The sequence below is a fragment of the Doryrhamphus excisus genome, linkage group LG20 (genome assembly GCF_037039965.1).
Source record: "Doryrhamphus excisus strain RoL-2023G ecotype Guam linkage group LG20, RoL_Dexc_Guam_v1.1, whole genome shotgun sequence".
Lineage (NCBI taxonomy): Eukaryota > Metazoa > Chordata > Actinopteri > Syngnathiformes > Syngnathidae > Doryrhamphus > Doryrhamphus excisus.
In genome coordinates, this window is record NC_136376.1 from 4144251 (window position 1) to 4197588 (window position 53338).

General features: G+C 39.7%; 2 protein-coding genes and 2 long non-coding RNA genes across 4 annotated transcripts in view; 3 read left to right on the forward strand and 1 right to left on the reverse strand.

The window, feature by feature from the left end:
• Nucleotides 1-8027: 8027 nt before the first annotated feature.
• On the reverse strand, nucleotides 8028-29219 carry oprm1 (opioid receptor, mu 1). Its single transcript, XM_058058998.2, has 6 exons — nucleotides 28768-29219; nucleotides 16221-16570; nucleotides 12370-12545; nucleotides 10803-10981; nucleotides 10533-10716; nucleotides 8028-9600 (listed from the first exon to the last, which is right to left on the reverse strand). The coding sequence occupies exons 1-6, from the start codon at nucleotides 29043-29045 to the stop codon at nucleotides 9595-9597; spliced, it is 1173 nt and encodes a 390-aa protein (XP_057914981.2). The 5' UTR covers nucleotides 29046-29219; the 3' UTR covers nucleotides 8028-9594.
• On the forward strand, nucleotides 24500-25945 carry LOC144894466 (uncharacterized). Its single transcript, XR_013625077.1, has 2 exons — nucleotides 24500-24585; nucleotides 25349-25945. It is a non-coding gene; the product is annotated as an uncharacterized LOC144894466 (long non-coding RNA).
• Nucleotides 29220-45292: 16073 nt separating the features above from the next.
• Nucleotides 45293-47368, forward strand: LOC131108170 (uncharacterized). The gene is made up of 3 exons (XR_013630447.1): nucleotides 45293-45420; nucleotides 45491-45560; nucleotides 47166-47368. It is a non-coding gene; the product is annotated as an uncharacterized LOC131108170 (long non-coding RNA).
• Nucleotides 47369-53321: 5953 nt separating this feature from the next.
• Nucleotides 53322-53338, forward strand: part of rgs17 (regulator of G protein signaling 17) — a 12107-nt gene continuing 12090 nt past the window's right edge. The window contains exon 1 of the mRNA XM_058058823.2: nucleotides 53322-53338. This exon is cut by the window's right edge and continues 146 nt beyond it. The gene's annotated coding sequence lies outside the window, so the exon portion shown is untranslated.

Here is a 53338-nt window from a genome sequence, read left to right on the forward strand (position 1 = left end):
TTCATAGATACACACTATTATGATAGGTGTTAACATGCTAACATTATCAGACTAGAATTTTTGGATATTTTCGTGAATTTGAACTAATATGCTAGCAATGCTAACATTAGCATTTTGGTACATGTTACTATGCTAGGTGTGAGCATGCCAACCATAGAACCTTCTTAGCATTGCTAGCATGATCATTTTTAAAATGCACCTTAACACTATTATGATAGGTGTTAACATGCTAACATTATCATACTAGAATTTTTGGATATTTTCGTGAATTTGCACAATACTTTGCTAGGTGTTAGCATGTCAAAAATAGCATGTTAGCATTGCTAACATGCAAACATTCGCATACTAGATGGTTGCAATGATCCCGGTGTCCACAATACCGATTTATTTTTTCAAGGTAGCTAGCTATCCGTCCAACTAGCTGGCTCTGGAGTTACGTAGCTTGTTACATAGTATAAGCCAACTTCAAATGACCAATAAATACACGTTTTTGACATGTACTTTTATCTGGTTTTGTATGAGCAAAACCGATTAAAGCCAAGAAGCGTGTAAGCCCAAAGTAGACAAAGTTTTATGACTTTTTGTGGCCTTTTCCACAAGTATGAAACGACGCTGTAGAAGAGATTGGATCCACCACTGTTCCCAGCGTCAAGGAGACTCTCGTCTGCTGTGGCTCGGCCGTGGATGAGGCCTCCCGAGCGTGTAATTGCGTGCGGGAGATTGTGGGGAAACATATTTACCACGCTGAAGAGTACATCTCCATGTGGGAGACGGCACGTTTCCTAAAGAGGTGCCAGATGGATGCACACGGGTGTCTTGTTGTGCTGTACACCACAGTGGTCTTTTTTTTTTCCTTTTAAATTCAGTAGAAGTACTTGATGGAGTACAATGCAGTACTCGTCAAAGATGTGGTATTTTGGAGTACTATCCAGCAATTACTGTAAGTGATTTGTAGATGCAGTAAGGGACAGAAATAGTGGCGTTGATGCTGTTGCCATAGTGACGGATGAGGTGCTTTGCAGATACAAATCCACTCCCGTGGATGAAACCTGAGCTTTATGGATGTTTGTCTACTTGAGGTGACCTCAGCAAATGCACTTGAAGAGAGCGGAAAAGATCAAGCAAATCTCCTTTTTCAAAAGCGAACAATTTCTCTGAAGAGAGGAACGGGAATTTGGAAATAAAAATATGAAGGACAGAATGACCTGACAGTAAAATGTTATTTCCTGCAGCACTGAGCTTCATCTGGTCAAAATGTCCTGTTATTTTTATTTTTTGTTGTTTTTTTTTACATGCATGACAACATCGTCCAATATTTGTCCAATCCCACTCCTTTTAATGTAAACACCGTTCATCCGTTCCAGTGTCAAACTGTCACCAGCCAACGTTTATTTTCATGCTGTCACGCAAGTGTAAAAAATGAGTCAACCGCTCTTGATATTGAGATTTTTAAGCCTCAGTTTGAATGAAGAATAACAAAGTCTCCTGTCATATAGAGGATCTTTGATTAGCCTTTTAATAGAATATCCTCAAAAAACAGCAGAGCAGAGCGCTGCTGTAATATAAAGGTTTTATCCGGTTCAAACCGCTTCAAACCAGTTTAGAGTGGTTCAAACCCGGTTTTGACCAGTTCAAACCGATTCTGACCATTTTATACAGATTAGACCGATTGAAACTAGTTTACACTTGGTCAAACATGGTTTTGATCAGTTTAAACCGGTTCTGACCAGTTGACACACAGTTTTCACCAGTTTCACATGGTTTAAACGTATTCAAACCAGTTTAGGCTATTTCGAACACAGTTATGACCAGTACAAACCGGTTCTGACAATCTGATACAGGTTCAAACAAGGTTCTGACCACTTTAGACCGATTGAAACCGGTTTACATATGATCAAACAGGGTCTTGACCAGTTTAAACCGGTTCTGACCAGTTGACACACAGTTTTCACCAGTTTCACATGGTTTAAACGGCTTCAAACCAGTTTAGGCTACTTTGAACACAGTTATGACCAGTACAAACCGGTTCTGACAATCTGATACAGGTTCAAACAAGGTTCTGACCACTTTAGACCAATTGAAACCGGTTCACATATGATCAAACAGGGTCTTGACCAGTTTAAACCGGTTCTGACCAGTTGACACACAGTTTTCACCAGTTTCACATGGTTTAAACGGCTTCAAACCAGTTTAGGCTACTTTAAACACAGTTATGACCAGTTCAAACCGGTTCTGACCATCTTGTACAGGTTCAAACACGGTTCTGACTACTTTAGACCAATTGAAACCGGTTTACACTTGATCTGACCATCTTGTACAAGTTCAAATACAGTTCTGACCACTTTAGACCGTCCTAAATCAGTTCTGACCAGTTGACACACAGTTTTCACAAGTTACACATGGTTTAAACAGCTTCAAACCAGTTTGGGCTACTGAAAACACAGTTTTGACCAGTTCAAACCGGTTCTAACCATCTTATACAGGTTCAAACACGGTTCTGACCACTTTAGATGGATTGAAACCAGTTTACACTTGATCAAAGATTGTTTTGACCATGATTTAAATGGCTTCAAACCAGTTTAGGCTACTTCAAACACAGTTATGTCCAGTTCAAACCGGTTCTAACCATCTTATACAGGTTCAAACACGGTTCTGACCACTTTAGACAGATTGAAACCTGTTTACACTTGATCAAAGATGGTTTTGACCATGGGTTAAACAGCTTCAAACCAGTTTAGGCTACTTCAAACACAGTTATGTCCAGTCCAAACCGGTTCTAACCATCTTATACAGGTTCAAACACGGTTCTGACCACTTTAGACAGATTGAAACCAGTTTACACTTGATCAATTATTGTTTTGACCATGATTTAAATGGCTTCAAACCAGTTTAAGCTACTTCAAACACAGTTATGACCAGTTCAAACCGGTTCTGACCATCTTATACAGGTTTAAACACGGTTCTGACCACTTTAGCCCGATTGAAACCTGTTTACACTTGATCAAAGATGGTTTTGACCATGGGTTAAACAGCTTCAAACCAGTTTAGGCTACTTCAAACACAGTTATGTCCAGTTCAAACCTGTTCTGACCACTTTAGCCTGATTGAAACCGGTTTACACTTGATCAAAGATGGTTTTGACCATGGGTTAAATGTCTTCAAACCAGTTTAGGCTACTTCTTACACAGTTATGTCCAGTACAAACCTGTTCTGACCACTTTAGCCTGATTGAAACCGGTTTACACTTGATCAAAGATGGTTTTGACCATGGGTTAAATGGCTTCAAGCCAGTTTAGGCTACTTCAAACACAGTTATGTCCAGTTCAAACCTGTTCTGACCACTTTAGCCTGATTGAAACCGGTTTACACTTGATCAAAGATGGTTTTGACCATGGGTTAAATGTCTTCAAACCAGTTTAGGCTACTTCTTACACAGTTATGTCCAGTTCAAACCTGTTCTGACCACTTTAGCCTGATTGAAACCGGTTTACACTTGATCAAAGATGGTTTTGACCATGGGTTAAATGTCTTCAAACCAGTTTAGGCTACTTCTTACACAGTTATGTCCAGTTCAAACCTGTTCTCACCACTTTAGACAGATTGAAACCGGTTTACACTTGATCAAACATGGTTATGACCATGGTTTCAATTGCTTCAAACCAGTTTAGGCTACTTCAAACACAGTTTTGACCAACTCAGACAGGTTCAAACCAGTTGACATGGTTTCAAACCGGTTCTGACCAGTTGTGACAGATTAAAACACGGTAACACAGCGATTCCACTAGTTTAAAAGGGTTGTATTTCTTCCATTCTTCTACTACTACTACTACTACTTTCTGACCTTTTTTAATGACAACCATTCATAAAAGTCCAAGTTAGCGTCGCCGTAGCGGTGTGTTGTGTTGATGATGTGGACAGAAATCCTAAAAGCCGTCAGCATATTATTGGAGCCGGGATTCGAGCTATGATGCAGTGTGCACTCAGACGGATGCAGGTTGCCAACATCTACCACAAGACCCTTTTCTCATTTGTTGTTTTGTGAGTGCAGAGGACAAAGAGGCTCTTTGTGACTCAGTAATGGAAGACAAGGACGCAAGAGGGTTTTTTTTTTTTTTTAATTTCACGAGCAAGAAAGCAAAAGATGACACGGTGGTGCCAATCATCCTGTACATCCTCGGTCTCCATTGGATTAGAAGCCATTTCACGATTGTACTGATGTGCATAAAAGCCCGCCGTGCACTCTCCTCGCGCGCCATGCAGGAAATTGGACACATCCAACCAGCACTTGGGATAAATTTATTCCCAGGTGTTAGCACCATGTTATGCAAAATGCTTTTGAAATGTCTCGTGTTGCAAAACACACTCGGCGGAAAACTACATTTGCATAATATAATGGGATCCGTTACAAAAGCTGTTTTTGCAAAAATAATATACAACCTAACATAAAATTTGACTTTTATTCTTAAACTCGAGCCCATTTAAAAAACAACAAAAACAAAGAATTAAACAAAATCTATACCGATTTTCAATATAAAAACAGCAGAGAACTCCTGTCAAATAGATGATCTTTGTTGGCGATATTTAAAAACAACTGACTACTCATATCCAGTGGTGGTTTTAGTATTGGGCCACAATCTCTAGGGGGCGCCACATGCATGATCAATTAAAATTTGAAGACCAGGCTCCCTCTGGTGGATGAATGAATCATTGCAGCACCTCAGCAGCCATGGCCGATGAAATGTATGATGGGATGCCTTTTTAAAATAATCTCAACTCGTATTGGTACTTGTGTTGTATATTTCTTTAGCTACCGTTTGAGTGTTAAGTTGCTGCGTGCTGATTTTAGCGTTCTTTTGAAGTCAGACTGTTCTATTGTCTTAGCTACCGTTTGAGTGTTAAGTTGCTGCGTGATGATTTTAGCATTTTTTCGAAGATAAAGTCAGACTGTTCTATTGTCTTAGCTACTGTTTGAGTGTTAAGTTGCTGCGTGATGATTTTAGCGTTCTTTCGAAGATAAAGTCAGACTGTTCTATTGACTTCGCTACCGTTTGAGTGTTAAGTTGCTGCGTGATGATTCTAGCGCTCTTTTCGAAGATAAAGTCAGACTGTTCTATTGTCTTAGCTACCGTTTGAGTGTTAAGTTGCTGCGTGATGATTTTAGCATTCTTTCGAAGATAAAGTCAGACTGTTCTATTGTCTTTGCTATCGTTTGAGTGTTAAGTTGCTGCGTGATGATTCTAGCGTTCTTTTCGAAGATAAAGTCAGACTGTTCTATTGTCTTAGCTACTGTTTGAGTGTTAAGTTGCTGCGTGATGATTTTAGCGTTCTTTCGAAGATAAAGTCAGACTGTTCTATTGACTTCGCTACCGTTTGAGTGTTAAGTTGCTGCGTGATGATTCTAGCGTTCTTTTCGAAGATAAAGTCAGACTGTTCTATTGTCTTCGCTATCGTTTGAGTGTTAAGTTGCTGCGTGCTGATTTTAGCGTTCTTTCGAAGTCAGACTGTTCTATTGTCTTAGCTACCGTTTGAGTGTTAAGTTGCTGCGTGATGATTTTAGCATTCTTTCGAAGATAAAGTCAAACTGTTCTATTGTCTTTCCTACCGTTTGAGTGTTAAGTTGCTGCGTGATGATTTTAGCGTTCTTTCGAAGATAAAGTCAGACTGTTCTATTGTCTTTGCTACCGTTTGAGTGTTAAGTTGCTGTGTGATGATTTTAGCGTTCTTTCGAAGATAAAGTCAGACTGTTCTATTAAGTAATGACTTCCTGTCAAATGTTGAGACTTGTGCGTCACAATATTCCATTTTATGACGTGGACATGTGCAGCTGATGTGGGTGTGGCTTATACACCAGAAATTATGGGAGTTACATTTCTAATGAAAGGAAAAATGGTATTGTCACTTTTTCCATTTTTGGAGAGGGTGAAATTCTGCTCTGTGACACTTTTTCATGTTTTTATTGAATGGAAATCATTTTAAAATGATTTTTCACAGCTTTAATATAGTTGAACTGTATACATATTAAAACAACAAGCACAATGTTCATCAAAATAACAACAATAATTGTAACAAAAATACAGTTTGGTGAAGCTTTTTACACACTTTGGAGACCACAGTTGAAGCACAATGATTTCACAATGCTGGCCCATCATCATCATCATATATTACAATTTTAATGGTGTAGTTTATTTTGAAAAATGAAGAACACGATCACTTTGTGGTGTGAAAAACGTTTTTTTTCACGTTTATCAGATTAAATGTTTCAGATCAACAAGCAAATTTAAATATTCTAATAATAATTAATAAGTAAAAAAAAAAATCCCAACTTACATGTCCTTGTGTGGGAAAAGTGATTGCCCCCCGGGTTTAAATATAACTTAACTGAAATTAATTGCAAACTACCAATGTGGCAAAGGTTATAAAGCCATTTGTAAAGCTTTGGGACTCCAGCAAACCACAGTGAGAGACCTTGGCGACAAATGGTGTAAACATGGAACAGTGGCAAACCTTCCCAGGAGTGGCAGGCCAACCCAAATGTCTCCAAGAACACAACAACGACTCATCCAAAAGGTCACAAAAGACCCCCACAACAAAGCCCATGTCGGTTTTGCTAATAAAAGTTCCATATAAAAAATGCTTTTTGTGTTCAGTTGATCTGAAACATTGAAGTGTGACTAACATGCAGAACAAATAAGAAATCAGGAAGGGGGCAAACACTGTATGTGGAATAGCAAAGTGAAGCATAAACTTTGTAAAAAAAAATAAAAAATAAAATAAAAAGCACACCGTATATCGTGTATTAAAAGGCAGCCGGCGAGGACTGAGTGTGAAAAAAAAAACACTTAAAAAGGCACGCTATGTTATGTTATATAATATCGTGAACCACCTTTGCTTTGGCTTCTTCGATGCAATGTTCACAATAGAGACACATATCATTTTTCACCATGGCAACAGAGTGGGACCTCAGCACAAAGATTCTTTAAAAATAATCCCCTTATTCCAGGTAAATGTAGTAAAGTGGAACGTCTTCAAACACAACCATCCACCCTTTTTTTTGCCTTTTTGTATGCCGCTTATCCTCATTTAGGTCCTGGCTGGAGCCTATCCCAGTTGAGTTTGGGTGCGAGGTGGGATATTAATACGCTGTCATATAGCTACAATGTCCTTTTGGAAATAAATATATATATATATATACTGTATATACTTTTTTAAATATTGCATAAGTACCCCAATTGAAGGCTGGTGTACAGTTGCTAAACTACATAAAAAAATCATAATTAAACATTTAAAATATGAACTCCAGAAAAAATGTATTATTTTTAAAAATGTCTTTTTTTAATCAGTTTCCTGTACTTATTTTGTTTTAAACAGTGCATAGTTATACTGTACATTTATAATTATTTACCAGATTGAAATATTTCTGATTAATTGTGTGTTATGGAATTAATTATTGCACCAATAAACCCATTGAGGGTGTGCATACATTTTGCTTGGTTACATAAATAAATAATAATTACAAATTCTAAACAGCAGAAAATATGACAATACTTTTTTTAATTTGCGTTTTTGAGATACAAAAAAAAAAAAACTTATTGAATTGGTAACTGCTATGGCGTGGAGAAGGGGTAGGATTTAATAAGCTTTGCTTCTTCCTGCTCCTTTTCAGACATGTGTAGTAATGAGGTGTTGTGTGTATGCATGTATGTGTATGTGTATATATGTATATATGTATGTATGTAGATATTTGTGTATGTATATGTATGTATATATTTGTGTATGTATATATATATATATATATAAATAGATATTGTAAGTGCATATGTGAGAAAGAATAATGTAACATAGTATTCATGTCTGAAATAAATTAAGAAGAAGAAGAAGATGTAGTTTTACTTTTTTACATTATATTTATAATTATTATCAGTTTAAAATATTTCTTTATACGTTTTTATATTTGTTTTTTTCTGTATATTTCTATTGTACATTTTTTTATTATAATGTGTAATTTAAAAAAAAAAGATTTACAAACTACAACCTGCGGCTTGTTTTTTATTGGCCTGTGGCACATTTTAGAAATTAAAGTAAACAAAAAAACAACAACAATATCAACAATGGGAAAAAAAACAGAGTAAAAAGATGAATAATAACACTCTGCCATGTATAACACAAAGCTAACACAATTTTTTTTTAGTTTTATGTCTTTTTTTCATAGCCTTTTTACAAAATAAAACGTATAAAAATGGCCCCCACATCCTTTGACATTTCTATTTATGGCCATGGTCGGAAAAAATGTGGGTAAAGTTTGATTTACACTCATTTTCTATTATTATATAAGCATTCCTCTGTGATTGGCTGGGAGCAATCACATGGTTTTACTGCCTTTAAAAAAAAAAAAAATCAAATAATGTTTCTCGCCCGATAAATGTGCTGACCTTTTCATTTTAATAATTTTTTTTGTGTGTGTGCATTTTTGTATGAATATAAAGCATAGCACACAAGACACTTAATCACAAGCAATCCCAACAGCTACGACACGAATACTGTACATACAATCCTGCATATGTGTGTATGTGTGTGTGTATGTGTGACATATTTTAAAATCCACCCGTGTGCACTCCCCCACCCTCCGTAATGGCCGCAGTTAATCACGCTCTTTGTCGTAACGTATACGCCGGCTGCACTGTGCAAACACACGCTAATGCGTCTGCTTTTAAATAAAGTCCGGTGCGACCAGCACAGCTGCCTTTTGCCTTCGTTCTTCAAAAGTGGATTTGAGAGACCGTGCAGATCTGCTTCATGTCTGTCGTCAGAAGTCCGTGCACGGTTTGCAAACATGCTTTACAGAGAAAGTCGATACAACACGCGTGTGTTTATCGTGTCACACATAGCATTTGCACAAGCTTGCGGTCATTTAACAATATGGTGCACAGATTACATAGCCAAGTTAAAAAATAAAAAAATAAAATAAATAAGTGAGTTATTCAGTTTTGATCAGAGTCAGTTCGGTAACACCGCTGCACAAAAACGAAAATTTTGGGACATTTTGTAGCAGCTTGGTGCAGGGGCGAAGGTAAAAACGGTGATATTTTGGTGCATATCTGGTTCAAAGTCATTTACATCTGCTTTTTCATGTTACAATACACATGCATTGGGGCCAAATGGGGAAATAACCCACAGGAACCAGTAGATAAATCCCCCTGCAGGACTGGACCGGAACAGCATTATTTTAAAATGAAGATGACTTTTTGTATACAGTTCTTGAATTGGACGGGATTAAGTTGTACAATAGTACCTAAAGAAACTACACTCATTTAAAGATAATACATGTCTTTTCTTTGCTATTTTTCTGTCTGTTACAATGGCTGGTTGAGATCACTTTAATCACAATTTGCACGACTAATGAACATGAATGCACATTTCGTCGGCATCGGCTCCACCCTTTTGGCGAATGACGGCGGCTTTAGCATCCCCCCGACAAATCCTAGTTCGAGCACGTGTAAAGCGATTTTAGAGCCCCGTGGTGACTTGTGTGAGTTCCGAGTTGAGATCATCGTTGGCGACGCGGCGAGAGTCAACGTACGACTCCTCCACGGCTAGTCATACCTGCACGAGACCACAAGGAACACAAAGAAGAAGCTCACAGACATGCTAGCGTACGTGTAATGCAGATATCGAGAACTTGTTTTCAGCTACTTGTGCAAAAATTCAGGTCAAGACAAGCTAACAGTGGGGGTTTAATAACAGCGCCACCATGTGGTGTATGTGTAAGAAAAATAATAGCACAGAAAACACGGCAGGGATGCATATTATGGCAAAAGCGCACCCTATTACGTGCAGCGGTTCAGGAGTAGAAGACATACAAACATTTCATAGCTGATGTCACAATGCCATTTGGCACCCATAGGGGGAGCCCTTGAGCAACATGGAGCAATGTTTCCTTACTGTGGTGATTTTTTTGAATTTTAATTTAATTTAATTTAATTTAATTTAATTTAATTTAATTTAATTTAATTTAATTTAATTTAATTTAATTTAATTTAATTTAATTTAATTTAATTTAATTTAATTTAATTTAATTTAATTTAATTTAATTCATTCATTCATTCATTCATTTTCTACCGCTTTTTCCTCACGAGGGTCGCGGGGGGTGCTGGAGCCTATCCCAGCTGTCTTTGAGCGAGAGGCGGGGTACACCCTGGACTGGACCGCCAGCCAATCACAGGGCACATATAGACAAACAACCATTCACACTCACATTCATACCTATGGACAATTTGGAGTCGCTAATTAACCTAGCATGTTTTTGGAATGTGGGAGGAAACCGGAGTACCCGGAGAAAACCCACGCATGCACGGGGAGAACATGCAAACTCCACACAGAGATGCCCGAGGGTGGAATTGAATTGAATTGAATTTTATTTTATTTTATTTTATTTTATTTTATTTTATTTTATTTTATTTTATTTTATTTTATTTTATTTTATTTTATTCAAAATGACCATGGTGATTTTAAAAGTCGCATTAGGACACACACACCTGTTGATTGGACCGTTCTGCCGTCTGCGTGCTGTTGCGCTCACGTGGCGGTGCCTTGCGTCTCGCCGCTCCGACCCGCGACGAATTCTGGAGCTCCAGCAGCGAAGGGCTGGATGAGCAGAACTCCCGGAAACAACGCTTGAAGTTCTCATCCAAGTAGCCGTAGAGAACCGGGTTCAGACTACTGCAGGGGGGGGGGGCGTAGACGGGTCACGTTAGGTGTATAGCTATTACTATTGTTACTTGTTGCTGGATGGCTAGCGCCGCTACCTGTTGGTGTAGCCCAGGGCGATGCAGAAGTGCCAGGTGATGGTCTGCAGGGTGGAGCTGGGGATGTTGATGAGGGCGGTGATGATGACAAAGATGTGGATGGGCGTCCAGCACACGATGAAGACCGCCACCACCACCAGGACCATACGCGTGATCCGACGAAGGTTCCTGTCTTTCTCCTGGCGGGGGAAAATGACTCGTCATCACAGTTTTAGATTTACCATTTGTGTGCAAACACTGTAAATCAGGGGTGGGCAAACTACGGCCCAGGGACCACAACCGGCCCGCCAAGTGTTGGAATACGGCCCGCCCGTTCTTTCCAAAGTATTTTATTTAAACATACAAGCTAGCATCATGTTTAAGTAGCTGCAATTTCGTTATTTGATGTGGTCTGTTGTTTACCAATTGCTCCTGAAAAATGGCACATAATAATAATGATAATGATAATAATAATTATGATAATAACAATTATTATTTTTATTATTATTTTATTATTATAATTATAATTATTATAATGATAATGATGATAATAATAATAAAAATTATTATTTTTATTATTATAGTGCCCTGTGATTGGCTGGCGACCAGTCAAGGGTGTGCCCCGCCTCTCGCCCGAAGACTGCTGGGATAGGCTCCAGCACCCCCGCGACCCTCATGAGGAAAACGCGGTAGAAAATGAATGAATGAATTATTTTTATTTTTATTATTATTTATTATTTTATTATTTTATTATTTTATTATTTTATCATTTTATTATTTTATTATTTTATTATTTTATTATTTTATTGTTTTATTGTTTTATTATTTTATTATTTTATTATAATAATGATGATAATAATAATAATAACAATTATTATTTTTATTATTATTTTATCATTATTATTATTATTATAGTGCCTTGTGATTGGCTGGCGACCAGTCCATGGTGTGCCCCGCCTATCGCCCCAAGACTGCTGGGATAGGCTCCAGCACACCCGCGACCCTTGTGAGGAAAAGCGGTAGAAAATGAATGAATGAATAATAATATAATAATAATAATAATAATAATAATAAATAATATAAAATAATAATACATGTATTATTATTATAAATTTATACCGCACTTTATATCAACTAAATGATCCCAAAGTGCACATATAGCAGATTGCATGACACTTTTACAGATACAATAATTCCAAGTGGACTGCTACGTGTAAAATATCGAGTCTGGCCTCCCGCCAGTCAAAAAGTTTGCCCGCCCCTCCCTGCTGTAAATCCTCATGAAGTGGAATATTGCTTTAGTCATAATTATGGCTCAATTATTTATTAATGCCATCAATAAAAGTCAGCCACCTCCTTTACGCTGCAGCTGATTTGACCTCTATTGTTTTTTTTTTTTTTTTGGCAGACATTCACTCAGCCTGATTTTGAAATGTTGCCAAATTACAACCACTTAGCAGTTCGCAGCCAATCATATGCATTATTCAGATGTCGCTGTAAAGCAGGGCTTCATATGGACTAGTCAGAGATCCTCTACGTGACAAGAGTGTTGACTAGGAGTGGCGTAGAGTAAATTTAGCTGACGAACCTGCGAACCCGACAGCATGCGGACGCTTTTCAGGCGCAGGATCATGAGGCCGTAGCACACGGTGATGATGAGGACGGGCATGATGAAGGCAAAGATGAAGACGCAGATCTTCAGCATGGTGTCCCAGTACCAGGAGGGGTGGGGGAAAATCAGCTTGCAGTCAACAATGCTTGAGGCTGTGTAGATAAAAACATTCAAAGTAGTATTATTGTAAGTATTCAAAGCAGCATATCATGCACTGTCTTCAATAGGCAGTAGAACACGACACAACATAGCGTATAGCGCCTCTGTCTGTCAAAAAACTGTCTGTAAATGTTTCTTCTTTCTTCTTGGGCATAACAGCAAGCAGCATATCATGCACTGTCTTGGATAAATGTTTTTAATGTAAACATCCGTTAGAACAAGCTAGCATAGCAACTCCGTTTGTCGACACGATTGCTCAAAATGTATGTCCAATTTCCTAGTTTTACCTCCTCCTGAATTCAGTGAGGCGTAGCAGCCAGCAGCATATCATGCACTGTCTTCAATAGACAACATAGCGTATAGCGCCTCTGTCTGTCAAAAAAAATGCCTATAAATTAAAACGAATGAATGTTTCTTCTTCCTTTTGTGCACAGCAACAAGCAGCATATCATGCACTGTCTTGGATAAATGTTTTTAAAGTAAACACCCATTAAAACAAGCTAGCATAGCAACTCCGTTTGTCAACATGATTGCTCTAAATGTATGTCCACGTTCTTCGTTTTACCTCTTCCTGAATTAAGTGAGGCATAGCAGCCAGCAGCATATAATGCACTGTCTTGGATAAATGTTTTTAAAGTAAACATCCATTAGAACAAGCTAGCATAGCGACTCCATTATTTGTTGACACGGTTGCTCTAAATCTTTCTGCGTTTTACCTCTTCCTGAATTAAGTGAGGCATAGCAGCCAGCAGCATATCATGCACTGCCTTGGACAAATGTTTTTAAAGTAAACATCCATTAGAACAAGCTAGCATAATGACTCCATTTGTTGACACGGTTGCTCTAAATCTTTCTGCGTTTTACCTCTTCCTGAATTAAGTGAGGCATAGCAGCCAGCAGCATATCATGCACTGTCTTGGATAAATGTTTTTAAAGTAAACATCCATTAGAACAAGCTAGCATAACGACTCCATTTGTTGACACGGTTGCTCTAAATCTTTCTGCGTTTTACCTCTTCCTGAATTAAGTGAGGCATAGCAGCCAGCAGCATATCATGCACTGTCTTGAAAATAGATTTCCTACAATGAAACAGGCCAACGTACTCAATGTAGCGCCTGAATTTCGTCTGAATTTGCAAAAATTTGACTCCATTGTCTTTCTTTCTTCTGCAGCAGTCCACAGCATATCATACACTGTCTTTCTATGCAAATGTTGGCCTTTTTCCTTATTTTGAGCTCGTATCACATGTTTGTCGTGATTAAAGATGTCTGATTTCCTCCAGCCAGGTTTAAAATAGATCCTGATGGAAATGTTGTTGCTAATGTTGCTTTTTTTTCTTGTTTTGCATGCTGTATATTTAAGTGCCAAGATGTTAGCATGGCTGTGCTTGTTAGCATGTGAATGAATACTTCATGAGGTACACCTGCACAATGCAATCCAATACAAGATTTGCTTAAAAAGGCCAATAGTTTATCTCTATTAGCATCATGCAGTGCAGTATTAGACTACTTCACACCACAATAACAAACATTTGGATAAATCCATACAAAATGAATGTTTATGTCCGAGGGCATAAATGTCAGCCATTTAAACGTGCAGCCCAGCCATGGAAGTTTAGTGGCATTCCGCGTCTATAAAGTCCCGATGTCAGTAAATCTCTCACTCTAACCCCTCTCTGCTCCAAATAGAAGCGGGATCACGCTTGGCTAATTTAATTGGCAATTTTCTTTCCATTACCTCTGCTGTTAAGCTGAGCTTGTTCCGAGACAATATGTGCACTCATAGGAGTCGGCAGGACGTCTTCTAGCCTTTCATTTGGTGGAAGCAGTAAATACTTTGTTTTACACTTTTAACGCATCTTACGTCCGCTCACATTGGCAGCAATAGCATGACTATGCAGCTATATGATATGTCATGTCTTATATATGTCTTATTTCTGCTTTTAAGGGCATACTGAAAAAAAAACACAAGCCAAAGCTCCTCATTATCACTTTTTCTCATTCTGCTCTTTGAAGGACGTAACGCGAGTCAAAGATCCATTATATGACAAGAAGCATGCTGCTATGAGGGATCTAATGGGGAAAAATGTTGGCCAAAGATCCTCTATATAAGAGTGCTTTGCTGTTTTTGAGAACCTCTCTACATGACAGGAGCGCTCTGCTGTTTTTGAGAACCTCTCTACATGACAGGAGCCCTTTGCTGTTTTTGAGAACCTCTTTACATGACAGGAGCCCTTTGCTGTTTTTGAGAACTTGTCTACATGACAAGAGCGCTCTACTGTTTTTGAGAACCTCTCTACATGACAGGAGCCCTTTGCTGTTTTTGAGAACCTCTCTACATGACAGGAGCCCTTTGCTGTTTTTGAGAACTTGTCTACATGACAGGAGCGCTCTACTGTTTTTGAGAACCTCTCTACATGACAGGAGCGCTCTGCTGTTTTTGAGAACCTCTCTACATGGCAGGAGCCCTTTGCCGTTTTTGAGAACCTCTCAATATGACAGGAATGCTCTGCTGTTTTTGAGAACCTCTCTACATGGCAGGAGCCCTTTGCCGTTTTTGAGAACCTCTCGATATGACAGGAGTGCTCTGCTGTTTTTGAGAACCTCTATAAATGACAGGAGTGCTCTGCTGTTTTTGAGAACCTCTCTATATGACAGGAGCTCTCGACTGTTTTTGAGAATGTCTCTACATGACAGGAGCACTCTGCTGTTTTTGAGAACGTCTCTACATGACAGGAGCACTCTGCTGTTTTTGAGAACCTCTCTACATGACAGGAACCCTTTGCTGTTTTTGAGAACGTCTCTACATGACAGGAGTGCTCTGCTGTTTTTGAGAACCTGTCTACACGACAGGAGCGCTCTGCTGTTTTTGAGAACTTGTGTACATTACAGCAGCCCTTTGCTGTTTTTAAGAACCTCTCTACAAGGCAGGAGCCCTTTGCTGTTTTTGAGAACCTCTCTACATGGCAGGAGCCCTTTGCTGTTTTTGAGAACCTCTCTATATGACAGGAGTGCTCTGCTGTTTTGAAAACCTCTCTATATGACAGGAACCCTTTGCTGTTTTTGAGAACCTCTCTACATGACAGGAGCCCTTTGCTGTTTTTGAGAACCTCTCTACAAGGCAGGAGTGCTCTACTGTGTTTGAGAACCTCTCTACATGACAGGAGCGCTCTGCTGTTTTTGAGAACTTGTATACATTACAGCAGCCCTTTGCTGTATTTAAGATCCTCTCTACAAGGTAGGAGCCCTTTGCTGTTTTTGAGAACCTCTCTACAAGGCAGGAGTGCTCTGCTGTGTTTGAGAACCTCTCTACATGACAGAAGTGCTCTGCTGTTTTTGAGAACCTCTCAATGTAACAGGAGGGCTTGATTGTTTTCAAGAACCCATTAGTCAAAAACCCTCCACAAGACATGACAGTTCTGCTGTTTTTAAGAACCTAATACAAAAACACTACTCAAAGATTCTTTTTAAGAAGACTTACACGTTACTAAAAATGCTAGTTAAAGGAGACCTACCGTAAAACCGTTATTTCAAGAGTAATCTAAATGTTAAAACCCAAGTCAAACATCCTAAATATGATCGGAACGCCGTTTTTAAGGACCTACTGCAAATAGGCTACTCAAAGATCCTCTATATATGGCAAGAGTGCTGTTTTTAAAGATGACTCACGTGTGACGGCGGTGGAGGCCATGAACATGACGGGCAGACCGATGGCGGACGACAGGATCCAGTTGCAGACATTGACAATCTTGGCGTTGCGCGGCGTCCTGAAGTCCAGGGCCTTGACCGGGTGGCAGACGGCGACGTAGCGGTCGATGCTCATGGTGGTGAGCGTGAAGATGGAGGTGAACATGTTGTAGTAGTCGATGGACATCACCATCTTGCACAGGATGTCCCCGAAGGGCCACGTCCCCATCAGGTAGTTGACGCTCTGGAAGGGCAGCGTGCTGGTGACCAGGGCGTCTGCCAGCGCCAGGTTGAAGATGTAGATGTTGGTGGCCGTCTTCATCTTGGTGTACCTGACCTCGCACACAAGGATGAGACCAACGAGACCGGTCATTTTATCATCAAAGATCCTCTATATAACAGGAGTGATCTGCTGTTTTTAGGGAATCAGTGATCCTCTATACTACAGGAGGGGTGTAACGTACTTGCGTTAGCAGTCAGACTGCTGTTTTTAAGGACCTACTGCAAAGATCTGCAGTCAAAGATCCTGTATATGACAAGGGCATCTGCTGTTTTTTGTGGATCTACTGCCAAAACACTAGACAAAGTTCCACTACTCGGTAAGAGTGGTCTGCGGTTTTTAAGGATCTTGGGCAACTTTTACAGTGGGTTCTTAAAATCAGCGGTCAAAGATTGTCTATACAACAAGCACACTCCTGTTTTAAGGATCTATGGCAAAAGTGCTAGTCAAAGATCCTGCATATGACAAGGGTGTGCTGCGGTTTTTTTAGGGATCTACTGCAAAAACCCTAGTCAAAGATCCTTGATATGAAAGTGATCTGCTGTTTTTAGGTACCTACTTCAACAAATGTTAGTCAAAGATCCTCTAGATAAGAAGTATTTATTTATTAGGAGCGCTCTGCTGTTCTTAAGGACCTACAGCAGAGGCGCTAGTCCAAGATCCTCTGTAAATCAGAGTTGCTGTATCGCTTTTGAAAGAGGTTCTTAAAATCATCAGTCAAAGGTCATCTTTGCAAAAAGGAGCTACTGCAAAAGCACTAGTCAAAGATCGTGTACACGACAGAGGGATCCTGTCCCAAAACAACTAGTTAAAGATCCTGTATATAAAGAATTTTCAGCTGCAAAAATACTAGTCAAAGATGGCAGTGATATGCTGTTATGTTATGCAATATACTGCAAAAACGTTGCTTGCTGTTTTTAAGCACCCACAACAAAATAGCCAGTCAAAGATCCTCTATATAACAGGAGCACTCTACTGTTTTTATAGAGCTACTGCAAAATGTGAGTCAGAGATCCTCTATGTGACAGGAACACTGCTGTTTCTGACGCGCTACTGCAAAAATGGTAGTCAAAGATCCTCTATATGACAGGAGAACTCCATGTTTCCAAGGGTGTAGTACAAAAGTGATAGTCAAAGATCCTATATAAGACAAGTTTGATCTGCTTTTTTAAAATTTTAACCAAAAAAAAAAGACTCGTGAAGAGTTTTTCTGTCATGACATCAAGATTGTCCCGCTTCACGTTATTTTTTAATTCCTCAGTAATCCCAAATCCTCTTAACAAGCTCGGATGACATGTTTGTTCATTAAATTCTAATTAACGAGACAGCTTGCGTGTTTGTTATTCGTCAACTTGATTTGACGAGGGAGCCGCGCGGCTGCAGGCGTCCATATTGACTGTGATAGCGTTGTAAAAAAAAAAAAAAAAAAAAAAAAGGTGGCTTTGCGTCTTGGTACAGACGCCCCCGCCAGTTACGCCTTTAATGAGCGTTCATCTCCACCGCACCCTTGACGCCTCACTATCAGATCCTATTTCCTATCTCCTATCTCCTAGTTCCATTACAGGCCAACCGTGAGTCACAAAGCACAAGGTGCGCTTGTTTTCAACACCCTGGAGCTCACATCTGTCTCCTGTAAGTTGTCTTTTGGAACACAATGTCTGTTTTTTCTTTTCAGTCACTCTCTTTCTCAAACTTTCAACTATTCGTATCACTTTGAAAAAAAACTTCCAATACTCCTTAAGAACAGCACAGGACTCACGTCTTTCAGAGGAACTTTGACAGGTGCAGTAGATTCCTAAAAACAGTAAGCACTCTCGTGTCATTTTAAGGATCTTTGACTACTGGTAGATTTTTTCTTTTTTGTTGCGGTACTTTAAGAACAGAACAACTAACATTTTTGTAGTAGCTCCTCAAAAACAGCAGTGTTCCTGTCACATCGAGGATCTTTGACTCACATTTTGCAGAAGTTCTTTAGAAGAAGTAGAGTGCTCCTGTTGTAGAGATGCTTTTTTTTTGCTGTAGGTCCTTAAAAACAGCAAGCACTCTTGTCATATGGAGGACTGTTGACAAACGTTTTTGCTGTCTGTTGAATGGAGAATCTTTGAGTAACATTTTTGCTGTCGATACTTAAAAATAGCTGCACAGTAGATCTTCAAAATCCACAGAACTCCTCTGTCATTTAGAGGAACTTTAACAAATGCAGTAGATTCCTAAAAACAGCAGAATGTGTGTGTCGTCTAGAGGATCTTTGACTAGCTTTCTTTATTTCCTCAAAAACAGCAAAGCGTTCCTGTCGTGCAGAGGATCTTTTGACTCATATTTTTGCCGTAGGTCATTAAAAACAGCACAGCACAGCACTAGACATTTGAGATGTTTTTTTGAACTAGTGTTTTTACAGTACATTCCCTAAAACCAGCAGATCACTTAGGGCATATAAAGGATCTTTGACTAGCCTTTTTGCAGTTGGTCCTCAAAAATAGCAGAATTCCTCTGTACTTTAACAAGTGCAGTAGATTCCTAAAAACAGCAGAGTGTCTGTGTCATCTAGAGGATCTTTGACTAGCTTTTTTGTTTCCTCAAGAACAGGATCTTTTGACTCGTGTTTTTGCCGTAGGTCGTTAAAAACAGCACAGCACTAGATATGTAAGATGTTTTTTTTAAACTAGTGTACTTACAGTACATTCCCTAAAAGCGGCAGATCACTCAGGTCATATAGAGGATCTTTGACTAGCCTTTTTGCAGTTGGTCCTCAAAAATAGCAGAATTCAGCAGTAGATTCCTAAAAACAGCAGAGTGTCTGTGTCATCTAGAGGATCTTTGACTAGCTTTTTTTATTTCTGTAAGAAGAGCAAAGTGCTCCTGTCGTATAGAGGATCTTTTGCCGTTGGTCCTTTAAAAACAACACATCACGTCTGAGTTTTTATTTTGCTAGTGTTTTCACACGAAATTCCCTAAAACAAGCAGATCACTCCTCTCATAGAGGATCTTTGGCTCGTATTTTTGCAATCATTCTTTAAAAACAGCAGATCGTTCCGTTTGTAAATACATTTTTTTGTTGCAGTGGGTCCTTAAAAATGTATGTAGTGTTTTTGCAATCCATCCAGAAAAACAGCAGAGCACTCCTGTCATATAGAGGATCTTTGACTAGTGTAGTTTAGTGCATTTCTGCATAAGTAGGTTCATGTTTTATTTGTCGTGTTTAACATCATCCACCTCCAGGTTTTTGCGGCGTTGGACTTTTTAGATTAACCGTTAAAAAAAGCAGGAGGCTGTTCCGTTTTCTTTGTGGCGCTGATTAATTTCCTGCGTCTTTGCGTTTTGCTTTCAAACTCCCTTTTGAAGCCGGGCCGGATGATGGCGGTTAATTGTGTCATTTCAACAAACGACAAAGCTGAACGCACAACAGTTTTGCAGCGCCGGGGTCATTAATCTTATAGACTGGTGTTATACAGCTCAAACTAAACATCATTTGTCATTAGCGGGACAACGTGTGCTGCTGCTGCTGCTGCTGCTGCTTATGATGCTCAGCTATGATGCTGCGCTCCCCGTCCCGCCGGTGACACTGTCCATGCACCCTGAGGGGCTCTGATGGATTCAGACTGTGAACTAACAACCCCTTGAAGTTCCGTTGAATTCAATTTCGAGGGAATATAACTTGGAGGAAAAGTGTGTTCATACTGCAAAAATCCAATGAAAAAGTCACCTGACTAGAACATGTCCCGTATGCCGCCACTTGATCACATTGTGAAACGTTATTTGTCGTCACATTAGCGCCGCACCGGTGCTCATCTATCATGAGCAAAGGGAAGGTAACTGCTGTAAAAGGCACTTATACACCCATCATCCGCCCACATGCGTGCACATATGAGTGGACGATGGACACCAAAGAATAGAAATTCGAGTATGGGGAGGAAATTAGTCTGGTCCAGCGTCAGAGTGGTGCGTCGGATTCTGCAAAACCTTTGTTTATGAAGAGTCCTGTCATCGTTTATTCTTAACGTCGAGCGTCAGGAGTGACAAATATGTTGTTGCATGCTACGAGAGCTGCTATAACAATTTGAGGGACTTAAAAATAAGCTTGTAAGCAAATATGTTCAGTTAGTGTGTCCTTCCTGTATCGACGTCAAGAGTGCATCTTGCCGTATATTGTCGTCCTCCTCGCCAATGACATGTTTTCGCTGACTCTTTCTGGTCCTAATTGGGAAAAAATGACTCACTATTTAAGTTACCTGCTTTTTGTGTCCTTGAACATCCATTGGATGTTGCTGACGAACCAAGACGATTCTGATTGGCCCTTCAAGGAACTCAATAGTCATTCATTATACACGTTACGGCCACAGAGGAGTAAAAAAAGCACTCCACAAGGTCGTAATTATATTCCTTGCATCCGCTGTGTGTGATGCCCCAATTGATACCAAGAGGTCAGCTTCTCTGGCTACTGTCTGTCTCAATGGAGGAAATAAAAATCACTTCATTTTGCCTTTTAAAAAGAAGCAAAGTTAGCTTAGCAACCGTGCATTTCGCTTTTGAAAACCCCTGGTGTAAAGAACATATCACAAATAAACTAATTATAGATATTAACTATTAAATCTGCATGGTTATGTGTCATTTTTTAGTAGAAAATACAGTATATTATGCTAAAAATTCAATCATTCATTTTCTACCGCTTATCCTCACGAGGGTGGCAAGGGGTGCTGGAGCCTATCCCAGCTGTCTTCGGGCAAGAGGCAGGGTACACCCCGGACTGGTGGCCAGCCAATCACAGGGCACATATAGACAAACAACCATTCACACTCACATTCATACCTATGGACAATTTGGAGTCGCTAAATATCCCAGCATGTTTTTGGAATGTGGTAGAAACCCACACATGAACGGGGAGAACATGCAAATTCCACACAGAGATGGCCGTGGGTGGAATTGAACTTGGGTCTCCTAGCTGTGAGGCCTGCGTGCTAACCACTCGACCACCGCACAGCCCCATTTTCATTTATTGTGTGATTAATTATTAAGTCTAATAATTAAGTCTTTCATTTATTCATTCAGCCAATCACTGGGCACATATAGACAAACAACCATTCACACTCACATTCATACCTATGGACAATTTGGAGTTGCTAATTAACCTAGCATGTTTTTGGAATGTGGGAGGAAACTGGAGAACTCGGAGAAAACCCACGCATGCACGGGGAGAACATGCAAACTCCACACAGAGATGGCCGTGGGTGGAATTGAACTCGGGTCTCCTAGCTGTGGGGCCTGCGTGCTAACCACTCGACCGCCGTACAGCCCCATTTTCATTTATTGTGTGATTAATTATTAAGTCTAATAATTAAGTCTTGTGCCCACAGGAACGAGAAATCTTGTCACATTTTAATCTTGCAAGATCTTGTGACAAAATAAAGTGCAAAAAAAATGGCATCGGGAGGTTGCCTACAGCCGCAGCTCTTTTATTGCTATATTGCTTCTATTGACATTTGTTATTGTAGACTTGGCGGTCAATGAAATAGCTTTGTTACTTGAAGCATTTACGATATTCCCATCCTTAGTTATAAGGGTGGAATTGAACTCGAGTTTCCCAGCTGTGAGGCCTTGATTGTAAACAAATAATGGAAAAATACGTACAAGTCAATAGAATTTTGTATTCATTAAAAAAAACAAAAACAAATACGCCTTTTACTTCCATCTTGATCGATGACCTGCCACATTTGCCTTGTTGTTTATTTTTACAAGAAGAGGGTATTGATTGAACCCGACGTAATGACGAAGCGGTCGATCAGAACAAATACGCATAATTTTTCCATGAATAAGTAAGAAAACACCAATTTTTAAGCGGCTGCTTGCAAGATTTTGATGCTTTGTGGAGAAAAACGCAGCCGTCTGTAACGTCATCTTTGTATTGTTATTTTAATTCCGAGGTGGTCAAGAGAACATCAGTAATAACAAGAACAATTAAAAAAAAAAAAAAAAAAACACAGCAATTTAGCTGCTGAGAGTTTGGCCGCCATGGCAACAAGACTGATAGCGGGGCGGGGGTCTGCGTGCCCCCAGCCGTGGGAGCTGCCGTGCAAAATAGCTCAAAGTTGCGCACTTTGATCCTGGCTTTTAAAGCCTGTGTTGCTTCTGTCACAATACATCAGCTTCCTGCCATGCAGGAAACGTAGTCAAGAGACGCAGCTTGATTGCTTCCGAGGATTGCCAGTCAGGATGAAGACACTTGCCACAGCGGAAGCTTATTTCTTCCTCTATCTACACGATTAATTACTCCTCATGGGCTCCCTAACAAGAAGGCAGGCGCCCTCTCTTTGCCCCTGGCTGAGTGCAAATTCTCCACTTTAGTAAGAACGGCATGTTAGAATTCCCCCATGCTGTGAATTGTCTGAACAGAACGCCTAATCTTTTGTTGAAGGCTTAAAGCAAATAAAAGAAAGCCACAGGAACGAGGAAAATCAAACCTCTCGGGTCAAACGCTGCGAAAGTGGTACAATTTGGAGTTCAAGCTCCAATTGCTCTGCAGAAACAATACCTCAAAATGAAAAAAAAAAACAAAAACGGAATGTTCAAACGACGACAACAAAAGTTGAACTGTTGTTAACCAAAACAGCAGCACCCACCGAAACGATCTAACCAAAATGTAGCCTCAAGAGGAACCAAATACCTCGGTTCTTAGCTTTGTTAGCTATTGCACAATGAAGGTTGCTCAATTTTGCTAGCTAAAGATAAAAGCAAACACGTAGTCTCACAAATACAAAGGATTAACGTGACATCTGACAGTTAAGGTGGAAACATCGAGTACGCATATGACAACTTGCTTTGCAGTAAAGGAAAAACAGAATGTTCCCAATAATAAGACCCGCTTACTTGTAGGCATACAGGGACTGCAGATAAGCCCGGACGTCTGTATTAGGTATTGTTGTCAGGAATAATAAAAAATCTGGTTCTCATTCTATAATTTGGTTCTTTAAGACTCCTTTATCCTCTATTCAAAACCCACTTAGAATCCTCAGGGGGAGGATTTCTACAACTCGTAACAACATGAAAAAGCAATTGATCCCTGTTGCTACCCAAAACAGCAGCACCGACTATAGCAATGTGGCTAACATGGAGCCAAAAACACAACCTCTGTTCCCTCTTAAAAAATAAAAACAAAAAAAAGAATGGTAGCAACCTAATTAAGTAATAGCAATGACTTCAACATCAAAGCGCATGTAAGCCAAACTGAACTCTGCCGCTAACCAAAACAGCAGCACTTACCGAGGCAACGTAATTAGCATGTAGCCAAAAGCATCATGGCTGCCCTTTCCTCTTCAACAGTAGTAACTGAATCCATCAGTAGCAATGAAGTCAGTTCAACATCAAAGGGCTACATAGCTAACAATGGACTCTGTTGCTAGCCAAAACAGCAGCCCCCATTGAGGGATGTTTGTTTCATCAGTTAAAATGTGGAATTGAAACATTAATTCTCTCGTTTTGTGCGTTCCGAAGATATAAAAACAGCCAAACAGAGGCAGCTAAGAGTGCACCTCATGGGAAAAACCTATTTAGCCAATAAAGCCTTCTGGAAATTTCATTTTCATCATGTGACCTGATTATTGTATTGCTTATTATTGTATTGTATTCAACATTGTTATATCAATGAACTACTTTATTGGCATCAAAGTACGTCAAAATAATGTAAGTTAATTTAATTTACATGTTATCATGAATGTGCCTAATAAAACCTTGTTGGAGGTGTTTTAGGACTTAGAGTAGGTGTGTTTCATTATGTGCATTAATTAATTAGATGTTTTTATATATTTAGTGTTGATATATTTTGTGTTTTATTTAGCAAAATTCCAAAAATTCATTATTTATGAATGAAAACATTGTTAGAAAGCCCATAATTTACATGGTTTGTGTCACTATAATGTTCAGCTTTAAGCGTTGTTTTGTCCTACTGTGTTCAGCCGTCAGTAAACGCACCACCGTGTGCCCGTTGAGACGGTTAGCTATTTATGACTTCTCTAACGCTTTTTTGAGCTTCATCCACCATTTCTCCGGGTCGATGCTGTGCGTAAATGCATAGAGGTGAGGTTTCGGTTCCATAGTGGGAGCTGTGCGGTTGTTTGTGCCCTATTTTTTCGCTGAGTGAGGCTCCTTTGTTCATTGATGCTAACGTTAGCATTCAAGCTAACTGTATGACCAACTATTGTTGTAGTTAGCGTCATATTTACTGAATTTCCTTGTTGGTTTCTGTACGTAATGTACATTTGGCTCATCATTACGTTTATGTAATGTGAGTTATGTTACTTTACTTATCATTTATTTGTGTATTTGTATTGTATGTATGTTGTTACAGTACTATAGCATAAAGCCTTAATAAATCCACCAACCTGATGTGTTCTTGGACTTGAACACACCTTTATACCTTTGACTGCTTCAAACCAGTATTATTCTAAGATATGTTTCCCCAGCTGTTGTTACTAATTTGAGTGCTTTGCTTTTTGTGCAATATGCTACTAAATCAGCATAGGAACAGCCTGATTAGAAGACAAGTAAACAGATTAGTGGCACTTTGCATGATGATCCTGTTAGGGTTTTGGCAGCCACGCTCATCACTTTGGATGTTGGCTAAATCTATTGTCAGCATCTGTTTTGCGGCTGTTATTAAAATCTATGAGAGGCGACTGCTGTAAGATTGCAAGGGAAGCTCAGCCCCCCCCCCCCCAAAAAAAAAAACATGCACTGCTGTGTACATTTCATTGACTAAATATGTGCTAAAATATCTTCAGAATAAGCTACGTATCACAGGTAACTGACACAACTATTTCACATTGCTCCCACTTTACAGTCAATATTGAAGCTTGTGGAAACTTCCAGATGAGCGACTCCATCAAAATAAGCGGAGATGGAGCGCTGCTCACTGGGGAGGAAGCACTGAAGTCGCCCTTGCTCTCCAAACTCCCTTTTCCACGGCAACGCTCTCCGCTACACACTCCTCGGTTGATTTTCTTCATCTCCGCTCGTGTTTGCCAAGTTGGCTAACGTGCAGAAGGAAGGAAGGAACGAAGGACGGAAGGGATGAAGGCGAAAAGATAAAGAAGCGTAGTTACACTTTATGGCCTGATGGGTTGCCAGGGGAACGCCTCACCTCCTCACTCGCTCGTCTCTGTTTAATCCGGTGAGATTGCATCCGAGTCTGCCAGCGTCCAAGTGGGAATGACTGCATTTTTATTAGCCGGGAAATGCCTACAACGCGCCATTAGCCAAGTGGAGGCTAACCAGTGCGAGCCTGGAGTTTGTTTTTCAGCGAGAAGATCATTAAGTTGCTGTTTGATGTGTGCGGTAAAAGGCAGTCTGCTAGCATGAATTAACTTGAGGTCGCACATTAGCACCCGGTAACGTCATTTTCAGCTATTCGTCAAATAAAACTGCTTTTAGGGCGATATTTGCGAAGCTATTTGAAGAAATCAATGACTTATTAGCCCTGTGTTGTAGTCAACAAAGCAGATCAATGCAATACCGAATAATGCATATATCATATTAATAATGAATGAATTGTACCTGCAGAGGGCCAATAACAAATGAGCTGCGGGCCGAACATGGCTCCCTGGTGACATTTGGACACCCCCGTCCTTGGATGAAGTAATTCATGTTTTAAGGCCCTTTCACTCCTGTCACGTCCACATCTCTTCACCGAGACTTCAAATGCCCTTTTTTTATTCCGCTTTCAGGGAAACATAAGAGACTACACCCCCTCATGTTGAAAGGTCACATGATCTGTTGGCGTTTTCGCTTCAGGGTCTCTGCACTGCACTAACAATTATTCATCACGAACGCTCACACTTTGCATGTAATAGACTGAAAATGACTCGGATGTCATCACTGGTGTGTTTGTGTCCTTTGCTGAAGGCTCCCAAAGTACAACCAATTTGGTTCCACTTTGAAGTTGAAGCCTCGGCAGAGGTCTGCGCTCGCTCAGTCAGTTGATTATAGCGGCTCCACATGAGGGTTTTGAACATTTTGGTTGCCTTGACTCCGGTATTCTCCTTCCAGATCCTGCATGCGATGGTGCTGATAGGCAATGAAGGCCATAGTTGCAGCCCAGACGGCATTCAGCTCAGCGTCTTATGGGAACAGATGTGGGACCGCCCACTTGTCACCTGACAAGTCAGCACGGTAATCAAATGACTGTCAGTCATGTTGCATGTGAAAGACAGTGGAAAAATTGAAAAAAAGTGCATTAAGTTTAAGATTGTCCGATCATTAATTCATCCTTCTCAAGCAGGGGTGTCCAAACTCTGGCCCCGGGGAAATATTTGCATCCCGAAGATAGTTTGTATGAATTTGTATGATATGTATATCCCTCGTATATCGTGGTCGATTGGTTGCAGACCTGACTGCGATAAGTGAATTTCAGCGGAGTAAGAATCATGATTAATAAATTGAATATTTTCATGGTTAGAGCATATAAAACCTATTGATGACCTTCTAAATATACATTTTGTACAATCATTAGAGCCCTCTACACATGAAATAACACCCCTATAGTCACATTTACGCTCATATTAGCCAATACAGCAGACATAATCAGGGAAAATAAGCTATTTAAGACATAAATAACATATAAAACCTATTTATGACCTTCTAAATATACATTTTTTACAATCATTAGAGCCCTCTACATGAAATAACACCCCTATAGTCACATTTACGCTCATATTAGCCAATACAGCAGACATAATCAGAGAAAATAAGCTATTTCAGACATAAATAACATATAAAACTTATTGATGAGCTTCTAAATATACATTTTGTACAATCATTAGAGCCCTCTACACATGAAATAACACCCCTATAGTCACATTTACGCTCATATTAGCCAATACAGCAGACATAATCAGGGAAAATAAGCTATTTAAGACATAAATAACATATAAAACCTATTTATGACCTTCTAAATATACATTTTTTACAATCATTAGAGCCCTCTACATGAAATAACACCCCTATAGTCACATTTACGCTCATATTAGCCAATACAGCAGACATAATCAGAGAAAATAAGCTATTTAAGACGTAAATAACATATAAAACCTATTGATGACCTTCTAATTATTTTTTTTTTACAATCATTAGAGCTCTCTACACATGAAATAACACCCCTATAGTCACATTCACGCTCATATTAGCCAATACAGCAGACATAATCAGAGGAAATAAGCTATTTAAGACATAAATAACATATAAAACCTATTCATGACCTTCTAAATATAATTTTTTTACAATCATTAGAGCCCTCTACATGAAATAACACCCCTATAGTCACATTTACGCTCATATTAGCCAATACAGCAGACATAATCAGAGAAAATAAGCTATTTAAGACATAAATAAGACTGGTGCTTGTGTGTGTTTCAATAAATGTCTTCGGGATGTGCAGACAGGAAGTGACATGGCGGATTCAGAGTTGTGTTTTTTCGCTAGATTATGGCCACAAGAGTATCCTGCGTGTTATTATTACGATGATGTTGACTATTATGATTAATATTATGCTATTATTGTGCCTGTTTTTAGATAAATAATTATGAAATAACAAAAACCTTTTGTGTTAGCATGTTAGCCACACAGTCCGGAGATCGGGAAGAACTGGGTTCAAATCTCCACTTGGCTGGCGACTAGTCCAGGGTGTACCCCGCCTGGGATAATAATAACCACTAACAAAATATTGTTTAATTTTGTAAAAACTCCCAATGAAGCGAGAAACAATTGTATATATAGGAAAATGCATATTAAGATATGCCACTCATAAGTAATGGGACAACACTTTGGAGTTCTGAGGTGAGTCCATTTATGTCACATGACTTCCTGTTTATATTTTTCTGTTCTCTCGTTTGGGAATAATTAGACAGAAAACGATACGTGACCTTTCCTGAGGTGTAGTGACGTCACGCATGTTGTTTTTTGTGACTTTATGACACATTTTATTCAAAATTTGCGGTTGAATGACTAATTGTGATACCCGGACTGTGAAGTTCAGTGAGGTTTTCCTCGGCTGAGGTCTTGTTTATGCTTAAATGGCAATTTATAGACTAGAACCGTGGGTTGACAGGAACGTGTGAGCTATCATCTTGGCGCGCCGTTGGAGGCATTTTTACGCACAAGCAGCTGCTGAGTCGGCAGACGCGCGCACTGTTGAATTATAAACAAGGCAGACACACACACACAACACATTTCCATAATGTCGTGAGCTGTTCAGGGAAGCCTCACCTAACGATGATGTACATGACGAGCACGTTGCCCACCAGCCCCACCACGCACACGATGGAGTAGAGAGCCGTGATGACGATGGCGATTATCACCGGGTTCGAGTCGCCGTCGTCCGGCCCGCCGCTCAGCGCTCTCTCGCTCTCGCACCGCGCCTCCGTAGCGTTGGAGACCCCGGTCAGGTTCCGACACAAACTACCACCACCGACGCTGCTGATGTTGTAAAACGCTGCGAGTTGGCTCCCGTAATCCGCATCCGAGACGTTGCCTGCGCTCTCCATGGTCCTCAAGCCGGCGTGTGTGCGCCTCCTCCCCGGCAGAGTTGCTTGGCGGTGCCCCGGTGGTGGTGGTGATGGTGGTGGTGAAGAAGACGGTTGTGATCCAAAGTGGAGCCTGCCAGGGAATGCGGGAGGTGGGGCAGTTGGAGTGAGGCGTGTGCGGGACAAGAGGCGTGAAAAAGATAGTTGGCGTCTTTTCCTTCCTCCCTCCCCATTCCTCTCCTTCTCACTTCTTCCCTCCTATTGGAAGAACTCCAACAACTTCCTTTTTACCTCCACCAAGGAAGACACTCGCTGTTTTCGTTCGTTTTGGGTGGATGTTGAGAATCCAAATATGCGGAAATCTAAACAAAATGTGCATTGTTGTGCCTGGAAACCGAATTGGATCCAGATTGCACTGGGCTCCGGTGTAAACTCACCAATATGGACACAGTATCATTTTCTGCCACTTATCCTCACGAGGGTCGCAGGAGGGTGCTGGAGCCTATCCCAGCTGTCTTCGGGCAAGAGAATGGTACACCCTGGACTGGTCGCCAGCCAATCACAGGGCACATATAGACAAACAACCATTCACACTCACATTCATACCTATGGATAATTTGGAGCCGCTAATTAACCTAGCATGTTTTTGGAATGTGGGAGGAAACCGGAGTACCCGGAGAAAACCCACGCATGCACGGGGAGAACATGAAAACTCCACACAAAGATGGCCGAGGGTGGAATTGAACTCGGGTCTCCTAGGTGTGAGGTCTGCGCGCAAACCACTCGCCCGCCGTGCAGCCCATACTGTTTTAGTATGAAATCATGAAAAACGTATTGAATTTAATCCTGCAATAAAAAAAAACTGAAGGTAACTGCTGTTAATATTAAAATTCTTAAACCAATAATTTGCACAAATAAACACAGTAACTAATACTTTAATTGAAGCTTTGTGAGATTTTGCGCTATAAGGTTCAACTCCTAAGGAGTATATATACGTTTAGTGGTTTCTATTAGTGGTTCCCATCAGATTGAGGTGGAACTAATTATCCCCTGACTTGTTTCCTTGCATTCCATGCCTTAATAGGGCAACAGTTACTGGAAAACAAAAACATTTAGTTCTCAGCAACATATGGTAGTGTGTTTGAATCCGGCCGTAAGACCACGCCGACGTCTCCTTTGGTGGACCGGTGGAAAGGTATTTTTCGTCCAATCGGGGTGACGTAGAGGGTTATGTACTTTCGCTGGCTCTGCCTGTCAACTGTTGCATCCATTGAAAAGCCATTTAGAGCGATTGGATCAATGTTTGCAAGGCTACAAAGACAGTGACTCAGTGCCCGCTGTGATAAGTCTGCCACTCTGGAATGGAAATGTGTAGAAAGAACACCAATTAAGGTTCATTAAGGATGATTATATAGGACATCATTTCCTCGGTCACAGCAGGGCAGTGACAACGCGTTTCTACATGACGAAATCGTCATTTCTACAAGTGCTGATATCCATCTATCTATGTAGCTGCTGTTTTTGAGGACTCACTGCAACAAACCAGTCCAAAATCCTCTCTATGTTTTTGAGAACCTACTACAAAAACGGTATTCTATCTGAGAGGAGTGTGCTGCTGTTTTTGAGGACCTACAATGCAAACCCCATCCAACAGGAGTGCTCTGCGGTTTTTGAGGATCTACTACAAAAGTACTTGTAAAAACCAGGAGCAGTCTGCTATTTTTGAGCATGTGCTACAAAGATGCTTGTAAAAGACCTGTTATACCAGAGGAGGGCTTGGCTGTTTTTGAGGACTCACTACAACAAACCAGTCCAAAATCCTCTATATGTTTTTGAGAACCTACTACAAAAATGGTACTCTATCTGAGAGGAGTGTGTAGCTGTTTTTGAGGACCTACAATGCAAACCCCATCCAACAGGAGTGCTCTGCGGTTTTTGAGGATCTACTACAAAAGTACTTGTAAAAACCAGGAGCAGTCTGCTATTTTTGAGCATGTGCTACAAAGATGCTTGTAAAAGACCTGTTATACCAGAGGAGGGCTTGGCTGTTTTTGAGGACTCACTGCAACAAACCAGTCCAAAATCTTCTATGTATATGTTTTTGAGAACCTACTACAAAAATGGTACTCTATATGAGAGGAGTGTGTAGCTGTTTTTGAGGACCTACAATGCAAACCCCCTTCAACAGGAGTGCTCTGCGGTTTTTGAGGATCTACTACAAAAGTACTTGTAAAAACCAGGAGCAGTCTGCTATTTTTGAGCATGTGCTACAAAGATGCTTGTAAAAGACCTGTTATACCAGAAGAGGGCTTGGCTGTTTTTGAGGACTCACTACAACAAACCAGTCCAAAATCCTCTATATGTTTTTGAGAACCTACTACAAAAATGGTACTCTATCTGAGAGGAGTGTGTAGCTGTTTTTGAGGACCTACAATGCAAACCCCCTTCAACAGGAGTGCTCTGCTGTTTTTGAGGATCTACTACAAAAGTACTTGTAAAAACCAGGAGCAGTCTGCTATTTTTGAGCATGTGCTACAAAGATGCTTGTAAAAGACTTGTTATACCAGAGGAGGGCTCGGCTGTTTTTGAGGACTCACTGCAACAAACCAGTCCAAAATCCTCTATATGTTTTTGAGAACCTGCTACAAGAACGGCACACTATCTGAGAGGAGTGTGCTGCTGTTTTTGAGGACCTACAATGCAAACCCCATTCAACAGGAGTGCTCTGTTTTCCGTCTACGGTATCTAACTCTACGTTGGATAGATTCTTGCGTTATTGTATGACAGGCATCCAGTGTAGTAATGAGCGAGCGATGGTAATCCATTTGAGATTGATTTTAATCAAGATAATGTCCCGCCTGGTCTCATTACAGCCCCCGAAGAGACACAAGACGGGTGGTCAGAAACTGACAAGTCCTGGATGACATTGTTGGGAAGTTTACAGTTGATTTAATCAGCACAATCCAGTCAAAGAAAAACTGCATCGATCTCCGAGTTAAAAAAAAAAAATCAATGGAGCAGCAAGAAGGAGGGTTTGTTGATTAGCTGTACTCTTAAAATAAATATATAAATAACCAAACACCCGGCGCTGATTAGGAAACTACATTGTTGTGAATACTAATGAGTGTACAACTAAGGGTTGCAGGTACAATCGCACACAGCAGGTCTTGTTAAGAAAGCTAAGGTTGAGTATCAGTGGTTCACTTCTTTTTACACTTGCATTGCAGTCGGGAATGTTAAAAGAGGACATGCTACCTGACGTCACTTGTCATCAAAGCTAAGCATGACGGATTTATTACTTTTACGTCTCATCAGTTAACTTCTTTTTACACTTGTATGGTATATAAGAATATTAAATGGGATCTATAACAGATACATGATGATTTTTTTCAAGATTTGACACCCCTGAACTACATCAACGATTGGAGGATTGTTGTAATAAAATCAGCTGTAATTTAAAAAATATTTCTTATTTTGTAATGTATCCTATTGATTTATTCATGCGCAGCACACTCTGCGAGCGCAAAGGGTCCAGTTAATTGGACGGATGAGCTCAGATTTAGAGCTTTTAATCAGAGCAAAGGCGGCTGACTTTCATTTCCCCCCGCTGACGAATATAGCCGGGGAAGGCAGACCTTCACCACGGCTACACAGGAACTATTCTTTTTTTTACCATGAACTATATTGGTTATTAGCAGCTTTGTCATTTTCAATGCCCCCCAAAAAAAGCCCATGTTATTTGGTTGAAGTGAATATAATACAGTGTAGTTCAATCCCACTGGGAAGGGAGCAGAAGATGCTGTGTTGCCATGGTGACAGCAAACATTATTTCCAGTTTTAGTAGCATGGACACAGGCTCCACGAGTAATCAGTGTGTGTATATGTGTGTGTGTGTTGTGTAGCGCTCGGCTTCCCTAGCCCATGTTGCGTTCCAAATAGACGAGCAACTTCCTGCGCATGGCTGAAAGATGAATGCGGTATTTAGTGGCAAATCAGTCGGCAAAAGTGGTATAAAAATAGCATACATTTTTTTATTAAACTCTAGTTTCCTAAAGAATGTTTACATTGCCCAACTTTTAGGACACAAAATGGGCAAGACAACGTTCATTTCAGTTTGGTACGCCAGAGAAATAGGCGCTGCTGTTTTTGAGGTTCTCCATACAAAAAACACCACCCACGGATCCTCTGTGACTGGAGTGTCCTGTTGTTTGTGAGCATGTAATGTCATAACACTATTCAAAAATCATCAATGGAATGCTTTGCTGTTTTTGAGGAGCTACTGGATAAAATGCTAACGAAATCTTTCTGCTCTTTTGCGGTCAAAAATGTGTAAATATTTACGAAAACAAAGGTACATAAAGTAAAGAAATTCATTCATTCGACAGATTTTCTTCACAAGGGTCGCGGGGGTGCTGGAGCCTATCCCAGCTGTCTTAAGGCAGAGGCGGGGTACACCCGGGACTAGTCGCCAACCAATCACAGGGCACATATAGACAAACAACCATTCACACTCACGTTCATACCTATGGACAATTTGGAGTCGCTAATTAACCTAGCATGTTTTTGGAATGTGGGAGGAAACCGGAGTACCCGGAAAAAACCCACGCATGCACGGGGAGAACATGCAAACTCCACACAGAGATGGCCGAAGGTGGAATTGAACCCTGGTCTCCTAGCTGTGAGGTCTACACGCTAACCACTCGTTCACCGTGTAGCCCCAGTACAGAAATCAATAAAGAAATTCATTCGACACGAGGCGTATGACATACGCACACATATGTCATGATATTATGCACCAAGCGAAAATGAACAGCAGCACAGAGCTAAGATTATTCAAGCTCACGTTAACATTAACATTTATTAAAAAGGATGAGGTGAAAGGAAGAATAGAAAATGTACTTCTGTATGTGCAGTGTCAGAAAGTCATACACAAACGAAGTCTCCATCTGCCAAACAAAATGGTTGGAATGCCTTTCGGTCATGTTTTCTTTGTACCGCTGGCTGTGGCTGTTCACATGAGGCGTTCGAAAATCTCAGTGTTCGGGGGGTAATGTAGTTTTTTTAGTAATGTAGTTTTTTTTTAATTCACATACCCCACTTTAACTACTGTTTTTGACAACCTACTTCAAAAATGGTCCTCTTGTGTTTTTGAGAACCTATTGCAAAAACTCGTCAGATATCCACCACTTTACTGTAATCTTCTGCTATTTTTGAGGACCTATTGCAAAAACACCATTCAAAGATCATCTATATGACTGGAGTCCTCTGCTGTTTTTGATGATCTACTGCAAAAGTGCTTGTAAAAGACAGGGGCAGTCTGCTATTTTTGAGCATGTGCTACAAAGATGCTTGTAAAAGACTTGTTATACCTGAGGAGGGCTCTGCTCTTTTTGAGGACTCAGTGCAACAAACTAGTTCAAAATCCTCAATATGTTTTTGAGAACCTGCTACAAAAACGGTACTCTGAGAGGAGTGTGCTGCTGTTTTTGAGGACCTACAATGCAAACCCCATTCAACAGGAGTGCTCTGCTGTTTTTGATGATCTACTGCAAAAGTGCTTGTAAAAGACAGGGGCAGTCTGCTATTTTTGAGCATGTGCTACAAAGATGCTTGTAAAAGACTTGTTATACCTGAGGAGGGCTCTGCTCTTTTTGAGGACTCAGTGCAACAAACTAGTCCAAAATCCTCAATATGTTTTTGAGAACCTGCTACAAAAACGGTACTCTGAGAGGAGTGTGCTGCTGTTTTTGAGGACCTACAATGCAAACCCCATTCAACAGGAGTGCTCTGCTGTTTTTGAGGATCTACTGCAAAAGTGCTTCTGAAAAACAGGAGCAGTCTGCTATTTTTGAGCATGTGCTACAAAGATGCTTGTAAAAGACTTGTTATACCAGAGGAGGGCTCTGCTGTTTTTGAGGACTCGGTGCAACAAACTAGTCCAAAATCCTCAATATGTTTTTGAGAACCTTCTGCAAAAACGGTACTCTATCTAAGAGAAGTGTGCTGCTGTTTTTGAGGACCTACAATGCAAACCCCATTCAACAGGAGTGCTCTGCTGTTTTTGAAAATCTACTGCAAAAGTGCTTGTGAAAAACAGGAGCAGTCTGCTGTTTTTGAGCATGTACTACAAAGATGCTTGCAAAAGACTTGTTATACCAGAGGAGTGTTCTGCTGTTTTTGAGGACTCACTGCAACAAACCAGTCCAAAATCTTCTATATGTTTTTGAGAACCTTCTGCAAAAACGGTAGGAGTGTGCTGCTGTTTTTGAGGACCTACAGTGCAAACCTCATTCAACAGGAGTGCTCTGCTGTTTTTAAGAACCTGCTGCATTAACATTCTGGATTCTGGATTCTGGAAATGAATCCTGAATGAAAACACTAATCAATAGGGGTGTTTTGCTGTTTTTGAGAACCTGCTGCAAAGACTTATAGAAGATACCCTGAATGGGAGGGGTGTCTTTTTGTTTTTGTTGACCTACTGCAACAATGCTAGTCAAAGATCCAATTTAAGACAAACGTGCTCAGCCAGTCAAAGATCCTGTGTAAGACAAGAGTGTTTGTGATGCATTTTCCACACAAATGTCACTAGAAGACAAAAGTGCGGAAAGGACGAAACTGCAGGGGAGGAAAAAAAAAACAGGCAAGAGTTTGTGACAAATGACTCAAAGCATTGGAAAATATTCTCAGCGTGATAGCACACACACACGCACACACACATCATTGCCTTGCCAGTGGAATTCCACTGACGGTTTTGCAGGATTGTTGCTTGTAAGTAGACAGGACAAATATTTATTACTCATGGCTCTTCATCTGATGAATGAGCGTTTGTATTCCAGGAAATGTACAACCTCAAGCCGTGAGGTGCTTTGGGCCAGAAGTGAAGCTTTCAAGTTATGGAAGATGTTTCTATTAAGAAAAAGAATACGCTGATGGATGCCAACAATTGTCTTGACGTATAGCAGCACTCAAATATCCAGACTGCAAGTGAATGCATCACTCTGAACCAGTCCCGTGAGAGTGCTTATTGGGTTTTATTGGTGCCGTGCTGGCTTGATGAGGCTAGATCCTTCATGGTGTGTGTGTGTGTGTGTGTGTGTGTGTGTGTACGTGTGTATGTGTGTGTGTGTCTGTCTCTTGTGCTCAAGAGGACACGCATGAACAAGCAAACACAGCGCAACAATTGGGCTGTAATGTGCGAGGAGGCATAACCGAGTGTCAACAAAGGCGACAAAGAAAGCCTCAAAATGAAGATGACTTTTTGAAAAAAAAAATTTTTTTAAAGCAGCATGAGAGGAGAGCAGATGGCATATGTCCTCGATACTCGACTATATCGGAGATAAAAATAATCCAGTCCACAATACAACAGTAAGGTGTTGAAAATGTTTCAAAATACTCATCAACACTTTTACAGAAGAATGGAGTTGAATAAAAGCAAGTAAACAGAGTAAAAGATACATGAAAATATATAAATATAAATATAAATGTATATAGTCATTCCTCGCAATAATCCTGGTTCGATTACTGCTCCCTCACTATATTGTGTTTTTTCAGGAATTATTAAAAAAATGAACTGTTTTGTGGTAAATAATTAGTCAAAACATATCGAAATACAAGTGATATTTAGTATTCTGGTCACTAGGTGGCGGTAAAAACACATAACATTGATACCGTCATGAAGTCAACCATGGCATGTCCCAAATGATAGAATGAAAAGAAGTTATCCTCTTGTTCCGTGTGGAAGTGGTAAATTTTGGGATTTTTAAATGAAATAAATTCCGGGCTAACTGTTTAGCTTGCTAAAGTCCCTACAGAAGAAGAGTTGGTGTTCGGTAATTTCTGTAGTTTTCTAATGTTAAATACCATATGTCAAAAGTCGACAGGTTTTATAGTAGCAAGTGAGACAAGATTAGAACATAGAAGCCGAGAGAATATTCTGATAACTCAGTGATTTATGCTTTTACTGTATACTGTATATATATATATATATATGTATGTATTTATATGCGTGGAATGGCTATGATATGCTGTGATGTAAAAGTTTAAGAGTTGTAGTCCTGGTAACACTTAGTAGGACATGTGACATTGATGTTTTCAATGGTAAACAACAAGCTGTGGCAGCTTTGTATCAGAACCTGAGGCTGTCCCTCGCAGCATTGTCATTGTGATGGAACACACTGGTGCGCTGTGTTCAAGGACGACACGGTCAAAACCATTTGACAACAACAGCCAGCAGCGATTAGATACACCATAAGCGAGTCTTTGCTCAGAGAACGCCAGCACAGGATGAATGAGCGCCGGAGCCGATGCACTTCATGCAATAAATCAACGAAAGACGAAAGAGATCAATTATGTTGCCAGCATCACTCACATCACAGTAATGGACGATAAGCAGTCACCTGCAATCCAATAGAAAGTATTATGACTTCAGGGAAATTAGAATGTCTGGCATATTGTTACAAGACAATCCCTAATATCCCAAATGTTATTTGAGGTTATTTATTCAGAATATAATTAATAATGGACACCAAACTCAATTAAAGTTGAAAGTTTGTCTTATTTATTGTGTCTGAAAACCAGCCAAGTCATATTGTCCCTCCCCACCACTTACATATGGCAACCGAGGATTGCGATGACATTTTTACAGAATATTCCACAGCATTTCAGTCCAGCTTCAGCTTCCAAACGACTACTAAATTTCAATCCCTAATATCCCAAATGTTATTTATTCAGAATATAATTATTAATGGACAACAAACTCAATTAAAGTTGAAAGTTTGTCTTATTTATTGTGTCTGAAAACCAGCCAAGTCGTATTGTCCCTCCCCACCACTTACATATGGCAACTGAGGATTGCGATGACGTTTTCACAGAATATTCCACAGCATTTCAGTCCAGCTTCAGCTTCCGAACGACTACTAAATTTCAATCCCTAATATCCCAAATGTTATTTGAGGTTATTTATTCAGAATATAATTATTAATGGACACCAAAGTCAATTAAAATTGAAAGTTTGTTATTTATTGTGTCTGAAAACCAGCCAAGTCATATTGTCCCTCCCCACCACTTACATATGGCAACCGAGGATTGCGATGACATTTTTACAGAATATTCCACAGCATTTCAGTCCAGCTTCAGCTTCCAAACGACTCCTAAATTTCAATATTCGCACCTTTTCAAATAATTTCAGTTACAGCTTTTCAGCATTCATACACACACGATGTTATCTTAGTCAAAGGCAGACTCGCTCGTGAGATAGTGCAGGTGTGCCTAATGAAGTGTGGAGGAAAATGATGGCAAAGAGGAAGGACGTCGTCATGGACTTTGTTAACGTCTGTAAATAGATGACACTGAGCTACATATTTGTTCCCTGCAGGAAGCCCCTTACATCCGCCTGTGTACAACCTTTGTCTTGCTGATGTGTAAATATTGTCAAACGTAGCGAGCCAGATGGGGCTGTCGTAAGCAAAGAGCGGGCAGCTTCTACATCTTCTTCCAGGAAAGTTCACCTCAGTGCATGAACTTCATTTTTTTGGGCGGGGAAATAAAGAAATGTGCTAGTAGCGCTAGTACTATAACACTCACCATGCTTGTTGTTAATGAGCAATGCATGTCAAGCGGAGGCGTGTGGCATGGCATGGCATTGTCAAAGAAATGAATACATGATGTATGCAAATGTGTTGGCGCTTCTGGGGGAAATTGCTGTGCCACGGATGCCGTGCCATGTTCCTCCATCTATTGTCTTGTGTTCCATTATCCTCCACACCGAGCGGCTTGATTGGCTTTTTCACTGCAGTCATCTCTAATATCTTTTTATATGGATAATGTGCTTAGCATCGGAGTACCTGCTTCGTTTGGGGATTCTTTTGGAGGTGTTTTTGGTGGCTACACATCACGTTTCCCTTCACGTCATTCATTTGTCATGCGATAACATTGAGCGTTGTGCTCACTCATCTTTGCAGAATTGTTGTCCTTCAGCTATTCAGTGCCTTTTAAAGGTCATGGCACAGCATCGCAATAGGATTCAGTTCAGGACTTTGACCAGGTTACTCCAGAAGTGGACTTAATTGTGTGTTTTGGATCATTGTCCTTCTGTAGAACCCAAACTGGTTTTCAGTCTGACGTCACCGATTCAGGCTTCCATTTATCATAGCAAGTCTTCCAGGTCGTGAAGCAGCAAAACAGTGCCAGACCATCACACTACCACCACAATATTTTACTGTTGGTATGATCTTTTCTTGAAATGCAGCATTACTTTTATGCTAGATGTAAAGGGACACACACCTTCCAAAAAGTTGAACTTTTGTCTTGTAAAAACCTTAAAGTATTTTCCCAAAAGTCTTGGGGATCATCAAGCCTTAATTTTTGTTCAGTAGTTGTTTTTCGTCTTGGAACTCTGTCTTTCTTCAAATCACTGAACACTGAACTTAACTGAGGCAGTAACGCTGCGTTTCAGAAAAAGATCATATCAACGGTAAAATATGGTGGTGGTAGTTTGATGGTCTGGGGCTGTTTTGCTGCTTCAACCTGGAAGACTTGAAAACATGAATTCTGCCATCGACCAAAAAATCCTAAAGGAGAATGTCCGGCCATTTTACACCACTGTAGATTTTTTTTTTTAATAATTAAAAATACTAAAAATCTACACCGGTCATATTCAATTACTTTTTGTAACAATATAAGCATAAATAACAATCCAAATCATACATCAATATATCCTTATTCTTAGTGTATATTCATAAACATATAGTATATACTCATAAATATATTCAATATCATATCTATATATTTAAAATAATTTCAAATACAAAAAAATAATAAATAATATGTGTTTATATATGTTTAATAATAAAAATAATATCCATACGAAGAACTCAAATATTTAAAAAAAATACATCTATTAAACATTTATTGAATACATTGAATACTACACACCCAATTGGTCTACTCTTATTGTAAATTATATCAAGTTCAACTGCGTATTGTTTTTAATACATAAGTCAGGTGTTTTTGAGCAACAACAAGCAAGACAAAAATAAAATCCCATCTCGCAATTTTCCTCGAAAGCGTAAAGAAAATCACTAGAGAATTGCAAGCGGTTGATCAGTGCCAAGACATGGAGTGCGTGTTATTTTTCCGGCAATTTGCCACCAGCCAAGTGTTATTTCCATCTGGACCAATAAGATAATGGAGCTGAGCTGCAGAAAAGCAGCCTGTTAGGCTCATTTGCACACAGACTAATGTGATTACCATTCAGCGCAGTAATCAGGTGTGCAGGATGCTTTCTGTTGAAACATAAAGCAGATTTTTGTCATTTGTATTATGTATTTTGTATGCAAGATGAATTCATAAACAATGAAATCAAGAATATAAGGAATATAAGGCATATAAAGCGATAAGGTTTAATCAAACATCCTTCATCGTGAGCGGAAAGACTGAATGGACGTGAGTCACCTACTCGAAACCTTCAAGCACATGGCAGAAACTTTTCAGAAAGAACTGCAATTATGATTGCGAGACAGTCCTTTGTTTTATATGCAGGATTTGAAACAAGATGGCGGAGTGCTGAGATCATGACGACCTTGTGTCATGTTTTATATACTGCTGTTTTTTTTAAACACCATCCATCCATCTATTTTTGATGCTGCTTATAGAAGCTTATATATGCTTATATATTACAACATATCTTATTGTTGTCCAAAATGTGGCCTTGATGTTGGAATGACACGTGATAGGTGATGGAATCAAACATACGTACACACTACCATGTCTGTAGCTGACTTTAAGATGTGTAGCGAAGCCTGAGTTTGTTGTTATTATTTCATAGCGGTCGTCCATGAAGTGTTAAGCATCAATTTTTACATTTGTGCTTCTATATTGCTGGATATTTGTGGAGATGTATAGTATGTATGTATGTTTAGTACTATACTAGTATACCTAAGAAGGTTCATTATACTGATGTTTTGCACACATTTAAACTAGTTCCCAATGCAATTCTTTCCAAAAAAATTTATATTTTTACAGATTTTCAGTATAAAAGATGTGTAGCGAAGCCTGAGTTTGTTTTTGTTTTTTTCATAGCGGTTCTCCATGACGGGTTAAGCATCAATTTTTACATTTGTGCTTCTATATTGCTGGATATTTGTGGAGATGTATAGTATGTATGTATGTTTAGTACTATACTAGTATACCTAAGAAGGTTCAACATACTGACATTTTGAACACATTTAAAGTAGTTCCCAATGCAATTCTTTCCAAAAAATGTTATATTTTTACAGATTTTTAGTATAAAAGATGTGTAGCGAAGCCTGAGTTTGTTGGGTTTTTTTCACAGCCGTCCTCCATGACGTGTCAAGCATCAGTTTTTACATTTGTGGAGATGTATAGTATGTATGTATGTTTAGTACTATACTAGTATACCTAAGAAGATTCAACATACTGACATTTTGAACACGTTTAAACTAGTTCCCAATGCAATTTGTTCCAAAAAATTTATATTTTTACAGATTTTCAGTATAAAAGATGTGTAGCGAAGCCTGAGTTTGTTGGGTTTTTTTCACAGCCGTCCTCCATGAAGTGTCAAGCATCAGTTTTTACATTTGTGGAGATGTATAGTATGTATGTATGTTTAGTACTATACTAGTATACCTAAGAAGGTTCAACATACTGATGTTTTGAACACATTTAAACTAGTTCCCTATGCAATTCTTTCCAAAAAAAATTAATATTTTTACAGATTTTCAGTATAAAAAACAAAACATGTAAAAAAAATTGATATTAATATAGTCTAAAAGAACTATAAATGTCCATAAAGATGCGATGACGCCGTTCCCCTTTAACTTGACAGCTCTGAATTGTGCCAAGACCGAATATATCATCAAGACTGAAGACATTTCACCCACCACAAGGGTGGTTCGCCCTGAATACGAAAGACAGAATGCCCGTCTGAGGAGGCGGCGATGACAAAGCTTCCTGTCAGTTTTGGAATGTGTACAAAAACAAATAAAACTAAAACGTCAAATAAAATAAAAATGCCAAAATCGATGCAATTTCCTCAAAGCGCCGTGGGCTGTGCTTCAATGTTTTGATGTTGAGATGCACTGGGAATTGTGTAGGTTTGTGCGCGGACACACACACACACATATACACACTGTCAAAGTTAATGTTTTAACAGAAATGTCCATTAATGACAATCATTTTTGAATATGTGATTAATGTGTGGACATGGAGGTTTAGCTTGAAATGCTACATAAATTTATTTTTTTGAAGTGGCTCTCATAAGAACAACAACATTGATCGGTATCGGTATCGGTATCGCCCGATTTCACTCATGGATTATTGGGTTGGGTATCGGCATTACAATATAAAAGGAAAACATCACTGGATTGTGTTAAGCACACAATAAACAGACTTGAGTTCAACGGTAGCCATTTTTATTGGCGCCCCACTGTTTTGAATGCATTCATCAGGGATGAAGATGGCAATGATAACGATTATGAATTAGGTCATTTCCTCTGCCAACGTAGCTGTAACACTCTGATGCCTTTTTGTCGAGCGAAGAAACCTATTAGGGTCGCCAAAACATTTTCACTCGCCGTATTGCTGATGTTCTATTTCATCATGTGTTTCATCGTGTAGACGGTTTTATTAATAATGCATGCACTCTGTAGCATTAGTGAAGTTTTTGTATACAAGTTTTCATATTTTGGAAATGACAGTTTCTCTCTCCCATCCGGTTGAGCTAAATTATGCACCATGGGGTTACATTATTGTTGTTATTTGCTATCTATTGTAAGTATCAAAGTCACAAAACCCAACTTTTCCTAGCTTATAACAACTGTAAGCTTTTCCAGTTAGTGGTCACAACATTCCTGTTTTCCAAAAGTGCCAAAATATCCTGAGATATCATATTTGTGTTATTATTATCAGGTATTTTTTAAAGATTTTTTGCAGTTGCGGACTCCTATAGAGCAGCTACACACTGAATCCTGCACAGAAAGCGTTCTAGATCTTCAAGAGGCTGCACCCCTTCCTGCAGTATTTCTATGGATTTCCTGCTTATGAACAAAAGGGTCTGTTTGATTTATTCACGCTTGGCCCGAGTGGTTAGTGTGTAGGCATCACAGCTTGGAGACCTGAGTTCAATTCCACCTCGGCCATCTCTGTGTGGAGTTTGCATGTTCTCCCCGTGCATACGTGGGTTTTCTCCGGGTACTCCGGTTTCCTCCCACATTCCAAAAACATGCTAGGTTAATTGGCGACTCCAAATTGTCCATAGGTATGAATGTGAGTGTGAATGGTTGTTTGTCTATATGTGCCCTGTGATTGGCTGGCGGCCAATCACACCCAAGGACATCTGGGATAGGCTCCAGCACACCCCGCGACCGTTGTGAGGATAAGCGGTAGAAAATGAATGAAGTCATATGTAGCATTGTTAGCATTGTTTGGTGGCTAGTACAGCTTCGTATTGGCTCATGTACACAAAACAGTTCTGTGTGTGCCGCTGATAGATTAGCATATTTTTCTCTTGCTGGCCAGGAATCAGAAACTCCAACCACTTCTGCCTGATGCTTGACTTAGCTAAAAAAAAATTAGCTTTGCTTTGCATCGTAAACAATATATTTCCTAGTAGCCATTACTCAACTGGGCATGCCCATATGTGACCTGCGACCCTAGTGAGGATAAGTGACATAGAAAATGGATGGTATCTTCAGTGACATATTGCCTTCGTAGGGGCTTTGTAGGACTTTAGGAAGTTTGCCACCAGCTGCTTATAATGATCTGCCTTGTCGTTTCCAAGAAACAATGCAAACGTGAATTTGCTATACCATTCATTCCAATTCCAAGAGAGAGATTTCTGCAAATTAAAAACAAAACATATTATGTCAAGACATAAAATAGACATATTAAAAGTAATGTATTGGAATGTGCAGAAAGGCTTCCAGATAGAATTGGTGGCTTGTGGAATAAACGTGTACAGTTGACTTGTGGAAAGACACATCCTTCACCCTGATGACATTTCCACCGGGTTGCCACATTGATCATACAAAGGAAATGTGTTACCACACTTCACTTCTTGTAATAATTCACTGCCATTTCTGGAAGAAAAAAAAAATCCATTGTTCCGTGTTCCTTCATTTCCTCGTAGCTGCTCAGTATGAGGTTTTGTTTTTTTTATTTGTTTCTCTTTTTCTTCTGTTTTGTCTTCTTGCTGAGGTTCTCTGGAACGGAAATTTTGATGAAGGAGCCAGCTGTCGCTAGCCTGGCTGTCGCAGCTACGCCGTTTTCAATTGACATTGTTGTTAAAATTGAAATATATCTGGCTGTGAGAGCTGCAGCTTTGAAAAACAAAATAATTTATTCATGTAAAAATGTCAGCCAGCCTTTTTATGATAGTATATCTTAAGACTATATCAAGTATTCCTGCATATACTGTACTTCAGTTAGTGTACAGCCAGAGTTACTATTTGAGTCAGCGGGGGGTGCTGGGGCGAGAGGCAGGGTACACCCTGGACTGGTGGCCAGCCAATCACAGGGCACATATAGACAAACAACCATTCACACTCACATTCATACCTATGGACAATTTGGAGTCGCTAATTAACCTAGCATGTTTTTTTTGGAATGTGGGAGGAAACCGGAGTACCCGGAGAAAACCCACGCATGCACGAGGAGAACATGCAAACTCCACACAGAGATGGCTGAGGAATTGAACTTGGGTCTCCTAGCTATGAGGCCTGAGCGCTAACCGCTCGGCCGCCATGCAGCCCACCATAGTTGTTCATTCATTCATTCATTCATTTTCTACCGCTTTTCCTCACGAGGGTTGCGGGGTTGCTGGAGCCTATCCCAGCTGTCTTTGGACTGGTGGCCAGCCAATCACAGGCCACATATAGACAAACAACCATTCACACTCACATTCATACCTATGGACAATTTGGAGTCGCCAATTAACCTAGCATGTTTTTGGAATGTGGGAGGAAACCGGAGTACCCGGAGAAAACCCACGCATGCACGGGGAGAACATGCACACAGACATGACCGAGGAATTGATTTCGAGTCTCCTAGCTGTGAGGCCTGAGCGCTAACCACTCATGCACCATGCAGCCCACCATGGTTGTTCAGTGTATAGTAAATCTACAGCATTTTTATAGTACTGTCCTATGAGAAGATATAGTGTACAGTAATAAAATGCTTGCCTGATATATGAGGTGTGTGCCGTACTTCACATTCTTAGTATCTCTGTGCTTCCCTCATACTATCCGGTGGGTTCCATTATGAATTTGTCTCTGCGATTTGAAGAGGCTGAGAGACAGCCGCAATGACAGATTTGGACTCTGTCTCGTCGGCGCAGACTCCCGACGGGGCACCAGTCAACATCCTCGCCACGTCAGGAGTAGTTAAGATTGTCCCCTGCTCACCATCCTCATAGCCTCCCTTTGGTATTAATTAATCTTTTTTAATTACAGAGAGGAAATGGTTGAGCTGAGCGAGCAGATGAGAGGACATGCTTCAGTGAACGTTGTCCAATTTGAGGAGGTAATCTTTTTTTTTTTTTTTTTACTTTATATTATGTTGTCATTACATTTAGTTTTCTTTCAAAATGCAAACAAACAAAAAAAATCAGTCTGTTTCCCACTTTATCCAATTCGTCTTCTAACCTGCTCACGAGTGAGTTATTCTGTATTTTCTGGAGTCGCTCTGGAGTATAAAAATAAAAAATGCATAATTAGGTCGAAAAAAACTTAAATAAGTCACATTTTGCGGGTAATTTATTTTCCAAACTACTTGACCAAAACAGACATTACGTCCTCTTGGAAGGAAAGTTCTAACAATAAAAGAATAGACAACAGGCTGAATATGTGTAAGATATGCTAACACAATGCTTATTCAACTACACAAAAAATATAAACATGAACAGAAAAGGTGTCCAATGTTTATGTAACATAAACAGTCTTTTTTATTTATAAGTCGCTCTGGAGTATAAGTCGCAGGAACAGCCAACCTATGAAAAAAAGTGCAACTTATACCGTATTTTCTGGACTATAAGTCGCTCCAGAGTATAAGTTGCACAAGGCCAAAAATGCATAATTAGGTGAAAAAAACATACATAAGTCGCACTGGAGTATAAGTCGCATTTTTTGCGGGTAATTTATTTTATAAACTACTTAACCAAAACAGACATTACGTCCTCTTGGAAGGCAAGTTCTAACAATAAAAGAATAAAGAACAGGCTAAATAGTTGTAAGATATGCTAACACAATGGTTATTCAGCTACACAAAAAATAAACACAAACAGAAAAGGTGTCCAGTGTTTATGTAACATAAAAAAGTATAAGTCGCAGGAACAGCCAACCTATGAAATAAAAGTGCGACTTATAGTCCGGAAAATACGGTAATAAATAAATTTTTAAAAACATAAACAGTTTTTTTTATTTATAAGTCGCTCTGGAGTATAAGTCGCAGGAACAGCCAACCTATGAAAAAAAGTGCGACTTATAGTCCGTAAAATATGGTAATTTAAAGTTTATGTGCACCGAAACTCTTATTTTCAATAACATCAATATAAAAAGTGTCAAGACGTAAACGATGTCAAGATGTAAAAAGATAACTGTACACGGTGAAGTTCATGAAAAAAGTGGCAAAAACAACGTCACGCTCGGCAAATATACAGTATGTCAATGATAATATCAATACATAATTAACATTTTATTCACGTGGAGTAATGTGCCCCCATACCTACATACGTACAGCCTAGCTTCTGGCTTTGCAGTCGGTGTATGTTAGAAGCAAAACAGAAGGCGTTCAAGGCTCTTCCTGTTCCAAAAGGTAAGGATGGTTATTTGAATTTCCAGGACCATGATAGATTTTTCTCATGTTTGGCGCTCATCAACATTCATATTACTGTGACACTTTGAGAACATCATTAAAAAGACATAAAAGCGGAGAAGAACATTTGGTGCTGTTCTTTGTGAAATCTTCTACTCTTGCAACATCCGTTCCGGTCTCAAAGCAAGCGTTGTAGCAAAGCCAAAATACTGATAAAAAACGACCTTGTTACATTTGAGTGATCTGAAGTCATTATGACAGAGAACTGCAGAACAGAGATACAGAATGGATATGTATACGTTTATCTAATTCCAGCAGAGCACCACGGTTGGAAGGAGGTTGACATTTTACTGACGAATGACTCCACATCTCGGGCAATGACAGATGACAACTGTGGAATAACAACGGAATAAATGCTAGCATTTCAAGGCTGGAAAAGTCTAAATGTCAACATTCAGGAGGAACAGGGTGGAAGTTATCTGGCTTCTGCCCCCCTCCCTTCGAAGGACGATGGAAAGATTTGGTGGACTTGCTTTCCGGTGCTGAAGTAAGTAATAAGTAATGTTGTGGACTTACACCGGCGTTTCTCAGGGCGTGATTGGGCTTCAGGCTTGTCGACCATGGTTTGTAATATTCATGATATTTGAGAGAGCTGAGAAAATAATGTTAAATTATTAATCAGCACTGCTGCGACACTGTGCTTGAAATTCATCCTTCGTTTGCCCAAAGACAGTTCCTACAAGTCAATGAGGTCGTATGACTGCCTTGCGTATTGGCACCCAGTAAGAATGTTATATTTCTTCAGGAAACAAATTATTGTAAATGTTTTTATTTTTGGCACAAATATCTTAATAAAAGGTTTAATGTATGTACCTTTTTAATTTTTCCTATATTATTTTCTAAATACAATATCTTAGAGTTATGACTACAAGCAGGGGCGTCACTAGGTTCTGAGGATGGGGGGGGCTTAGCCCTATGGAGATGCATAGGGTATGAATGAATGTAATAGACATTAAAATAATAATAATAATAATAAAAACAAATAACAAACAAGAATCGGGATATAACTTTCCCACTTTTGGACAGATTTAGTAGAGATACTCAATTCTTTTAGGTTGATGAATTATATAATAATCAATATTATATTAATTAATATATTAATTAGCCTACTATTATTACTATCATCATTATTCTTCTTCTGTTTATTTAGTAGTAGGCTAGTATTAGCCTGCTTATTGGCTTGCTTTTTAGACTGCTTTTGCCCTATTATATAATATTTGTCAGAGATTTTTTTTGTAAAAAAAAATCAAATATATAATAAATAAATATAAAATAAATAAATGTAATAAATAAATATATAATAAATAAATATAAAATATCAATTATATATAAATATAAATATATATATATCAAATCTAAATATCAATCAATATTTATGGGGCCTTAAGGATATTTTAGGAGGGGCTTCAGACCGCCTAAAATATATAATAAATAAATATAAAATAAATAAATGTAAAATATAATAAATAATAAATAAATAAATAATATAATAAATATAAAAGATCAATTATATATAAATATAAAAATATATACATCAAATATAAATATCAATATTTAGGGGGCCTTAAGGACATTTTATAGGCCTAATGATGCTACTGACTAGAAGCATATTTACCAGATAAATGAAGCCTTCACACTATGTATTATTTATTAATACATTTGTAGCTTGATTAAATCATAAACAGCAGTTTCCCTTGACCACTCATTAGCATATTATTGAGTCAATTAACTTGTCTAATTTGCATTATGACATCATCAGGCTCAGAAATGGTCGGAAAATTTATCTGCTTTTCATACTCTTCCTTGTCTCCCATACAAACACAGGCATCATCATCATCATCATCATCATCACCGCCTCTGCTACACGCAACATACGTTGTGAATCCATTGGGATGTCGCTTCCTGTGACACAGGAAGCTACAAAAATGTGCTGCTTTGTGGACTGTCAACTTGACATGATACTGCCCGTCACCCACATGTTAGCATTGCACCCCTTTACACTCCAATATTTTTGTTTATTTTGCATTGCACAATACTAACGTGCAGGGACCACTGCAGGAACATACAAGATGGCCGCCTCTTATAGCATATATCAAGCCACCGAGCTAACAGGTTAGCCTGCAATTTATTTGTTCCAAACTTTCCAATGGCGTGACGAAAACGACAAAGTAAGAGACACCAACAACGGACCACTTCCACACCAATGTGAAGAGCCGGAGGAACAGCATACAAGAAAAAAAATTAAGCTGACTAAAACCCAGACCACATGTACTGCAGAAGCTTCTCCAAAGCTGGAATTGGACTCATAGCCACCTGAGAGGACACCAAACATTCCCAAGATGGAAATAAAGGTAAAACCATCATCCTCTGAAGAAGAGGCATAGCCGCTACTACACACACACAACAGCTACTGTCTACATGTCAGGTGCTAAATGCCCCCCTATAAGTTCATTATGACAGCTCACCACCCACTCAACGCTGCCGAGCCCCGCAGTCTATAATGGACTTCAGTAAGACAAACACATTGGAGGTTTAACTTTGAAAGATAACATTGTTGCCGCCAGGGTAATATCAGCTAAAGAGCTATACATTATAAAGTATAATCTTTAAATACTGCACACACTCTGTGAGGTGATAATGTTTAAGAATGTGTCATTATCTGATGTCTTCCTTTTGTTCTTCGAATACATGTTCATGGCCGCTCGCCACATTTCATTGCGGCCTCCTGCTGCATACAGAAATGAGAATGTGAACACGGAGGTTTTATCCATAGCGGCTCCACCGATCACTCCCACACAATGCAATAACAAACTATCTGTAATTGACGAGCTGAGCCGTGTGCATAATTAATAATGCCTCTTTTCACTGCAGGTGATGATTGGATGCCATGTTTGACTTGCAGTATCCATGCAAACGGTACTGTGTAAAAGAATTGGGCCACCGATGGATTTGTTTTAATTGTACTATTATGACCTTTTCTATAATAACTTCTCATATAGCGTTAAAGACTTTTGCCCATTACTTGTCAATACCAGGGTCAATACTACACAAAGTAAACTTGGATGTACTTTAGAGTATTACTGCCCATTGGAAATAAATCGGGTTAACACAGAGGCCTCACAGCTAGGAGACCCATGTTCAATTCCACCCTCGGCCATCTCTGTGTGGAGTTTGCATGTTCTCCCCGTGCATGCGTGGGTTTCATCCAGGTATTCCGGTTTCCTCCCACATTCCAAAAACATGCTAGGTTAATTAGCGACTCCAAATTGTCCATAGGTATGAATGTGAGTGTGAATGGTTGTTTGTCTATATGTGCCCTGTGATTGGCTGGCCACCAGTCCAGGGTGTACCCCGCCTCTCGCCCGAAGACAGCTGGGATAGGCTCCAGCATCCCCACGACCCTCGTGAGGATAAGCAGTAGAAAATGAATGAATGAATGAATGAATGAAAATAAATCGGGTTAACGCAGAGGCCTCACAGCTAGGAGACCGGAGTTCAATTCCACCCTCGGCCATCTCTGTGTGGAGTTTGCATGTTCTCCCCCGTGCATGCGTGGGTTTTCTCCGGGTATTCCGGTTTCCTCCCACATTCCAAAAACATGCTAGGTTAATTAGCGACTCCAAATTGTCCATAGGTATGAATGTGAGTGTGAATGGTTGTTTGTCTATATGTGCCCTGTAATCACAAGGCCCGAAGACAGCTGGGATAGGCTCCAGCAACGTCTGTGACCCTCGTGAGGATAAGCGGTAGAAAATGAATGAAGTCACATGTAGCATTGTGGTCAGTAATGTTACACTAATGATACATTACAGTACCTTACATTACATTACCTGAACAGTGCATTTAGTCAGCCATGGGAAAAAGTTTAGCCTCCCATTTTGTGTGGAAGTGGTAAATTTGTGGCTTTTTACATTGTTTTCATGTCTACGGGGCTCTAAAAATGGTCTCCTTAATATGTTGGAAAACCGCCATGAGGCCCAGCTTCTGCTTCACAATGCCACATGTAAAAATAAGTTTAATATGATACAAATGCTGTACATGAAAAAGCAGTCAAGTGACCCTCCCATGTTAGAACCGTTGTGTATTTTCCTACATTTCTTTCCGGTCAGGTGGAATTAATATGAAAATAGTTCTTGTGCAAAGATGACATCACCTTCTCGTCCTAAATTTGCATGTGAAAGACATAGCCGAAGCGTACAAATTGTTCTCGGTTATTCTGCACCTTTTTGCGTCAGGATGTCAGCTGCAGTCAGACGTTGAACAATGCCGGCGAGCGTGCTTACAAAAGCGGAACAATTACGTTTGTGTTTCATTCAGCCTGACGACGTCAGCTCTAATTAGTTACTATTTGCACAAATTTGCTCATGTAAAAACTGACATTTGTACAGATTCTAATAAGGCAGATTAGAAAGGAAGAAAGAAAATAACCACTGCTGTGTTATTAACGTGAAATTGCGATTGCCCTCTCTGGAGTTGTCACAGCGATTCCTAGATATGCAATCATGTCACATTCATGGCCTCCAATGGGTTAAAAAAAATATGAACGATTAACGCAATGAACTGCGGGACCAAGGCTTAAAAGAGTGTATTTTTCCAAGAACAGAAACCACACACATGCTGTTTGGCAGGTACAGATAGTTTCATGGTGCAACATGCTCGTACATATGCCCTCGTTTCTCACTCAGCCACCATTACGTATGACCGGCGTTCTCCATCTTTCTCTGTTCGCCCATGTTCTCGCTCCCCTCCCTGCTGCCGTCATCATCACTCAAACACAAACGTCAATAGCTGACATGCAAGGGATGTGTTCCCTTGATGGAAAAAGCCAATGATGATGGAAAAAAAGAAAAAATGGTTCACGGGTAGACCACCTGTCTGTGCACAACAACCCCCACTTTAACATCAAACTCATCATCTCATCCTTGCAGAAAAGAGTCCATTAAATGCAGACTTTTTTTTTACACTTTCATTGTTTTATCTGGCTTTAGAGTGCAGGATTCATTGTGACACTATTTGGCAGCTCTTGACCTTTTCACATTCAAACAGCACAGTCCTTTTTGAGTGCATGGAGACAACAAGCGAAGGTACTTTAACTTCCCATTAATGAGGCGACGGTGGGAAAGAACACAATCATGTTCCATCTCGGCTGTTCCCCTGTGACCTTTTCACCAGCTTCTCACACACACACACACACACACACACCTGCAGGAGCGTGACAGATCCTTGTACTTTTAAATAAATACCTGTACAGTGTTTTGCTGCTAGTGGTTGTGTACATGTTGTAAGTGTTGGCTATTAGGTGTATATTTGTTGAGAAAGTGGTTGTTTAAACAAAGTGTTGGTTGTGAAGTCTTTGTTTGTTAGAAAGGTGGTGATTTCTGCACATTAAGGCGGCTGCAAGTGTGTGTGTGTGTGTGTGTGTGTGTGTGTGTGTGTGTGTTGGAGAAAAATCTGTACTTTAGCGTCCCCTTGTGGCTATGCGATAAACAGCCATCAGCATTGATTACATCTGAGAATGCTGGTTTATGGTTTATTAAAGAAACATGTAATAACTTTTGCAGCCACATGCATTTTGTGTTTAAATGCAAATATACATCTTTAGTTTTCGAGTATAAGTATAGTTTTTATAGGTTTGTGAGCAGATTATATTGACTGTGTGACTTTTGAGGCTGAGGACAAATAGAAATGCACTTGGAGTGATGAGCATCAGAATTTTAAGTGAAAAATCACATAAATAAGTGTGTACTTAACTGTGGCCTTTGGACAAATGTAATGGAGAACCCTCAGTGTATATGTGCATGGTTGTGGGTCAGATAGTGTATGTATTTTAGGAACAAAGAGCATTAACAAGCTTTAAAACAAAAAAAGAAGAAACAAAAAGTGTATATTACTGTTAACTGTGTTGAGTCTTGAGATTTGCGGCCTGTACATTTTTTTACAGGCCTTCTTTTCCTATTTAATGTTACAAGAAATCCCACTAATACTGAGGACTATATAGCAACTATAATGGAAAGTTGGCTGTTTATTTTCAGAGATACAAAATGGCTTCACATATTTTGCACATTTGTATAAGTGTTTAGTTCAATGGTGTCCAAAGCCAGGCCCATGACTACTTTATTTATTGGTGTATGGTGACAACAATGATGTTTTTGAAAATAAGGGTATTTCCCTTGTGGTTTGATGGATGTGGAAAAAGTACAGATACACACGTGTGATCTTATTGTGCGTTATATTAATCCATGTTTACATTTAATTGTTCATTTAATAATGAACTGATCCTGAATAAAAGTGATATAATGCACATTAGCGTAGTGCAGAGGTGTAACATCTGGGATGATGAAGCGCTCCAAAGTGATGAATGCGTGTGTGAATGCAGCCACACAGCACCGCGCATGCGTAGTGCATCCAAGGGCTCGGCGGCGTTCGGT

Excerpts from the sequence above, each read along its gene's own strand:
- oprm1 (XM_058058998.2), bottom strand. The coding sequence starts at position 29,045 with ATGGAGAGCGCAGGCAACGTCTCGGATGCGGATTACGGGAGCCAACTC. Across the intron at positions 16,571-28,767 it reads GTCATGTACATCATCGTTAG|GTACACCAAGATGAAGACGG; the intron begins GTGAGGCTTCCC and ends GTGCGAGGTCAG. Across the intron at positions 12,546-16,220 it reads GGCCTCCACCGCCGTCACAC|CCTCAAGCATTGTTGACTGC; the intron begins GTGAGTCATCTT and ends TTATCTACACAG.